This window comes from Etheostoma spectabile, unplaced genomic scaffold (genome assembly GCF_008692095.1).
Source record: "Etheostoma spectabile isolate EspeVRDwgs_2016 unplaced genomic scaffold, UIUC_Espe_1.0 scaffold00018676, whole genome shotgun sequence".
NCBI classification, from domain to species: domain Eukaryota; kingdom Metazoa; phylum Chordata; class Actinopteri; order Perciformes; family Percidae; genus Etheostoma; species Etheostoma spectabile.
Window position 1 is genome coordinate 107,917 of NW_022604396.1, and position 69,578 is coordinate 177,494.

The following is a 69,578-nucleotide window of genomic DNA, read 5'->3' on the forward strand; positions in this document are numbered from 1 at the left end:
AAAACCTTCCTTTTTTCCCCAAATACTATAAATTGAATACGACGCCCCAAAATTGGCCATCAAATAACCCCAAAGAACGTTGTGGGGAATCAAACATGTTATTTTGGGTAATTACAATTGGGTACTTAAAAATAACATTGATATAGGAAAACTGATCAATTTGACAGAGGACAACATGAGGGTTAACATGTGTGCAAATACATTTTCTCCTCAGCTAGTTTAAAGTTTGTTTTTTAAGGACAGTGTTTTTGGTCTTAATTTTTCTCCGTCCACGTTCATTATGACTTTCTGAATGAACTCAAAAGTATACATCAAGCCTTTTGGGTACTCAGCTTGTAGGACGTACAGCAAGCCATACAAATACACAAGTGCATCAGGCCAAGACAACCTTATCCTGGAGGATGACCTTGACATCACGAGGATGGAATGGCACCATGGTTACATCCTCACTGTCAGCAATGATGGACACAATGGCAACAGGGCTCTTTATGGTAGCATCTTGGTCTGCACTCTCCTGGAAAATATGCCCAAAAATGTACTATTACAACTTTGTCTCTACTCTGTTGCTGACACAGCCGTTTTCATTTCCAATGTAAAGTATATCAACACACCTTGCATGTGTAGAACAGCTCTGTGTCATCTTCTTGCAGCAGCAGTGGTAGACACCGGAGAACTGCTATGCGGCCAACATTGACATCTTGTGTTTCCTGTAGTGACAAAGAAAAATGTGAAACAAATGTGAAAAATATCAACTGGATACTGTATATTAACACTTAGTTGCAGACATCACTTTTCAGATTTTTCTATGTCCCAAATACATAAACTTGTCCGATACAATACTAATATCTGAATGTAAATTAGGGATGAACCCAAATTTTGGCAACTGAGATTAATCGGCCTAAAATATCACAAAAAAGCACTTGCTGTGTTCAAGAATAAGTAAAAAAAGCTGAATACCACTTTTTCTTCTAGGACCAGTGTTAATTTGTAATTTGTATTCTTTTCAATGCACTTGTGTAGGCGTACATCGTTATATTGTGCTTGGTATAATGTCTACTGGAATTTTAAAGTTTTGTAATTAATTTTTACTTTGATTTCATTATATTGTGCTTTGGCCAAGAATTTCAATTGCATCAAAGCATCCCTAATGTTATATAACTGACACATTACTACATTATGTAGCTGTAGCCCACACTATTTGACACACTTTTACATCAGTGTCTAGATTCCAAAACTAAAAAGGTCTTGTTTCAAAACCATAAAGATGATTAGCTAAAATTATGTATAGGATATGAATGTTTAACTGTGAAAGTCCACTCCTAATTGTACAGGTATTAGAGCATGGAACTTCTTTCTCACAAATGATCTTTGGCTATGTACAAAAGTTTACTTTTGGCAGGTGATTAACTTGCTGCTATGACCTGCCACTGGCAACATTTGCCATTTTAAGCGGAGAAAGCTGTGGTGGCTAAATATGAAAAGCTGTTAAAAAGGAAGAGGGGAGATAACAAATTTGGTGATTAATAGTAATCCATTTTTTCATGTCACATTTACAAGCAAAATGCTTGCACTGTAAAGCTAGCAAGCTGAAGTGGACTTAAAAAAGTAGAGTATCATAAAACATTATTGGATTTTATCAGTTATTGAAGTTAGTATTGATCCAGTAAATTTGCTTTACCAATCCTATGATCTGCTCAGGACTTTTCCATTATTTACCTCAGAGTATGCCTTTAAAATGGAACATATCTTCAGATTTTCCCTCCATCCCTCTGGCTAAAGCAAGCAAACGATCCTTGTGTTGATCCAATCCAGCATAAAGGTCATCTTTCAGCCGCTGGTTGGTGATGCGTTGATATTCTGCACAAACCTGATAAAAACAGTGACCTTAATCACTCACCCATTACATCAAAAACAAATTTACTTATCAATCTATGCACCACCGATAACCAACACAAAATATTAGTACAAAAATTAAATCAACTATAGCTTTAAAATACATCAACTTCATTTACCTGATGTTCCAGGAAAAGAGCTGGCCATTTTTCTTGAACATCAGCTACAGACGGACTTGAATTTACAATTTCAAGCCTTCTTGGAGCAAAAGTCTTGGTCATGTTGGTGTCTATCATAGATAAATCTATGCTGTCTTTATCAGTGTTCTCCATTTCAATCAACATGGCAATTCTGAGCATTTCCAAAGTCTCCAATGTTTCCCCCTGAGGAAGCTGTGGTAGATAATTAACTTCTCCACGTCATGGCCGCTTAATTGAAGCATGTGGGGAAGCTGCATTAGGATTGGCTCTGCTCCTCCTACCACTGTTAACTTTGACTTCTGGGCACCCAGATTTGCACAGCTTGCGTCAGTAATTGCTCATTTTGTTTGACAGGCTGTCCTTCCAGCCATCCCAACCATTTTTGGACCCCTTCTCCTCTAAACATGGATGTTTGAGCACCAAAGCCTCAGCAGCCTTATAGATTTCACTGCCACTTGGGTAAGCTTTGTACTCGTAGATGGCACAAGCCATTCCATCAAGGATCTTGCTCTTTTGCTCTTTTGTTAAAGTCAGGCGCCTTCCATGCTGTTTTGCAGTATTTGCTTCACTTAACAGAAACTCTATATCGTGTGAAAATATCGGAACAGGAAATACTTGTGGCCATGCAGAGGTTCTTCGGGGTGTTTGGCTGCTTGAACTTTCCCCACTATCACTAGCCCAGCTTGATGTTGAGCCAATGTCATGCTCCAATGTCTTCACCAATTTTGCTGTACCCATGTTCGGTATTTCCTCAATCTTGCTTAGATTCACGAGCTGGTTATTAAGTCAGGATCCTCAAATTGGACTATAAAATTGAATGGGATGTCCAGTTTCTGGCGCAGCAAACTGGTCAGCTGAGGGACAGAATCTGGACGACGTTCAAATGTGACTCTTTCAATTCCACCCTCTGGTAGGATGACACGTAGACGAAATGTCTCTGGTTCTGCCATGGCCCTACAACTGAGAAGAGTACAGAGGTTACAATCCATTTTCTTAGTCTTTGTGGGTTGCACATTTAGACTTTGTTAATGAGGTTATTTTGTTTTTTCACCCATACAGTGTTCTGTTGAAAACCAGTCTCCATTCCTCATTCTTCAAAATAATTATAATGGCTAAATTACATTTTGTAACTTCAGGTTCACCTAGTGCCACTTGCATTTAGTCCAGAAGAATGAAGTGCTTGATGGTGACATGGAGTTCTGATGGCCTCTTTATGTCATGTGAATCTTGTGCAGTCACCTCATATGCACGAAGGTGTTCTCTGAACCAGGACTGGTAATTCTGGCAGTCAAACAAAACTTGGTCATTGACAAGAAGTATATCCACAATCTGTTTGAAGTGGGGTAACCCCTCTTTCAGTCCTGTACACACAAACATGCCACTGGCATAGCAAATGCTGTCTATGGCAATTTTTGAAGTGTGGTACACTGTGGTACTGTTTGTTATCTGATGTATGGCACTCTGGGCTTTTGGCGTAAGTGTGTTAACAAACACATTTTTCACAGAAAAGGTCTCCACTGAGGGCTTGAAGAAATTGGGTAATGACAAATAATAGGCCATCAGTTGCTGATGCTTGTAAGCAAGTGTTTTAGGGATGTTTTTGAAGTTCTGAGCATCATGTACTATTTTCTTAAACACTTTGTGTTTCCCCTCAAATCTAATGGTCCAAAAATGCACAAGAGGCCCAAAACAGCGAATCATCTGTGGATAGTGCTCAATGTAATGGTGTTTTGGGCGCAATCTGACATTTGGAAACACCTCCTGGAATAACTGTCGATGGTCAGAAATCTTCATTGACAAGTACTGTAAAACATCTTCTGTAAAAACTGGGGATAAAACCAATTCCACCAAGTCCTTTAAATCCATTAAGATCTGCCAAGCTTTGTCGTCTGCAGGAACCACAGTGCCAATAATGGTGGGAAGAAGTCGTATCAGTGCCAAATTTTCATGACCATTGCCCCCAATGGTTTTCCTTCTGGAAAAGCTTTTGGGAATAGCCTGTGGCCGATCAACTTTGTCAGCATTCTCAAAAGGAAATTGCAAGATAGCTTCATTCAACTGTTCCAGGGAGAAACATTTTTTTTGTATTAGCTCTTGTAAACACAAAGCTAACTCCATTGGTACCACACCTTCTAAGAAGTCATGGAGGATGTCTGGAGGAAATCCACTTGTGGTATGAAAGTACTGTAGATGCTGTGTAAAACAATTATTGGCCTTTACACCATAATCCTCCATTACATTGCCAGTTTCAATGTCAGTGCACAACTGGTCATGGCTTTCCTTTGTCCTTAACTCAAATGATGTTGCCTCACATCTCTGAATTTCTTCTTTGGATGCATAACAAAATCTGCAAGGGTATGTTCCACTGAAGTTTTCTTTAAATCCTGCAAGTCCATGTGCGGCTAAATTGTCTGCCACAACACACAGTAATGTCCCATGAACATTTTCGCCAACACTCTCCACAAAGACACCATCGCTTTCTAGGACTTTCAAATCATGCAGAAGAGGCTCAAACACCTTTTCGTAGCCACAAGTCTTCAGGTCATTTGAATTGCAGAGTAAACCCAGCTGTGTAGTGTGCAGAGCTACACGATGTTTGTATGGAATGTTTGCAAGTGCCCAATAAACAGAGCACATTTTGTGTTTCTTCCTTGATGTGCCAAGTGGATTGGCCACCTCAAAATCATCAATATAGAGTTGAATGGCAAGTTTTAAATTCTCTGATGACAGCAGCTTATTGCCTTTACAAAACAGACCATCACGATAGGTTGTGTATTTGCCATCTTTTTGGACAGACAACTGCAAAATCTGCTCCAATACATCCCTTTTTTTGAGAAGCTCCTGCAACATGTTGAGGATTGGGACATACATAATTGAATATTTTGCACCCGCAACACGATACTCAATTGGTTTCACCAGAGGGAAATTTTGCTCATAGTAAGATTTTCTTCGTTTTGCTGTTGACAAAGGCCCGTCTCTTGAAGTGCAGCTACTAAGCACATCATTGGTGACAACTGCATTAACAATTTCCGCCACAACCTCACTGTTGACATTACAATTGTGTTTCTGTAGTATTTGAGTCACTGTGTCTTTAAGTACTGCACTGGAGAGTGACCGCAATTGATCCAAGCCTTGTAACATTTCTTGAGTAGCAGTCTCTGAGACATGAAGGACAGTTTGTGTTTTCAAGAGGAGAGAAGCCAAGTTGTCTTCAAGCTGTTTCTTCAGAAAATCTATGTTTTCACTTTCTTCATTTGGTTCATCATTGCTGCTACAAACATCATTCGAAATGGCCTCATCATGGGATTGTGTTTGTCTTAAAACTGTGTCCTTGAAATCATTTATCCCAAATGATTTATGGTTTCTTGATTTGTGAGAATCAAATGTTGAGCAGACGTTTGACTGGAATGAACAGTCTTTAAATGGGCACTGTACCATTTCATGTTTCCTTAAATGTTGTCTTAAATGTGATACAATGTCTGGCCCATAAGGTTGTGTAAAAGTACAATTTGAACAGTGGAAAGCAATATTTGGATCATTTGCTGGCTTTGGTTGGGGCTGGGTGTGTATTCTGGTAAGATGAATTTTCAGTGCATTTTGAGAAGCAAACGTGCACATACAGCTTTCATACAAACATGGCAGCGGGCTGATTCTGCTGTGCTGACTGTGTACAAGATGATAATGACGGAGAAGACTGTTTTTTGATTGACAGTGGAAATCACAGAGTTTACAATTCCATGTCATTTTGAAGCCTTGCAACAATCTGCAAAGAGATTGAAAAATTGTGTTCACTTACATTTTGTTGCATGCAATGTTCTACATAATCTATCTACTGTACACTCTAAAGTAACCACAAGATGCGTTGTTGCTGTTTAACTTACCATTTGTTGCTTTAGGCCTCACTTGAAGCTGTAAAGGACTTGCTTTCCTAGGACAGAAAAAAAATATGTTCAGTCTGCTGAGCAGAGGAAAGAAAATGCACTAAATAACCCCTCCTGCATGACATGTCAGCTATGCAGTGGCATAAAAAGTACAATGTGTCTTATATTTGTGTGTAGTCAAAGTATAAACTTGCATAATATGGAAATACTTAAGCACAAGGATCTTAAAATTGTAGTTAGGTAAGCCTACATGAGTAAGTGCACTACATTGTTTTTTTCCAACTCTAACCAATAAATGTTTGATATAAACATTTACTTAATACTAATTACTAACTACTTATATTTACAATTGAATTAACATAGTAAACATTTAACATTTTTTCCAATCGCAAAGGTTTGTACATTCAAAGTTAAGTCAAATGGCAAAGTGCACACACACACACACACACACACACACACACACACACACACACACACACACACACACACACAAAACAAACAAAATAAAAACAGAGCTGGTTACACTTGTGGGAAAATGCACCCAGACCTTACAAAAAGTCCAGGCTAAGCCCCAATTACCCTAAATCCACAAAATGCCCTTACTTATAACATACATTTACACATACATAATACAATAAACATGTTTAACATTCCAGTCTAGTACATTTTAAAAGTCACATTAAAATATTTAGCTACGCCAAATGACGCAAATAATGTTAATATTTAGGCAAGATAACATTGCTTTGAAAACCTCAATTTTTAGTTAACGATTTTAATTGTAGAGAGACCTGCCTCCATTGACACGTGCATATAGTGGCTGGCGACATATCGCGGCAGCAAGCTACATGCGTTGGCCCTGACATGACAAAATGGCTTCGGTGAAAAGGGCCTATTACACTTGAAGTTAACTCACACACTACCATGCTTTCATTAAAACACCTCTTAACCTACAATTATGTTTAGCCATTAACACATAAAATTACTATTGCAAAGACATTTCTGAGCAACAAGTCTAATTTTATTGGTCATACTCAGTCCTAGTCTATTTGCCGTTGCCTAAAATTGTCTTACAGAGAATGTGGGGATGACCTCATGCCCTGTTTTTTTTTTTTTTTTTTTTTAAATGGGGGGACATCTTTTGAAGAACGTGCTCTGTTGGTGCATGGATTAATGTTGCCTGCATACCCTTTGAAAGTCAGGCTAAACGTAACTGAGAAGGGAAGAAAAAACGCTTTAAATTAATTACTTTATTTATAATGCCAAATTTTCTGTTAAAATACACTGACTATGACTCAAAACCAATCACATAATGTTAGCTGAGTGTATATAAAAGTCAGACTCCCGGTCTCTTTTTAGCCGAGGCATACCAACAACAGGTAGGCCTAGCTAACTAGCTAACGTTAAGCAGTAGCTGTCACTAAAGTTAACAGAGCGCGTCCTCACAATACCCCCACACGGAACAAAGTTTGGCTTGCTAGAAACTTACAACACTGGCACGTTATTGTTTGTGGCTAAGAAAGTAACTGTAGCGATAAAGAATAATCAATATAAAACAACTATTATTACCTTACTGTTTCAACGACACACGAAGCTCTCCAGCAGAATCCCCACCGTTCGAGACTGGCAAGGCGCCGGAATGACCGACGGACGTTAACGCTCGTGTCCTGCTGATTGGCTGGCAGCGGCAGGATCAAAGGAGGCGCTGGGGCAAACTCAAATCAAATCGTCAACCTCCTCGGTTACATATTTTAGGCACCTGGAACTTGAACTTTAGAAGAATCTGCAAATTCCCTTACAAACAAATCCATATTTCTCAACATTATGTTACAAAGTGTGCCTGATAAATGACATGAACATGTACATATTAAGTGTTGATAAATTACTTGCACAGAGGTTTGTAGATTAATTTAGATTATGTTTTATGCAGGTTGTTGTTAATGCTAATCACATACTTTTTCAATAAAATTGATAATTGATTAAAACAAATTCAATGAAAATACCTCCTGATATGCACACGCACTGTTTCTGGACATCATTTTTAACTGTCCATTGGATTTTGACTATTTACACATTTATTTATTCCAGTTATAAAATTGTTGGGGAAATCCTTCTATAAACTGACAACTGACTCCATGATGAATTAACACAGCGTTTATTCTTGTGGTCAACAGATGAAATGCGTTTCCGAGCAGTTCTACGTGCACGGACCAGATGGAAACTTGTCTAGTACAGAGGTTCCCAAAAAGGCACTTAAACAATAGCGTGCTCAGGGTTATATTGGTTCCCCTTGTGGGGCCTGATTGGTCAGCTATACTGTTGCTGGGGTACAATCCCTGCTCTGCCTCTTCCTTCTTGCCTGTCTATTATTTTCAGTTATCATTTACTTCACAAGACAGCTATGTTCACTCCCTTCTTGTCCTGTTCTCTGAGTTATCAGACCGTCCTCGAACTTCAGTGTCCTTGGCCTCACCATCTCCTCTTCTGTGCTCACTGTAGCTTATCTGACTAAGATAGCCCTCCTGTTCTCTCCCTCCTAGCCGTACCCCAGCTGCAAAGCATAATGTATAATATGTCACACACACACACACTCTTATTTAGTCTTTGGTTAATTCAGTATATACTTTAAGCCAGCTTTTACGTGGCCGTTCCTGAGTGCCCTGTTCATCACCACCTCAGTCATTGTATTATTTTCCCACAAATTCCCCCTTTTCGCACCTACTAGGTGCGAACACTTTTTACACTAACTGCAGTGCCTCAACGTCCTCCCCGTCCTCAGGCATGGTGAGTAATGGCAGCATCCCAGCGGAATAGGGAGGCGGTGCTTTTTCTTTGGACAAGGCAGTGGTGATGAGCCGGGATATCATGGTCCGCAGGCAGGGCACACAGCAACACCCACAGGTAACTAGAATAGCGAGAAAAACAGCAATAGATGTCAAACAAGCAGTGATAAGATTCTTCCATTTGCCAAAAAAGGTTGTCATCCACCCCTCCAATGGATTTGATACACCTGAGGCGTCATGCATCTCCTGGGAAAGGGCTCGAAGTTGGTTCAAAGCCCTGGTGACCTTCCCATCCGGGGCAGTGTTGTTAAGGATGACCGTACAGCACATCTCTCCGAACATGGAACAGACTCCTCCTTTTTCAGCCAACAGCATGTCCAGCGCCATCCTATTCTGGAGCGCCATGAGGGACGTTGGGGCCATCTGCTCGGCCAGGCCTTCGATGGCATCCCTAGTTGCATTGCTCAAGCGTAAAACATTATAATGCACAAAATTTATCCTATCTACATTTTTGCTGGGTGTGACGGGGAAGATGGCTGAAAGCAGTGGTATACTCTCAAATCCTGCGGCTATTTGATCTGCCAATTTGTATTCATTCGGGACACCCCTAGGAACTCCTATGCTGTCTATATAGGTTGGGGTTCCCGCCCATGGATCAAAAGCCGGGCCTTGCATACTACGGGCCCTGCGCCTTCTCTTTACGGTCAGTTGCACAGCCTTATGGTGGGTATAGTGGACTCTACTCCCCACCAAAGATATGGGCATAGCTAATCTAACCATAGCACAAACTCCTGACGTTTGATTTGGGAACTTTATCTGGGAGTACAACCTAAGACCACCACAATAGTAGAATAGTCCTATTCTAGCCACTGGGCCTAGGGCTGTTTTGTTTTGTACAGTTGTATTACACCAGTCTGGGGTATATCACCTAGTTTGATTGTGGGCTTGCTTGATCCGGTGAGATTGAAACAGTGATATCTTGCACCCTCCCCCTTTATGGCGGTAAAATACCCTGGTTTTTCAAAGCCTGGGGAAAGAGGGATGCTAGGGTAGTACAATTGCGGGAAGCTGTCTTAGAGTGTGTGAAGTTCAACATGCATGCATATCCTGCTGGGTCCTCATTAGGAAACAACGGGGCCGGGTTAGTGAACATGACTGGTCTAGCTGTGGCACAGGCCACGCACCCTTCCATGTGTTGTTCTTTGGCATTCTGTATTAGCCACCTGATCCATAAATTGTCCTGGCCTGCACCTGCTGATAACTCTAACACATCTTCCACCCTCATTTTAGAGAAGTCCTGCACTATTACGTCTTCCTCCTTCAGGGGGGGTTTTACTGTAGTCTCTGCCATGTCAGTGTCATTCTGTGTGTGCGTGAGGGGATCCAAAATATTTATCTGCAGGGGGGTATCTGGTCACTTCCTGCTATCCATACACCTATGGCTAACATCCACACATCCTGACCGTTCCTGCTCCCATTGCTCTATTTACTGACAGGGTTATGGGATTTTTCGTGGGGTCTGAACTATAGTCCCGCTGTATAGATAATATCTCCCATTCATCTTGTTGTACCCACCAATCTCTTTTGTCTGTCAACCTCGCCCATGGTTTCCACCCTCCTGTTGTCCAACCCGCGTCATACCAGCTGTTACAGAGACTACCTTTCACCTGTCCGGAAGCGCTCCTTTCACAGTCCTCTACCTTTTGATAGTCGTCACAGATGTACACATCTGTGTTTTTGTAGAAACTATTATACCCCCCGCAGTCTATAGCCTGACACAAATCAAAGGTAAATGACGTGGTTGAGTCTCTCACATAGGGGAGAGTCAATCTGGCACCGCACCTTGGGGATGGGCCCTTAGTGTGTTGCTTCACTACTGCCCAAACTGCTCTTCTTTTCTCTCGTCTAGTTTCATTTCCTTTGTTACTGAGAGGTGGTTGGACACTACCGGGTGATTGTTCTTTGTGGTCTCGGTCCCCATACGCATGTTCCAACCCCAGAATTAATGCTGCAACTCCCACTACTACTACTGCTAGGACAACTGTTGTCTTTTTCCCAAACCCCATTGCCTTCCAAGTTATGGATGTACTATGCGGGGGCTGTTCCCCGCCAAAACATCTCTTCCATCTATACATTTTGGATTGCTTTTCTAATTTCTGCCAATGGGCGGCTAGGAGGTGCGGCTGGGGCACAATGTGTCAGGTGGTGCCAAGGTGCTCCTTTTTTACCTTTAACCTGGACCGAGTGTGAAGTAACCTCCCTCACTACGGCCCGGACCACCTGGGGTCAGTCCACTTCCTCTTGTGAACTTTGACCCTGACCCAGTCGCCTACCTTGACAGGTAGTGTTGCTTCCTCCTGCGGTTTCCTGTTCGCCAACTGGACCTGCTTAGAAAGGGCTGAAACCAGAGATGTTAGCTTTTTCATATAGTCTGTCATTTCTATTTGCTGAACATCTAACATTGGCATGTGGCCTCCATCTAGTGGAGGTCCTGGCATTTTTCTCCCTGTCATTATTTCATGTGGGGTCAAATGTGTTTCTCGTCCTTCTGAGGACCTCATAGCCATGAGGGCCAATGGGAGCGCTTCTACCCATGTTAACTTGCTTCCTGCACATGCCTTGGCTATCTTAGCCTTCAATGTCTGGTTTGCTCTTTCCACCATTCCCTGTGACTGTGGATGATAAACTGATCCGAAGGCATGAGTGATTCCAGGGCCTGTTCTACTTCTCTTAGTAGTTTGTTGTTAAAATGTGTGCCATTATCTGACCTTATTTGCCTGGGGACCCCATACCTCGGGATGAGTTCAGTTTTGAGCCATTTCACCACTGTTTTTGCGTCCTCTTTTCTGGTGGGAATGGCTTCTACCCACCTAGAGAACCTGTCTACCATCACCAGAAGATACCTTTTTCCCCCTACCACATTTTCTGCGCCATATCAGTATAATCTATACTGATATCTTGAAAACAAGCTGTGGGGACTGGGTACGCTCCTTTAGTGTGGTGTATGGTTTCTGAACATTATGCTCTCCACACACCCTGCATTCCTGACAAAAATGTGTCACCATGTCCCTCAAATTGGGGTGCCACCACAGCTCAGACAGATTCAGGAGAGTCTGTTTTCTTCCTTCATGTGTTGGTCTGTGTGCCTCAGGTAGCAACATTCTGCACATCTCGGCTGATGCTGCTATCTTTCCTTGATGAGACCTCCATATCCCATCTTTGTCTTTTGTGGCGCCGCTCCGCTGCCACTGACATGTCTGTCTCCCCTTTTTTCTGAAATAAAATGGCATTGAGAAAGCCATTGTTTTCAGAAACATCCATATGAAATGGGAGTGAGTAGTCTGGGGAGGTGAGTGTCTCTGCCCTTGCTAGGGCACTTTTGAGGTCAGAGAAGGCGGCCTCGGCCTCTGTTGTCCATAGGAGGGGGGCGGTGAGACAGCGATGACCAGCAGCAGCCACCAGTTCCTGAGCGATGTAGTTCTGTTGGTATAGTCAGGGATATGTGAGCGGCTGTATCCTGTGAGGCCAGAACCTTTTTGGTGTTTTGACAGGAAATGACGCACATTCTCGCCCCATGTTGCATCGGTCATTGTTTGCAGGCCTACTACTCCTCCTAACTGTGTCTGAACTGCTGTGGGTAATCCCCCTAGTACCCCATGGCGGAACAGCGCCACTGTGGCGGCGGACTGGTCCCACGGTTCCCTCATAGCACGCTGCCAAATCTTTTTGCTCTATCTGCATAGGCATCAAAATTTCATCACTTAGTCTTTTTAAATCATGCCATGCTGCATGATCCCCAACTGTGGGATACATGCGGTGCAGCTCAGCCCAAATGCCAGGGGTTACTGCTGATGCAGGCACTGATGCGGGAACAGTGGGTCCAGCTCCCCCTCTGGTGAGGGCAGCACTAGCTTCATCTGCTCCCATTACTCTACCCAATACTGCTCTGAGATCTCCCAAACACAGCTGCACTCCTGCTGTAAGACTATTGAAAGCTGTGAGGAAATGCTCAGCCCCTCCTGTCAGGGAGGGAAGTTTTGCACACAGAGCATCTAAGTCACCAAAACTGTAAGGGGTGTACATCAACAGTCCTCCTCCTCCTCCTACTGGGCGGAGTGGGCATTGTAGCCCCGCCTCTGGTGTGTGGCGCGTCTGCTCTTCCTCACTGAGCTCATTCACTGTTCGACGCAGCTGCTCTTGCTGCTTTTATCTCTCTGAACTCTTTGTTAAGTCTTTCCCTTATTCTAGTTGATCTTCGCAGCATAACTTCGTCAGGGTCCTCGTTGGTAAATTTACCTTTAAATGTGCCTGCTACAAAAACGTCTTGAGGACTTTGTGATCTAGATCTGGGCCTGCGTTTATGTCGTTTTTTAGTCCTTTCCCTAGAGCTAGAGCTTCTGTCTGTTTGCTCACTTTCCCTGCTGCTGTCTGACTGTTCGCTATCTTCCTTACTTCCTGAGTCTTGTGGGGTACTATGGTGAGGTGGACTGGGTCCTTTTACTGACATGTGAAAATGCTCTGGATTTTGTTGGCAAAAAGACGCTGAATATGGGGTACTAGCTTTGCTTGGGCCGGCTGGGACTTTGGCCGCTGGTTGTGGTGGAGCCGCTGCTGCTCCCCCTGACGCTGACTGTACCATTAAATTTAGATAACATTCTAAATCCTGTACGCGGCCCTCTAATGCCGGTATCAATGGGTCCTGTGGTACGTCTATTTGTAATGCATTTGGCTGTAAATGGGCAGTTACCACTGGGGCTTGGACTGTGGGTTTTGATGCCGTTGGACCTGTATACGGCGGCGGTGGAGCGGAAATTCTTAGGTTTCTTATGTCTGGATAAAAAGGGTTTGTTGGCGGGGGCGCCTCAGCGGGCAGCGGGTTTTCTCTGCGCTAGCGGTTTTATTCTGTTCAGCTTCTGTCTCAGTTTTGGTGAACTTTGTCATCTTGTTTTGTCAATCCCAATTGTTTCTGTATTGCATTTGTCATTTCAACCCCACCCCATATTTCTCTTTCTGCGCTTCATACTCCTTCTGCTTTGGTTTAGTCAATTTAAACCATTTTCTTTTCTTTTCCTCCTCTGCCTGCCTTTCCGCATACTCCAACTTACTTTTTCATACTTCACTATTTCATTCACTTTCTCCGGGGACGGCGCCCCTTCTCCTCAATCCATCCTCCTCTCTCCCATTCTTTCACAATCTCTTTTGCTACTTTCTCCTCTCCTTTATTGCCATACTTTTTCACTGCCCCTACTAACACTTTACCATAAGGGGTCGTCATTTTACAACAAATAAGCAGTGAGAAAAAATCCAACAAGCCAAACCACAACAAAAATCACACATGCAACAACAAACAACTTTTTCATTAAGACTCCATCTAGAGCCTTTTTATGTACATCTCTATAATCTTTACAACTTAAAAAGTGACCTCTCACTCCTTTGCACAAATACACTCGCGGTGGACTCGTAATATTACAATGACAATCTGTTAACTGCAATTCTTTTTCAGGTTGTTCACACAGAACCAAGGGTGGCAATTCACAATCACTCATCTGAACTATCTGTCCTTAGCAGTCTCCTACCTCGTCAACCATCTGGACGTATTTTCCTCTGACTATTTGTCCCTTTTCCTCTCCTACCGCCACCCGTATTATTCAACAATTCTCTTACAACTCTCTAGTTGTTTTTCTCTGTTTAATCACATCACATGCCCCAACATTTCATCTGTTTGTATCCCTTTAATTACAGCACATTCAATCAATACTTTTCGCTTAAAACAACACTTACGACAGTTGAAATGTGATCACATCAATTTAGTTTTCAGCCAATAACAGAATTTTGATTTTAAACAGGCTTCTGCTTACCTTTTTTGTTGAGAGCTCTCAGTGATCACACCAACGAATCGCAGTATCGCCGCTCAGTCCCCTTCACGGGCTGCGGGATGTCAGTCCGGTGGCTGAGCTGAACCGGACCGTGGACACAATGCCAAGGTCCAGTTGGATTCCCCTGTCCAATTACGTTATCACGTCCGGGGTCACCAAATTTGTTGGGGAAATCCTTCTATAAACTGACAACTGACTCCATGATGAATTAACACAGCGTTTATTCTTGTGGTCAACAGATGAAATGCGTTTCCGAGCAGTTCTACGTGCACGGACCAGATGGAAACTTGTCTAGTACAGAGGTTCCCAAAAAGGCACTTAAACAATAGCGTGCTCAGGGTTATATTGGTTCCCCTTGTGGGGCCTGATTGGTCAGCTATACTGTTGCTGGGGTACAATCCCTGCTCTGCCTCTTCCTTCTTGCCTGTCTATTATTTTCAGTTATCATTTACTTCACAAGACAGCTATGTTCACTCCCTTCTTGTCCTGTTCTCTGAGTTATCAGACCGTCCTCGAACTTCAGTGTCCTTGGCCTCACCATCTCCTCTTCTGTGCTCACTGTAGCTTATCTGACTAAGATAGCCCTCCTGTTCTCTCCCTCCTAGCCGTACCCCAGCTGCAAAGCATAATGTATAATATGTCACACACACACACACTCTTATTTAGTCTTTGGTTAATTCAGTATATACTTTAAGCCAGCTTTTACGTGGCCGTTCCTGAGTGCCCTGTTCATCACCACCTCAGTCATTGTATTATTTTCCCACAAAATCATTTTTGACCTTTTCATAACCTGCCTGTTGAATCTATGTTTTCCTTCAGGGCCCAAAGTTACTGTGTTCCAGCACGGCCAGGGACTGCGCCGACTGAGTTTTGGAGCGCATCCAAACCGTCACTGATGATCCAAACGCGCCATCGGCACGTTCTTTGAAAACATCAACCTGGCCAGCAAAAGCGGAGGCACACTGCAAGACGCGAAACATATTTCCGTTGTGTGAAAGACTAATATGGTATGTATACAAACTTATGAGGAGATAGAGATGGTGTCATTAGTTTGCAGTGTTTAGCGTCGACGTTTGCTATTTCGCAACTTAATGACAAATATATATTCCGCTCAAGCTTGCTCTATGTTAACGTTAGTTTTACTTGACATATGCTAACGTGACGTGGGCGTAGCTATATTGCTAACATTACCCTGCTAAAATATGGGATATCTTGTAACAAAATTAAGGAAAACATTAGTAACGTTAACGCTGGTGGTCAGTGTCGAAAACGTTACGTTAACCCGCCCAGCGGCATCTTTGAAATGTTGACATTAACTAACCTCCCATATAGCTATACATTTTTTTGACCATGAGTTTAGCTTGTTTAGTTAACTTAGCTAGCTAGCTAACGTTATCCATTTCATGGTTAGCAAACATGCTTTTCACTTTAACGTCATGGTAAGGTTATAAAATTATAAAAACTAAATTAAATCTCATTTTACAGAACATATATCGTCGTGTTTAAGACAACCCCTACTGCAATTTAATTAGCTTAGTGTTTATCTAATGTAAAAGCTGTAAAATTACTTATTTAGCAAGTAACAATACACAGTGCATAGAAATGAAAATGGTTTAGCTGTGTTTGGTTTAATAATTAGGCTTTAAGATTAGTTGTTACATTTTGGGGACTACGTCTTTTTAATGTGGGATGACCTTAATAAGCCATGTGGTTAGGAACTTCATGTATGAAATTTTTACTTCACGGTTATAGTGACCTACATTATCAGGGTTTTCTGAATTATCATATTTTTAAAAGTATTTTCAATATGTTTAGAAAGCACTCATAGGCCTATGCAAGCTGAACTAGTTTCAAAAAACGTTAGTGTTTATTATATTATACTACATTTACCGTTAACGATAATTGTCACATCCCTACATGTGGTGCAGATTAATTTTTGATGATCTTGTTGGCTAGCAAAGTAATATTTTCTGGTATAGTTTTGCATGATTAGTGCCCACAGAGTGAAAATTATTCTTTAAATTGTATTTCATTTGAACTATCACTCTCCATGGTCTTTTACTAAATAATGTAATCCTCTCTTTTCTCCTAGAAATGGCATCTAACTTTAGACTACGTGTGGTGTTTGAGGATGGTGCCATTGAAAGGATGGTGCTTCCAGAGCGGCCATATTCTGTCAGCCACCTCAAATCTTTACTGATGCAACATTTCAGAATTGATGGCGAAATTGAGCTCCAGTTTCAAGATCCCCAGTCCGACATAATGTGTAGTCTGACATGTACTGATAACCTTTCAAATAAAGGCACAATCAAGATATTAATGGTACAGCAAACGATTTCTAACGATCAACCATTAAAGGATATTCTCCATGTATCTATCCCACATCCTTCTGGATCATCAAGTGAACTTTTTTGCTTGCCAACCTTTTCTCATGACATGGACCGAATTCTAAGTAAAGGAAATGAAGAATATTTCAAGCATGGAAACCAGCTAATTTTAATTAGAGAGCAAAGACAAGAGATTCTTGAAGTGGTAGCAAGTGCATTGTATGCTAAAAATGTCTGCCCAACGGAGAGGGACTTTGAGGAAGCTGCAGAGGCCTTGATCAAACAGTTCCCATGCATTGCAGATCGAAGTACACCAAAAGGATGGGGGGGTGGAAGATTGGTCTGAAATTCAAAGTAGGCAAATACAAAAGTACAAGAGAGAGGGGAGGATGCACAGAGATTGCAGAGAAGACTGGCAACTACGTCACTGACATCCAGCCATCTCGTAAGCGTCCTTGCATGGTTGCAGTCAGTTCTGCACAGTTTCCTCAAGGAAAGAGTGAAGAAGATCTTGAAGAGCTGAAAGTCAGAATGGCCTTAGAGATGAAGAAAGTACACAAAGATCTTGCTGCAATTAACCGCTGCATGGGAAAGACTTTTGCATTGAGACGGCACGAAATTATAAATAGCAGCCCCGCTATAACCACTATAGAGAGCAGATGGCCAGCCTTGTTTCTACATGCACAGGTAACTGTATTGCTTGCAGGATGGATTGTTTTATCTGTAAAATGCTGCAACACCTGTTAGGCAGTTCTCCCTCTAATTGTACCAGGTTGATTACATATCAGTGTCCATGACCCTTCTGCTAAAAGGCTGCTCTTAAATGTTGTTTATATCTATATATAAATATCAACAGTTTTTGTCTATTCTTACTGTTTACTTGTGTGTAGTAAGCCATTAGATAGATTAGATAACACTTTATTCATCCCACAGTGGGGAAATTCCCTTGTTACAGTAGCATTTTCTACAATAAAAGCAAAAACAAACAAGTAAACACACAAGAAAAACAGGCAAAAAACAGCCAATGAGCAGAAAGGTAGACTGAAGTACAGTGGCGTCAGGTATTGTAAAGTGCAGTTGCCATAGTACAAGAAAACAATATTGCAGTGTAAGTAAGTGACTTTAATAGATCTTTTTGACATTTAGATTTGTGCTGAATTTCAACGTATCACTAACCACAACCTCCTGCGATCATTCTACGATGGACTTGACAAACACTCAGAGCGGTTGTTGAATCTGTCTCGTGAGAAGCTGCATGGCAAATTTGGACATCGGTTGTCAGCTATTCTGAAGATCTATGATGCCAAAGTGGTATGTAGTGTGTGTTTACCCCTGATATCTGACTGTAAAAATTGAGTAGCAACTTGTATTTAGTTAGTGGTAGTGCTTGTGGTTTACACACTGTTTACATAAGTCTGCTTCTCTACCCTTCCAGCAAGCCAGGGATGTCAGCATGATAAGAACAGCTGCACTCCATTGTCTCCCAGTTCTTCTTGGTGAGGATGACTCTGAAGTGTTCAAAGTCTGCATGGTGAGTAATTCCAAAGGCCATAACTCGTGTTGTCCCAACCAGAATTATTTTGCGTTTACTAGTAAACTGGTAAACCTTGTGACCGACGTATGACCGACTGCTATCTGTTGTGGAATTTTCTCACGTTACTCCTCTGTGAGTGTCTAAATCTAGGAACTAAGCTGCACGGTGCAGGGAACAACTCTGGCTGGCACATGATCAGACAGTGGTTTAAGAGCAGTAAATTGACTTTGCAAAAAAAAAGGAGCGTTCTAGGAACGGAAGGACACATTTAAAATATTGCTCAATCATGCAAATTTGATCGAGGTAAGCCTTATGCAGCCCTAGCCTGAGACATTACATGTCATTTAGCTGACGCTTTTATCTAAAGCGACTTACAATTAGGGGTTAAGTGTCTTGCTCAGGGACACATTAGTTGATATATTGCAGTCAAAATCAAACCCAGCTCTCCCACACCAAAGGCATGCGTCATACTCACTAGGGCTGCACAATTAATCATATTTTAATCATGCTCAAGCGATATTTTAAATCCGTTATTTCATATTATGCCCCGGGGTTTTTGCAAAGCCCATCTACCGCTCCGTAAACCACTGTCTGATCACGTGCCACTCAGAGTTGTTCCCTGCACCGTGCAGCTTAGTTTCTAGATGTAGACAGTCACAGAGGACAGAGTAACGTGAGGAGAATTCAACAGAATAGCAGTTGGTTATACGTCGGTCTCAATGTTTACCAGTTTACCAGTAAACGTAACATTTTGTCCCAGCAGTGACCAGTTCTACTTGGTGTCTCTTAGCTAACAGGGCTCTAGAATGCGAGTAATATTTTTCCCAAGTCACCCCGGTGCACCTTACGTCCTCGCATCCGCTGCCTTTCCACAAACGAAGCAATGTTGTTTATATCGATATGGTTTAATTTTGCGTTACATGACCCATTTCTTCTGTAAAGCCTCACTTGTGTTTGGATTTCTCCGCGCAGCCCTGGCTCCTTTTAATCACACATGTATCCCCCGCAACAAGGAGAGACACAGCGGCCGCCGGTCTACACTTCTACATTTGTCCACAGTTTTAATTGTTATTAACACAGCTGTATATTGTTAAGCATGAGAGGCAAGCCTGTATTTGTACAAGTGTTTCCGCTTGTAACTGCTATTGCGGCGGACACGGCAAAAAAACACAGAAGAAGTTATTGAATGCAACAAACTTGAGTTTGTTGAGTAATAGCGTGAGATGTAGACTCCTGGACGTGGGCGAGAGATGTGACCCATGGCCAGAATATCATAGTTCATAGAAATGCAGCACAGTGGCGATACAGACATTTCATACATACGTGTGTAACTCCACTGACCTACCATTCATGCTGGACCCACACATAATGAGTCAGCCGTCACTCTGTGAGTAGCGTCCATCTCCCTCTCTCTCCCTAGCTCTTTTAATCAGTTATTTTTTAAAACAAGGGAAGGTATATATCCTACGCTATTTTCAGATAGGTCATTTTCATTAACGTGTGCTTATACAAGATACAACTTCAACATAAGAAGAATGTAGCATAATATGGATGTGAAAGCAGTTATAAATAGCCTACGTGACAATAAAATATGTTTTAGTTCAACAAATAATCATGATAATTAATTGTGATCTCAATATTAATCAAAATAATTGTGATTATCATTTTGGCCATAATTGTGCAGCCCTAATACCCACCACATGCATGCACAACAACAAAAATTGCCTTCTGCATTTTTGTTTTGCTTTTCCCTCCATTGGACCAAACCGTGATGTCTGAACCGAGGTATGAACCAAACCGTGATTTCTTAGTACCGTTCCACCCCTAGACGGTGTAAAAAGTCAATTGCGCTGGGTGCAAGATAGGGCCCAATACGTACAAATATGTCTGGAAAATAATCCTGTAAGTAAACTTATTCTGTTAAGATTTGGTTATGAATATGTCAATTTTTTTCTTTTTCTAGGAAGCGGAACAAAGAACTTTGGACAACAGTAACAGTCCAGTCTGCATACTGTCAATCGTCCCTAATGACGAAGAGGAAATGGTCTTCCTGCAGCCATGTCAAGTCAACATAATCCTTGAAGGCAGAGTGGTGACATCCCCCCTCCATTCATGGTCTGATGCATTCATTTACCTACAGTGGGTACGGAAAGTATTCAGACCCCTTTAAATTTTTCACTCTTTGTTTCATTGCAGCCTTTTTCCAAAAATCAAAAAAGTTCATTTTATTTCTCAGTAATGTACACTCAGCAACCCCATCTTGACAGAAAAAAACAGAAATTTAGAAATTTTTGCATATTTATTAAACAAAAACTGAAATATCACATGGTCATAAGTATTCAGACCCTTTGTTCAGTATTTAGTAGAAGCACCCTTTTGATCTAATACAGCCATGAGTCGTTTTGGGAAAGATGCAACAAGTTTTTCACATCTGGATTTGGGTATCCTCTGCCATTCCTCCTTGCAGATCCTCTCCAGTTCTGTCAGGTGGATGGTAAACGTTGGTGGACAGTCATTTTCAGGTCTCTCCAGAGATGCTCAATTGGGTTTAAGTCAGGGCTCTGGCTGGGCCATTCAAGAACAGCCACGGAGTTGTTGTGAAGCCACTCCTTCGTTATTTTAGCGGTGTGCTTAGGGTCATTGTCTTGTTGGAAGGTAAACCTTCGGCCCAGTCTGAGGTCCAGAGCACTCTGGAAAAGGTTTTCGTCCAGGATATCCCTGTACTTGGCCGCATTCATCTTTCCCTCGATTGCAACCAGTCGTCCTGTCCCTGCAGCTGAAAAACAACCCCCACAGCATGATGCTGCCACCACCATGCTTCACTGTTGAGACTGTATTGGACAGGTGATGAGCAGTGCCTGGTTTTCCCCCCACATACCGCTTAGAATTAAGGCCAAAAAGTTCTATCTTGGTCTCATCAGACCAGAGGATTTTATTTATCACCATCTTGGAGTCCTTCAGGTGTTTTTTAGCAAACTCCATGCGGGCTTTCATGTGTCTTGCACTGAGGAGAGGCTTCCGTCGGGCCACTCTGCCATAAAGCCCCGACTGGTGGATTGCTGCAGTGATGGTTGACTTACTACAACTTTCTCCCATCTCCCGACTGCATCTCTGGAGCTCAGCCACAGTGACCATTGGGTTCTTCTTTGCCTCTCTCACCAAGGCTCTTCTCCCCCGATAGCTCAGTTTGGCCGGACGGCCAGCTCTAGGAAGGGTTCTGGTCGTCCCAAACGTCTTCCATTTGAGGATTATGGAGGCCACTGTGCTCTAGGAACCTTAAGTGCAGCAGAAATTTTTTTGTAACCTTGACCAGATCTGTGCCTTGCCACAATTCTGTCTCTGAGCTCTTCAGGCAGTTCCTTTGACCTCATGATTGTCATTTGCTCTGACATGCACTGTGAGCTGTAAGGTCTTATATAGACAGGTGTGTGGCTTTCCTAATCAAGTCCAATCAGTATAATCAAACACAGCTGGACTCCAATGAAGGTGTAGAACCATCTCAAGGATGATCAGAAGAAATAGACAGCACCTGAGTTACATATGAGGGTCACGGCAAAGGGTCTGAATACTTATGACCATGTGATATTTCAGTTTTTCTTTTTTAATAAATTTGCAAAAATTTCTACATTTCTGTTTTTTTCTGTCCAAGATGGGGTGCTGAGTGTACATTACTGAGAAATAAAATAAACTTTTTTGATTTTTGGAAATGGCTGCAATGAAACAAAGAGTGAAAAATTTAAAGGGGTCTGAATACTTTCCGTACCCACTGTATTTGGGCTTATCTATGTTTTGCATCTTAGGTACCCCAAGTCTATGATAAAGATCTTTCTCTTTATTCAGCAAGTATTCTTGCACATTGATGCAGACAACCTCAGACCTAAAATATTGGCCTTGAGCAAGAACTGTAGGGTTTTTCTGAGCCAGAGTTACTGTATGTCTTTTTCCTTTGTCATTTGCTCCTTATGTTACTTTATGCTTTAATGTTTCATAAATGTGTGTTTTTGTGTGTATGGTAGAATGCTGACTGTATTTTGTACACCCAGTATAGCTCAGCTATCTGTAAAACTTTGAAGCCTATTTTTATTTAATACATAAAAACTTAATAAATGCATTTTGAGAAATATTTTACTTTTTGTAGGGTATCTTTTCTTTTATGGTTAAACACAATGTGTATAATAGAAACCATTAAGCTCTGTCATTTGTGCACTGATGCTTTTTCCTGTGGGGAAAAAATATTTTGATGTTGTAATAAGCAGAAAGTGATTCCTGGGATACATTTTTTGTATATTTACTGCTTTGTGTTTTTTAGCAATACAAGGGGAAAAGAAGTTTGAATTAAGTTTTCTTTACACTTACTGATAGTTTAGTAGGGCTTGCTGTAACCCGACACTAAGATTCCTGAACAAGTCTGAGAGGACCACAATTAAAAATATAATCCAAAATTCATAGCATACTTGCAACTCATGTTGTAATTATTGTTTCTATTGTGTGAACACAATTTTTTCATTTTGTCGAAAAAGAAAGTAAGTTCTAGTCACATACAAATGTAAAAACTGAGTAGATATTTTTATAATTGGTAACACTGTACACCTAATGCACAAACTCTATGCTGTCCATTGAGTTTAACTATATATGCCATTTTAAACCTAAATATTAATGTATCACATCAAACATAACACAAGTTGTATGTATCACTTCTATCAAATATTTAAGTGAGACAAACAAAGAAATGGAAGTTGTTCTCAAGCTTTAAATTTAACGTTGCTTTGACTAGTTAAAACTTAATTATGTGTACTAAAACATATACATTGGTAAAAACACAAAACATTGTGGCAGTTTTACGATAAAACAGAACAAAATGGTTGTGTTCAGCATAACTCTGGAACTCATGTTGTAATGATGTGTTTTTAGTGTGTAAATTGAACACTTTTTAAACATTATGTTGAACGAGAAAGTAACTGCTTGTCAAATGAACATTAAACAACTGAGTAGATATTTTTACACCAATTTTTAAGTTCAAACATCTTATACAATGTAAACCTAATGAGCAAATTCTACGCCGTCCATTGAGTTTAACAATATATGCCATTTTTACACTAAATATTAATGTATCAAATCAAACATGACACAAATTTTATGTATCACTTCCATTCAAACATTTTAAGTTAGACAAAGAAATGGAATTGTTCTCAACCTTTAAATTTAACGTCGCTTTGACTATTTGAAACTTAATTATGTATACTAAAAAAGTATACGTTGGTAAAAACACAAAACATTGTGGCATTTTTTATGTTAAAACAGAACAAAATGTTTGTGTTCAGCATAACTCTGGAACTCATGTTATATTATGTGTTATTGTTGTGTTAAGTGAACACAATATTTTCATTTTGTTAAACATGAAAGTGACTGCTTGTCATATGAACATAAAAACATTGGGTACATATTTTAACATCCTTTTTTTAGGTTTACTTAACTATCAAAATATATGCTAAGTGCACAGTATATGTGTTGTTAATTGGTCTTGAATTAATTAAGTGACGTTGACGTTATACATTTCAGTAGAATGAACTCAAAACTCCAAAAATGTTAACTTAACATAAAAAGATTATGTCAACCTCACATGAGATGACTTTTTGTGTCAAATGAACATAAAGTTTTTATGCTGTTTTGACAATTCTGAACGTTTGTGTGGACGTAACATTAACATTTTGTGTCACGGATGGATTGGGGTTTACAGTGCAGGAGACAGGCCAGTAGACCAGACGTGGAGGAGGTTGTAGGGGGCCAACAACCCAGCAGCAGGACCGCTACCTCCGCCTTTGTGCCAGTGTGGCAGGTGTGCCCACTTGAGGAAGGATATCTGAGATGAAGAAGTAGTCCCACAGAGGAAGGATATATATATATAAGTTTTAGGTCATTTTATGGTTGCAACCCGCCACAAACGCAGTAGAAGAAGAAGTTGTATTTAATCTCTTCTCTGTCTCACACATGAGGGGGGGGGGCAAGAAAGACAGCAGGGAAGTCACATCTTGTACTGTACCTTGCTGTCTCACTTATCTCTTCATGGTACAGCCCTCAGGGGTGTGACTGTGTGGTGTGTTGTGTGTGTGTATGTGTGTGTGTATGTGTGTGTGTGTGTGTGTGTGTGTGTGTGTGTCCTGACTCCTCTCTCTTTCCCTTCTGTGTGCCTCCATGTCCCAGAGGGCCTGTCACTAACCAAGCTCTGGGGAGTCCTTATGTTCTTCCACCCAGCAGTTTTTCTTGGATTGGGTGGCTCCTAAATCTGGTTGTCATTGTGGTAATCCCCGCACCCTGCTACGCCCTGCTATGCCCTGATATGCCTTGCTACACCCTGCTATGCCCTACTATGCCCTACTATGCCCTTCTATGCCCTGATATGCCCTGCTACACCCTGCTACGCCCTACTATGCCCTGCTATGCCTGCTATGCCCTACTATGCCCTGATTTGCCCTGCTACACCTGCTATGCCCTACTATGCCCTGTTATGCCTGCTACACCCTGCTACACCTGCTATGCCCTACTATGCCCTGATATGCCTTGTTACACCTGCTACACCTGCTACGCCATCCTATGCCCTGATATGCCCTGCTACGCCTGCTATGCCTGCTTCACCCTGATAGCCCTGCATATGCCCTGCTACACACCCCCCCACCTGGCCCGTCAGACTCCACCCACCAGGAGCCTGGGTGTGTCCCAGGTACCTTCCTAAAAGGAGTTTCTCCTCGCCACTGTCACACTCCTCCCTTTCTCGGAGGGAAACTCTAGAACGGTTGGAGCTTTGTAAATGATAGAAAGAAGAAGGTTTGCAGTGAAACAGGAAGTGGTTCTAGTTTTGGTTTGGTTATTATTTAGGGTTTATTGATATAACAGAAGTTAATATACGTGAGTCAAAGAAACCGCAGTCTGATCTGAGAAATCCTGTGGACCTTCAGCTTCAGATCTCTGCAGATCTCATTTGGGAGGAGAGTTCAGGGAGGGAATGATCTGGGACGAGTACAGCGAATGCTTTTACTTTCGTCTGGACATCAGCAGACTAACAGCCTCCTCTTGCTTTAGGTTAGTGTGGGAAAATAATACAATGACTGAGGTGGTGATGAACAGGGCACTCAGGAACGGCCACGTAAAAGCTGGCTTAAAGTATATACTGAATTAACCAAAGACTAAATAAGAGTGTGTGTATGTGTGACATATTATACATTATGCTTTGCAGCTGGGTTACAGCTAGGAGGGAGAGAACAGACAGGGCTATCTTAGTCAGATATGCTACAGTGAGCACAGAAGAGGAGATGGTGAGGCCAAGGACACTGAAGTTCAGGACGGTCTGATAACTCAGAGAACAGGACATACAAACTAAGGAGTGAACATAGCTGTCTGGTGAGGTAAATGATAACTGAAAATAATAAGAAGAAAGAGGGAAGAGGCAGAGCAGAGTGTAACCCAGCAACAGTATAGCTGACCAATCAGGCCCCACAAGGGGAACCAATATAACCCTGAGCACAATATTGTTTAAGTGCCTTTTGGGGGACCTCTGTACTAGACAAGTCTCCATCAGGTCCGTGCACGTGTAACTGCTCGGAAACGCATTTCATCTGTTGACCACAAGAATAAACGCTGTGTTAATTCATCATGGAGTCAGTTGTCAGTTTATAGAAGGATTTCCCCAACAAATTTGGTGACCCCCGACGTGATAACGTAATTGGACAGGGGAATCCAACTGGACCTTGGCATTGTGTCCACGGTCCGGTTCAGCTCAGCCACCGGACTGACATCCCGCAGCCCGTGAAGGGGACTGAGCGGCGATACTGCGACTCGTTGGTGTGATCACTGAGAGCTCTCAACAAAAAAGGTAAGCAGAAGCCTGTTTAAAATCAAAATTCTGTTATTGGCTGAAAACTAAATTGATGTGATCACATTTCAACTGTCGTAAGTGTTGTTTTAAGCGAAAAGTATTGATTGAATGTGCTGTAATTAAAGGGATATAAACAGATGAAATGTTGGGGCATGTGATGTGATTAAACAGAGAAAAACAACTAGAGAGTTGTAAGAGAATTGTTGAATAATACGGGTGGCGGTAGGAGAGGAAAAGGGACAAATAGTCAGAGGAAAATACGTCCAGATGGTTGACGAGGTAGGAGACTGCTAAGGACAGATAGTTCAGATGAGTGATTGTGAATTGCCACCCTTGGTTCTGTGTGAACATCCTGAAAAAGAGTTGCAGTTAACAGATTGTCATTGTAATATTACGAGTCCACCGCGAGTGTATTTGTGCGAAGGAGTGAGAGGTCACTTTTTAAGTTGTAAAGATTATAGAGATGTACATAAAAGGCTCTAGATGGAGTCTTAATGAAAAAGTTGTTCGTTGTTGCATGTGTGATTTTTGTTGTGGTTTGGCTTGTTGGATTTTTTCTCACTGCTTATTTGTTGTAAAATGACGACCCCTTATGGTAAAGTGTTAGTAGGGGCAGTGAAAAAGTATGGCAGTAAAGGAGAGGAGAAAGTAGCAAAAGAGATTGTGAAAGAATGGGAGAGAGGAGGATGGATTGAGGGAGAAGGGGCGCCGTCCCCGGAGAAAGTGAATGAAATAGTGAAGTATGAAAAAAGTAAGTTGGAGTATGCGGAAAGGCAGGCAGAGGAGGAAAAGAAAAGAAAATGGTTTAAATTGACTAAACCAAAGCAGAAGGAGTATGAAGCGCAGAAAGAGAAATATGGGGTGGGGTTGAAAATGACAAATGCAATACAGAAACAATTGGGATTGACAAAACAAGATGACAAAAGTTCACCAAAAACTGAGACAGAAGCTGAACAGAATAAAACCGCTAGCGCAGAGAAAACCCCGCTGCCCGCTGAGGCGCCCCCGCCAACAAACCCTTTTTATCCAGATATAAGAAACCTAAGAATTTCCGCTCCACCGCCGCCGTATACAGGTCCAACGGCATCAAAACCCACAGTCCAAGCCCCAGTGGTAACTGCCCATTTACAGCCAAATGCATTACAAATAGACGTACCACAGGACCCATTGATACCGGCATTAGAGGGCCGCGTACAGGATTTAGAATGTTATCTAAATTTAATGGTACAGTCAGCGTCAGGGGGAGCAGCAGCGGCTCCACCACAACCAGCGGCTACAGTCCCAGCCGGCCCAAGCAAAGCTAGTACCCCATATTCAGCGTCTTTTTGCCAACAAAATCCAGAGCATTTTCACATGTCAGTAAAAGGACCCAGTCCACCTCACCATAGTACCCCACAAGACTCAGGAAGTAAGGAAGATAGCGAACAGTCAGACAGCAGCAGGGAAAGTGAGCAAACAGACAGAAGCTCCAGCTCTAGGGAAAGGACTAAAAAACGACATAAACGCAGGCCCAGATCTAGATCACAAAGTCCTCAAGACGTTTTTGTAGCAGGCACATTTAAAGGTAAATTTACCAACGAGGACCCTGACGAAGTTATGCTGCGAAGATCAACTAGAATAAGGGAAAAACTTAACAAAGAGTTCAGAGAGATAAAAAAGCAGCAAGAGCAGCTGCGTCTAACAGTAAATGAGCTCAGTGAGGGAGAGCAGACGCGCCACACACCAGAGGCGGGGCTACAATGCCCACTCCGCCCAGTAGGAGGAGGAGGAGGACTGTTGATGTACACCCCTTACAGTTTTGGTGACTTAGATTCTCTGTGTGCAAAACTCCCCTCCCTGACAGGAGGGGCTGAGCATTTCCTCACAGCTTTCAATAGTCTTACAGCAGGAGTGCAGCTGTGTTTGGGAGATCTCAGAGCAGTATTGGGTAGAGTAATGGGAGCAGATGAAGCTAGTGCTGCCCTCACCAGAGGGGGAGCTGGACCCACTGTTCCCGCATCAGTGCCTGCATCAGCAGTAACCCCTGGCATTTGGGCTGAGCTGCACCGCATGTATCCCACAGTTGGGGATCATGCAGCATGGCATGATTTAAAAAGACTAAGTGATGAAAATTTTGATGCCTATGCAGATAGAGCAAAAAAGATTTGGCAGCGTGCTATGAGGGAACCGTGGGACCAGTCCGCCGCCACAGTGGCGCTGTTCCGCCATGGGGTACTAGGGGGATTACCCACAGCAGTTCAGACACAGTTAGGAGGAGTAGTAGGCCTGCAAACAATGACCGATGCAACATGGGGCGAGAATGTGCGTCATTTCCTGTCAAAACACCAAAAAGGAGCAGAGCAACAAGAAGATGAATTAAAAAGACTACAAACTCAATTGTTAAAGAAACAACTGGAAGAATTAAACAAGCCCAAGCCCAGCAAAGCTAAACAAATGACAGTCTCACAGAACCCCCAACAGTCAGAAGCCCCTCACAGTTGCAGACATGCTGTCTTTTCTGGGCCTCACAGGATACAGCCGCTCACATATCCCTGACTATACCAACAGAACTCATCGCTGTCTCACCGCCCCCCTCCTATGGACAACAGAGGCCGAGGCCGCCTTCTCTGACCTCAAAAGTGCCCTAGCAAGGGCAGAGACACTCACCTCCCCAGACTACTCACTCCCATTTCATATGGATGTTTCTGAAAACAATGGCTTTCTCAATGCCATTTTATTTCAGAAAAAAGGGGGAGACAGACATGTACTGATGTACCACTCATCAAGGCTGGATACAGTCAGGAGCCTATGAATGGAATCAGTGGCAGCGGAGCGGCGCCACAAAAGACAAAGATGGGATATGGAGGTCTCATCAAGGAAAGATAGCAGCATCAGCCGAGATGTGCAGAATGTTGCTACCTGAGGCACACAGACCAACACATGAAGGAAGAAAACAGACTCTCCTGAATCTGTCTGAGCTGTGGTGGCACCCCAATTTGAGGGACATGGTGACACATTTTTGTCAGGAATGCAGGGTGTGTGGAGAGCATAATGTTCAGAAACCATACACCACACTAAAAGGAGCGTACCCAGTCCCCACAGCTTGTTTTCAAGATATCAGTATAGATTATACTGATATGGGCGCAGAAAATGTGGTAGGGGGAAAAAGGTATCTTCTGGTGATGGTAGACAGGTTCTCTAGGTGGGTAGAAGCCATTCCCACCGGAAAAGAGGACGCAAAAACAGTGGTGAAATGGCTCAAAACTGAACTCATCCCGAGGTATGGGGTCCCCAGGCAAATAAGGTCAGATAATGGCACACATTTTAACAACAAACTACTAAGAGAAGTAGAACAGGCCCTGGGAATCACTCATGCCTTCGGATCAGTTTATCATCCACAGTCACAGGGAATGGTGGAAAGAGCAAACCAGACATTGAAGGCTAAGATAGCTAAGGCATGTGCAGGAAGCAAGTTAACATGGGTAGAAGCGCTCCCATTGGCCCTCATGGCTATGAGGTCCTCAGAAGGACGAGAAACACATTTGACCCCACACGAAATAATGACAGGGAGAAAAATGCCAGGACCTCCACTAGATGGAGGCCACATGCCAATGTTAGATGTTCAGCAAATAGAAATGACAGACTATATGAAAAAGCTAACATCTCTGGTTTCAGCCCTTTCTACGCAGGTCCAGTTGGCGAACAGGAAACCGCAGGAGGAAGCAACACTACCTGTCAAGGTAGGCGACTGGGTCAGGGTCAAAGTTCACAAGAGGAAGTGGACTGACCCCAGGTGGTCCGGGCCGTACGAAGTGGGGAGGTTACTTCACACTCGGTCCAGGTTAAAGGTAAAAAAGGAGCACCTTGGCACCACCTGACACATTGTGCCCCAGTCGCACCTCCTAGCCGCCCATTGGCAGAAATTAGAAAAGCAATCCAAAATGTATAGATGGAAGAGATGTTTTGGCGGGGAACAGCCCCCGCATAGTACATCCATAACTTGGAAGGCAATGGGGTTTGGGAAAAAGACAACAGTTGTCCTAGCAGTAGTAGTAGTAGTGGGAGTTGCAGCATTAATTCTGGGGTTGGAACATGCGTATGGGGACCGAGACCACAAAGAACAATCACCCGGTAGTGTCCAACCACCTCTCAGTAACAAAGGAAATGAAACTAGACGAGAGAAAAGAAGAGCAGTTTGGGCAGTAGTGAAGCAACACACTAAGGGCCCATCCCCAAGGTGCGGTGCCAGATTGACTCTCCCCTATGTGAGAGACTCAACCACGTCATTTACCTTTGATTTGTGTCAGGCTATAGACTGCGGGGGGTATAATAGTTTCTACAAAAACACAGATGTGTACATCTGTGACGACTATCAAAAGGTAGAGGACTGTGAAAGGAGCGCTTCCGGACAGGTGAAAGGTAGTCTCTGTAACAGCTGGTATGACGCGGGTTGGACAACAGGAGGGTGGAAACCATGGGCGAGGTTGACAGACAAAAGAGATTGGTGGGTACAACAAGATGAATGGGAGATATTATCTATACAGCGGGACTATAGTTCAGACCCCACGAAAAATCCCATAACCCTGTCAGTAAATAGAGCAATTGGGAGCAGGAACGGTCAGGATGTGTGGATGTTAGCCATAGGTGTATGGATAGCAGGAAGTGACCAGATAACCCCCCTGCAGATAAATATTTTGGATCCCCTCACGCACACACAGAATGACACTGACATGGCAGAGACTACAGTAAAACCCCCTCTGAAGGAGGAAGACGTAATAGTGCAGGACTTCTCTAAAATGAGGGTGGAAGATGTGTTAGAGTTATCAGCAGGTGCAGGCCAGGACAATTTATGGATCAGGTGGCTAATACAGAATGCCAAAGAACAACACATGGAAGGGTGCGTGGCCTGTGCCACAGCTAGACCAGTCATGTTCACTAACCCGGCCCCGTTGTTTCCTAATGAGGACCCAGCAGGATATGCATGCATGTTGAACTTCACACACTCTAAGACAGCTTCCCGCAATTGTACTACCCTAGCATCCCTCTTTCCCCCAGGCTTTGAAAAACCAGGGTATTTTACCGCCATAAAGGGGGAGGGTGCAAGATATCACTGTTTCAATCTCACCGGATCAAGCAAGCCCACAATCAAACTAGGTGATATACCCCCAGACTGGTGTAATACAACTGTACAAAACAAAACAGCCCTAGGCCCAGTGGCTAGAATAGGACTATTCTACTATTGTGGTGGTCTTAGGTTGTACTCCCAGATAAAGTTCCCAAATCAAACGTCAGGAGTTTGTGCTATGGTTAGATTAGCTATGCCCATATCTTTGGTGGGGAGTAGAGTCCACTATACCCACCATAAGGCTGTGCAACTGACCGTAAAGAGAAGGCGCAGGGCCCGTAGTATGCAAGGCCCGGCTTTTGATCCATGGGCGGGAACCCCAACCTATATAGACAGCATAGGAGTTCCTAGGGGTGTCCCGAATGAATACAAATTGGCAGATCAAATAGCCGCAGGATTTGAGAATATACCACTGCTTTCAGCCATCTTCCCCGTCACTCCCAGCAAAAATGTAGATAGGATAAATTTTGTGCATTATAATGTTTTACGCTTGAGCAATGCAACTAGGGATGCCATCGAAGGCCTGGCCGAGCAGACGGCCCCAACGTCCCTCATGGCGCTCCAGAATAGGATGGCGCTGGACATGCTGTTGGCTGAAAAAGGAGGAGTCTGTTCCATGTTCGGAGAGATGTGCTGTACGGTCATCCCTAACAACACTGCCCCGGATGGGAAGGTCACCAGGGCTTTGAACCAACTTCGAGCCCTTTCCCAGGAGATGCATGACGCCTCAGGTGTATCAAATCCATTGGAGGGGTGGATGACAACCTTTTTTGGCAAATGGAAGAATCTTATCACTGCTTGTTTGACATCTATTGCTGTTTTTCTCGCTATTCTAGTTACCTGTGGGTGTTGCTGTGTGCCCTGCCTGCGGACCATGACATCCCGGCTCATCACCACTGCCTTGTCCAAAGAAAAAGCGCCGCCTCCCTATTCCGCTGGGATGCTGCCATTACTCACCATGCCAGAGGACGGGGAGGACGTTGAGGCACTGCAGTTAGTGTAAAAGGTGTTCGCACCTAGTAGGTGCGAAAAGGGGGAATTTGTGGGAAAATAATACAATGACTGAGGTGGTGATGAACAGGGCACTCAGGAACGGCCACGTAAAAGCTGGCTTAAAGTATATACTGAATTAACCAAAGACTAAATAAGAGTGTGTGTATGTGTGACATATTATACATTATGCTTTGCAGCTGGGTTACAGCTAGGAGGGAGAGAACAGACAGGGCTATCTTAGTCAGATAAGCTACAGTGAGCACAGAAGAGGAGATGGTGAGGCCAAGGACACTGAAGTTCAGGACGGTCTGATAACTCAGAGAACAGGACATACAAACTAAGGAGGGAGTGAACATAGCTGTCTGGTGAGGTAAATGATAACTGAAAATAATAAGAAGAAAGAGGGAAGAGGCAGAGCAGAGAGTGTAACCCAGCAACAGTATAGCTGACCAATCAGGCCCCACAAGGGGAACCAATATAACCCTGAGCACAATATTGTTTAAGTGCCTTTTGGGGGACCTCTGTACTAGACAAGTCTCCATCAGGTCCGTGCACGTGTAACTGCTCGGAAACGCATTTCATCTGTTGACCACAAGAATAAACGCTGTGTTAATTCATCATGGAGTCAGTTGTCAGTTATTAGAAGGATTTCCCCAACACTAGCTACTATTTGACCATGAAGGCCTGATTCAGTCTCCTCTTAACAGTTGTTCTAGATATATGCCTGCTGCTAGAACTCTGTGTGGTATTCATCTGGTCTCTAATCTGAGCTACTGTTAACTTGTGATTTCTGAGGCTGGTGACTCAGATGAATATCCTCAGCAGCAGAGGTGACTCTTGTCTTCCTTTCCTGGGGGCGGTCCTCATGTGGGCCAGTTTCGTTGTAGCGCTTGATGGTTTTAGCCGCTGCACTTGGGGACACATTCAAATTTTCCGGACCAACTGACCTTCATTTCTTAAAGTAATGATGGCCACTCGTTTCTCTTCACTTAGCTGATTGGTTCATGCCATAATATGAATTGGAACAGTTGTCCAATAGGGCTGTCGGCTGTGTATCAACCTGACTTCTGCACAAACACAACTGATGGTCCCAACTCCATTAATAAGGCAAGAAGTCCACTAATTAACCCTGAAAATGCCACCCGGGAAGTGGAAACCATTTCAGGTGACTACCTCATGAAGGTCATTGAGAGAACCCAAGGGTTTGCAGCACTATCAAAAAAGCAAAGGGGGCTACTTTGAAGAACTAGAATATAAGACATGTTTTCAGTTATTTCACAGTTTTTGTTAAGTACATAATGCCACATGTATCATTCATAGTTGTGAGGCCTTCAGTTATAATCTACAATGTAAATAGTCATGCAAATAAAGGAAACGCATTGAATGAGAAGGGTGTTCAAACTTTTGGCGTGTACTGTGTGTGTATGCAAATAATCTACAGCATAGATTGCAGCATTGTATCATGCCTCAAAGGATCAATGGATTGTCTAAAAACAAAGTGTGAGGAGATGTCTTCTGTCTGCACTCACCTTTCCAGTGAGGATAACACATGGGAACCACAAGACAACCTGGACCTGGACCTTATAACCGAGTACATGCAGAAAGACAAGGAGATGGAGGAGAAGAAGAAGGAGGGCAAGAGGAAAAGGTGTCGGGAAGGAGGAGGTGAGTTAAGGAAAGAGGGTACTCCAGACTGAAGAGCACAGAAATCTAAACTCAATATTATGGAATGCACACAGAGGGTTTCACAAATGTCTTTTAGGATTTATATTTAAATGACTCTCGTTATACAATATGCACGTGCAATTACATACAAACATACATACATACATACATACATACATACATACATACACATACATACATACATACATACCTACATGCAAATAGTAAGACTAGTCAATTCCAATGCTTTGGCGAAAGAGATGGATGACAGTTGCTTGAGTCCAGTAGAGCAGACGGCTCTGCAGAGTCGCGTAATTACGACTTCATGACTTTTCATGAACAGTGAAGGAGCGGCGGTGTACATAGCAGAAACCCTGTTGTGTGTCTGCCCTATTACCGTGGCGGGCCGCCATCAACATATCTACACTAGATGATGGTGGCTGTGGTTCAGTGGTAGAGCGGTTGCCTGCTAATTGGAAGGTTGGTGGTTCAATCCCTGCAGTCTGATGTCAAAGTTGAAAACACTGAACCCTGAGTACTGGGTGTAATTGTACAGCAGCCTCGGCCACAGCGTACATATATCTGTGAATGGTTCCTGTATTATGTAGAAGAATTTGAGTAGTCGTTGACACTAGAAAAGTGCTATAGCAGTCCATTTATTGTATTAGTCCGAAGAGAACTCGGGTATCTTAGCCAAGTTTTAGTCAAACCAGTTTTTTCTTTTTTTAAATATTATTTACACAGACACATGTTAGATAAGAGCCAGGGCTCCTGGTCTCTACAACACGTTGTTGTGCGGCTCAGGCAGAGGGACCGCAGAGTAGCTAACGTTAACTTTTCCCAGACAACGGAGTTGGATTTGCCTTTTTTGCGGACTAAACGCTGCTCTGGCTGCTCTCCTTTAAATCTTTACTCGTGCTGAGTTTTAAATTCCACTGGAGGCACACACCTTGCCCCCCTGACTGCTGAGAAGTTTATGGCTTCGGGAAGGGCAGATGTGCGCATGCGTGTGTCATTCAGAATACAAGACAAAATAAGAGTGTTCTTCAATACAGAACATTTTTTTCTCGATTATAATATATTGTGATCGTTGAAGTCAAAATCTAAATTAAAATCAAAATTCAATTAATTGCACAGCCCTCGCTAATGTTAACATATCCTTTGTGAATCTTTACAGTGATTCCCTTAAAGAAGCGACCAGGCCTGCCTTGTTGCACCATCAAAACGTCTTTCTGAACTTTCCATTTCACACAGGAACATCTGGAGATGTTCTGCTAAATGAAGTGTGGTTGGTCCAGGCTACTGTGCATGTAGCTTGTAGTTCCAGTTAATAACTTTTGGGCCTTACATTTTAGTAGTTCTTTCAGTCTGAATGCAGGAGATACTTGACACTCTGGAGTCCTATGGATTGGTCCCCTCATCAGCCCTTGCATTTTCTCCATTCAAACAGAAGATTTTAATCTAGTAAAACATGGTCAACTAGAATTCACTCACACTCCCATTAGTTCTTCTAACCCTTGTATCATTATCTCTGCATGTCCCCCCGCCTCCTTGGGTCTACTAAAGGCACCTTCAGAAGATGGCAAGCTGGCGACCGGAGCAGGAAAGAAGGGCGAGAAGAGAGGAGGAGGCCTGCAGCAGTGAAAGAGGAAGAGGAGGAGGAGCCTGCAGCAGTGAAGGAGGAAGAACAGGAGGAAGAGGAGTATGTAGTGGAGAAGGTTTTGGAGCGCAGAGTGGTGAAGGGAAGAGTAAGTTTCTGCTGAAATGGAAGGGGTTCTCAGAGTAAGTATGAGTCTATAATATTAATGCTTGGTGTTCTGGTCCTGAGATATATAATATTTACATATTGCAAATAAGTGTCAGCATGGTATCATGCCTCCAAAGTTGAAGGTTTGGTATTATGACACTACGTTGCAGACCCACAAATAACCTTAAATAACCTAAGATGGCAACAGAAAAAAAGAAAAATAGGTTTGATAACTAGAGTGAGAATGGATGTCTAAAAACAAAGTGTGAGGAGATGTTCTTCTGTCTGCACTCACCTTTCCAGTGAGGAGAACACCTGGGAGCCACAAGAGAACCTGGACCTGGACCTTATAGCCGAGTACATGCAGAAACACAAGGAGACGGAGGAGAAGAAGAAGAAGAAGAAGGGCAAGAGGAAAGGTGTCAGGGAGGAGGAGGTGAGTGAAGGAAAGAGGGTACTCCAGACTGAAGAGTCCCAGAAATCTAATCTCAATATTGATGAATGCACGCAGAGGGTTTTACAAATGTCTTTTAGGATTTATATATTTTACCGTAATTCCTAAAAGAAAAACCGGTAGCTAACACACACACAGCGTAACCATGGTAATGCAGAAGTGGAACACAGACATGCTGTGAACAATGCTTCTGGTTTTACTTAGCTCGCTCCACCATGGCGCCTTACTAACTCACTCACTCTGTCTACAAACGCAGATCAATGGACATGCATGTATTGGTGGGGGGTCGTATTAGGCCCCCCCATTTCCACCAATCATTACATCTTTGTATCCAAAACCTTTACATACAGTTGTGTTCAGAATAACAGCAGTGTTTTTAAAGAAGTGAATGATGCTCCAAATCCTTAGAATAGCTTTTAATTCCATAATGCCAATGTATTGGGAACACTGGCCGTTCATTTCCAAATCAAAACATGACCAACATTGATCAAGTTTGTGTTCTACCTTTACAGGAAGAGAAGACAAAGGAATATTAGCAGTATTTGCATTTTTCTTTACAAACTCAAATGTTTACTGTATTAACTGAAAAATATGTCAGGGTTTGAATCCCTGCACTAATATTTAGTTGCATAACCATTATTTCTGAGAACTGCTTCATATCTGTTAGGGCTGCACAATTAATCGAATTTTAATCGCGATCACGATTTGGACTTCCCACGATCAAATTTGCGTGATCAAGCGATTATTTTTTATAAAGCGTCATTTCATTGAACGCTCCGGGTTTTTTGCAAAGCCAATCTCCCGCTCCATAAAGCCGTCTGCTCATGAGCCAGTCAGAGTAGTTCACTGCACCCCGTGCAGCTAAGTTTCTAGATGGAGACAGTCCCAGAGGACAGAGTAGCGTGAGGAAAACTCAACAGATAGCAGTCGGTAATACGTCAGTCTCAAGGTTTACCAGTTTACCAGTAAACGCAACACTTTGTCCCATTTGTTGTTTTTCAGACAACAGCAGTGACCAGTGCTAGTTAGCGTCTGTTAGCTGTTAGCTAGTTGCGTCTGTTAGCTGTTAGCTCTTCTAGGACGCACCGGTGCTAATGTCCTCGCATCCGCTGCAATGCTGTTTATATGGATATGGTTTAATTTTGCGTTACATGACCCATTTCGTCTGTAAAGCCGTGCCTGTGTTGGATCTTTCTACGCTCTCTCGTCCTACTCTCTCTCCTCTTACTCTCCGCGCCCCGCCACACAGCGGCCGCCGGTCCACACTTCTGATGTATGTCTACAGTTTTAATTTTTCATTAACACAGCTGTATATTGTTAAGTATGAGGGGGCAAACCTGTATTTGTACCAGTGTTTCTGCGGGTAACTATTATCGCGGCCGCTACGGTGAAGAACACAGAAGAAGTTTTTGAAAGCAGCTAACTTCAGTTGGTAGAGTCACAGCGTGGGAGACGGAGCTGCTGTACCGAAGCCTGGACCAGGACCAGAGATGTGACCCATGGCCAGAATATCATAGTTCATAAAAATGCAGCGCAGTGAAGATACAGACGTTTAATACACACGACGTGTGTATCTGCCGTTCGACCCGTGCTGGACCCGTTCATAATGATCAGCCGTCTCTCTGTGAGTAGCGTCCATCACACTCCCTCTCGCAGTTATAAATAGCCTATGTGACAATAAAATTTGTTTTGGTTAAAATCAACAAATAATCGTGAGAATAATCGCGATCAAAATTTTGATCAAAATAATCGCGATTATCATTTTGGCCATAATCGTGCAGCCCTAATATCTGTGTTGCATGGAGTCACCTGTGAGCCCAGGACCATTGACCATTCCAGCCCAGGACCATTGAACTACATCCCATAATTCCTCTGCATTACTGGGTTTGGACTCAGAAACAGCATTTATGATGTCACCCTACAAGTGTTCTCTGGGATTGAGGTCCATGAATTGGGCTGGCCGCTCCATAACATCCATCTGGTTCATCTGGAACCAAGACTTTGCTCCTTCCTGGTGTGTTTGGGTCCTTGTCTTGTTGAAAGACCCTTTTTAAAAGACAATTCCTCTTCAGCAGAAGGCAACATGACCTCTTCAAGTATTCTGATGTATTGAAACTGATCCATGATCCCTGGTATGTGATAAACAGGCCCAACACCACAGTATGAGAAACATCCCGTAACCAGCATGCTTTACTGTCTTCACAGTGGACTGGGGCTTGATTTCAGTGCAGGGGGGTCGGAGGACAAACTGTCTGTGGCCCCTAAACCCAAAAAGAACATTTTCCCTCTCATCAGTCCCCAGAATGCTGCTCCATTTCTCCGTTGGCCAGTCAATGTGTCCTTAGGTTGTTTCCCACGTCGGTCAGGCTTTGGATGCCATTTCAAGGCATTTTAAATCATTTTGACAGAGTTGCTTATAATCTTCTGCACTTCTTTAAACGTTTCTTTCCCTCTCATATCAACTTTTAATGAAAGTCCTCTGTTCCTCAGAGCAATGTCTGGAACGAGCCATTTTGCTGAGTATTTCAGTGTGAAATGCACTATAACCAGCAGGCACAACATGTTCTTCCTTCCTTAAACATGTATATAATATATACAGTATATAGATTAAATATAGGCCATAACTGACACCTGTTTCTTCACAGAATCAATCAGCTCACTAATTGAACACAACACTGCTATTATTTTGAACATGCTCCTTTCAATTACAGATTCAATTCCACAGAATGAGCAGCATGCATGTCAGGACTGTTGGTTTGGCCTGTGTTTGTCATAAGCATCAGTGATGCTGCAATAATGCTGGCTATACAAGTTTGATTTAGCAAAAACGACAACCTAAAACAAAAGGTCAAAGGTCAACTGGTGCCCCTCATTGTTAATGCCTATCAGGAACAATGGTTCCAATTTACTTTACTGGAGTATAGCTGTTCCAGCAACATGAAGACAACACGGTAACCCCTACAGATACCAGTGAAATCTAAAAATCTGTGGGAATATGTTACATTTACAACTCTCCCGGCACTAAAAATCCTTGATGATCCCCAATTTGTTACCAGCTGGCTAAAGGCTGGCAACAAAATGGAGGCCACACATAAATTGATCAAAAGTAGTTTATTTATCACAAACTAACCAACAATGGATGCATGGATTCCCATAATGCAACTCCATAATAGTGATGTTGGCAGATAATTAGCCCTCATGTCGTCCTCGGGTCAAAATGACCCGTTGTCCTACATCAATATTCTTTTAATTACCCAAAATAACATGATTGATTCCACACAACGCTTTTTGCCAAGTACAAATTTCTACTTTCATTAATTTGGGGTGTCTTATTCAATTTTATAGCATTTGGAGAAAACGTTGAAGTGTTTTTTAAATAGTTTTGAGTAAAAGTTGAAATATTCCAGTCTGTGATTATCATCAACATCCATTCCTTTAAGTTTATTCTAAATAATTCCTAATTTATGCTTTTCTCACTCAAACATTAGGTATAATTTCCTATACATGAGTTTATTGACCATAAATTCCAATAATAACTGTAAGAAAGTAAAAGTTAATAAGTTGGTGTAATGTATTGTTAAACGTCAAAAAAGTGACAAAAACTGAAGAAAAATTTAAAACATTCATACAAAGCCTCAACAAAAGTGTTAATTTTTAATTTTGACGGGAAGACAACACAAAGGTTAAGAAAAGTAATGCATCAGTCAAACAATGTTCCATAGACATGCTCTAAATGTTGTTTCTAGTTTAAGATAGAGCTCTACAGCATGGCACCTCACTAACTCACTCTCTTGGTTTTTCTCTGTTGATAGAAACGGAGAGGAAGAGGAGTCAAACGTCACCGCTGTCAGCAGTGTGACAAATCCTTCACATCATCAGGATATTTAAAGATTCATCAGAGAGTTCACACTGGAGAGAAACCTTACAGCTGTGATCAATGTGGGGTAACGTTTTCTCGTAGTAGTCACCTTAAAAGTCACCAGCGCATTCACACTGAAGAGAAGCCGTACAGCTGTGAACAATGTGGGGAAACCTTTTCTCATAGTGGTAACCTTAAAACTCACCAGCGCATTCACACTGGAGAAAAGCCGTACAGCTGTGAACAATGTGGGGAAACCTTTTCTCAGAGGGGTAACCTTAAAACTCACCAGCGCATTCACACTGGAGAGAAGCCGTACTGGTGTGAACAATGTGGGAAAACGTTTTCTCGGAGTAGTCACCTTAATTCTCACCAGCGCATTCACACTGGAGAGAAGCCGTACTGGTGTGAACAATGTGGGAAAACGTTTTCTCGGAGTAGTCACCTTAATTCTCACCAGCGCATTCACACTGGAGAGAAGCCGTACAGCTGTGAACAATGTGGGGAAACCTTTTCTCATAGTGGTAGCCTTAACTCACCGGCGCACTCACACTGGAGAGAAGCCCTACTGGTGTGACAATGTGGGGAAACGTTTTCTCATAGTAGTAACCTTAAAAGACACCAGCGCACTCACACTGGAGAGAAGCCCTACTGGTGTGAACAATGTGGGAAAACCTTTTCTCGGAGTAGTAGCCGTAAAAGACACCAGCGCATTCACACTGCCTCGTTGTGAACATGTTTCAGAGCCAAGCGATTCCTCCTCTCATGCCTGATAGCTGTGTGTTATATTCTGATCTTCTCTCCACATTGAAGGCTGACCAGCAGTAACTTTATCTTCTGATCAACATGTATGTTATTGTGGATCAGCTGGACTGTTTTCTGTCTTTCCTCAGAACCCTTTACCATTTAGGGACCAGAATCGGTGCCTGAACCCATCCTTTAAAAATATTTTTTTAAATGTATATGTTTAAATAAAAAAAGGGAGCACAACAAGACAGCCAACACATTTAAGAACAGCTTGTTTATTTCTATATGGTCCAAATTAATGTAAAAAAAATTTGCAAATAACATATTTCTCCAGTAATTGCTGCTAAATGACAAAAACAACCACTAGATGGAAAAACGCAGCCCTGGTGTTCAGTAGCACCGAAATGAGGCCCCAAAAATCCCTGTTACTATTCGGTCCGATAGATACCGGGTCTTAAGGCACCGGTGCCCTACTAGTACCAGGTTTCGGTACCCAACCCTAACCACAACGTACCCCCGTGGGAAGGAGAAGGCCCAAAGGAGAAACATTAAGACGTTTAAAGATGTTTGGTTGGAAAACATAGACATGTTTGAAACTTTTTGATTTTGTAAAAACTTTCTTCTCATCTCTAGAACATACTTTTTTTGGCTGACAGAAAGTCATTGTAATTTTTATTTATATAGTGGATTTGGGATGAAACTATGAAAAGTTGGGAGTTTAGAAAAAGCGCAAATTAAATATTTGTGTAAATTGGTCCTCTCATCATTACCAGCACACACTAGAAGTTGGCCATTTTTAATTGTTCGCTCTCAAGTTATTGTTGTTTTGTAGTTAAAATAAAATAAATCAAATGAGGCCTCATGCTGATTATTTGAGGCTTGATATGGTGGATTTATCCTTCCTGCCGTTTCTTGTTTAAACTCCTTGACAAGAGAACGTTTCCATCCACTAAAAGTGCTGAAAGACTCAGATTATTATTCTAAGTGTGTGACAACATTATGGGATGGATCCCTACAGAGATAGATCTTTTAGATAGAAAAATGAAGGTGATTTTCTTACTAAACCAAGTGATATAGAAAATTGTGTCAATGATTATTTCATAAATAAATAATCTTAAAAATACTACACACAGCTACACAACACAGATTTGTCAAAAACATTGATAATAAGATCATGGAAAGTAAAACATGTAGCTTCTGATGAATTGTAAAACAAATCACCTGGTGTGGACTATCTTGAATATAAGTGGATTAAGCCAATAGTTGCAATCATTGTTCCCACTATTGCTCATATAATTAATATGTGTTTTATGGAAAATATATGTCTGCAAACATGGAAGATATGTAAAGTTGTGCCAATACCAAAGAATAAGTACATGCCTTTCTCTGGATCAAACAGTAGACCATAAGCTTACTACCAATTCTCGGTAAAAATAATGGGAAAGAATTGTTTATGAACAGATTCAGTTTTTATTTTTTAAATATAATTTAATTACGGTTTTTCAGCTTGCATGCATACAGAGGAAAACCCTCAACAGCCACTGCCCTGACTCAGATGGTTGATGACTGGTTTAAGGATACGGACGAGAGGAAAATAATAGGTGTTGTGATGCTTGATTTTACTGCAGCATTTGATATAATTGACCACAACGTACTGTTAAAAAAATTGGAATGTTATGGTTTTTCACATATCACATTATTATGGAAGGAAAGTTATTTGACTGACAGGAGACAATTACTTTACTTTAATGGAAGATTTTTTAGGCTTGTGGAACATGGAGTTCCTCAAGGAAGTTGTCTTGGGCCACTCCTCTTCACAATCTTTACTAACGATTTACCATCTGTTTACTAAACTAAAGAGAGAGCTACAGTCAGTGGTGGACTGGATCAGAAGTAACAAACTGATCTCAATGGATCTAAAACTACTAGTTTAGTGGTTGGAACTCATTTTTTTAATGTTCCAAACCGAAACTTGAACTCAGTATAGAGCAAACTTCTGTAGAGCAAAGAGAAGAGGCTAAACTTTTGGGTGTAATAATTGAATATAGATTGTGTTGGGACAAACATGTTCAGAAGCTGGTGACTAAAATGGGCAACACCTTGTCAGTTATTAAAAGGTGTGCAAACATCTTCACACCACAGATACGTAAAAAAGTCCTTCAGGTTTTGTTTTTTTTGGATTACTGCTCAGTGGTGTGGTCCAACACTTCAGCAATTAATATGAAAAAATTACAAGTGATTCAGACTAAAGCTGCACGTGTGGCTCTCTCGTGTGGGTTTAGATCAAATGTTGATAACATGCATGAACAACTCTCATGGTTTAAAGTTAAAAATAGACTTGTGTATTTGTTAATGTTTTTTTTTACATAACGTTATAACAAACAAAACACCTTTTATTTCAAACAGAAAACTGTCCTTTAGTACTGCTATACATCATTATCCAACGAGGCGTGCAGTAGGAGGGAGTTTTATTTTACCTAAAGTGAAAACTAAGTCAATTTAGCGTTCTGTCGGGTACCCGGGTGATGTGTGAATGGAACTCTCTCCCAACGACTATCAAACACAACTCTCAGTATGGTTTAAAACATCACTTAAGACATATTTATTTCAAAGGAATTAAATATGTAATTTAAAATTAGTTTGTTATAGGGCTTTTGTTATCTTATTTCTTAAATTGATTTATCTATTCGGAGTAGTGTCTTTTATTTTATTTCTTGTATAAATTGCGTTAACTGTAAGATTTAATTATGGTTAGTATTTTCTAATTTATGTCTGTGTGTGTGTAATGAAATGTCATAAAGAGTATTGTCAAAGAAAGGATTGTAGGACCCCAGGAAGAAAAGCTTTTAGTTCATGCTGAAGCTAATGGGGATCCAAATAAAACAAACAAACAAGTTTACTTCAACATTTTTCCCGGGTAGGGGTTTCTGTAGAACCATTCAGGGGATGTAGTTCAGTGGTAGAGCGCATGCTTTGCATGTATGAGGTCCTGGGTTCAATCCCCAGCATCTCCAATAAGTGTTTAGTTACAGCAGTCTGTAAAAGAGCTGCAAAACCTCTTATTCTGAAAGCCAAAAGTATTAAAAGGCAATCTCCTTGTAATTAACGCAAAAATCAGTCTCAATGACCAGATGTGTTGCAAGATTTGCAGTGAACAGTGCATTGTCCTAATGGGGATCAAATAAAACAAACAAACAAAATGCATTAGCAATTTTGCATCAAGGAAATGTGATCAGTCAGTGACTAGAAGGGCAATGTTCTAGTAGTTTGTTTGGCATGTAGTGTTTTTATGGCAACACTGCCAGATTGAGCTGTCTGATTATATTGAACAACCGACAACTTTTGACGCAAATCATTTTACCAACATTGGAAATTAATTTTGGTAAAAAGGAAATGCAGCTTAGATTTGTCACTGACTTGAAAGGCTATGGTCAGGTAGATTGTCATGGGGTCTTTTCATGGCTCCACTGACCAAGTTTCCGATAGCGTTCTTCTCTTATTCAATGATCTTAGAAAAAGTAAAAGAAATTTGGAAACTTTCAGGGGATGTAGCTCAGTGGTAGAGCGCATGCTTTGCATGTATGAGGACCTGGGTTCAATCCCCAGCATCTCCAGGTCTCAAAAAGCTGCAGAAGCTCTTATTGTGAAAGAGAAAATGAAACAATGCAGTGAGTGTTAAAAGACCATAAAGTGGATAATTAACTTATCAAGTGTCTAAAAACTCGGTGCACTTTACCCATGTCCTGCTTTACTCAACAATTGAAAAGGATTAGTGCATATTCGAATAGCACAGTGTTGTGGTTTGCTGTGACCTCCTTGCATTTATGGTAATTAATGCAAAATCAGTCTCAATGCCCAGATGTGTATCAAGATTTGCAGTGAACATTGCATTGCCCAGTGATGGTGGTATAGTGGTGAGCATAGCTGCCTTCCAAGCAATTCACCTGGGTTTGATTCCCAGCCATTGCATTAGTTTTCATTTTGTGGGTACTTGCTTTATTTGTGAAGATTAGCCAGAAAGGTTACTCGCCCAACCCAATTTGATAAAATATTAGATCTCTGTTATGGTACAAATAAGGGAGCATATCAATCAATCAAGCTGCCTCCATGAGGATCCACAGACACAGGGAGTGCACTACGATTTGCACTCTGACCCTGTCTGGTAACTACTAATCACCAGTTGAAAAGTTTATCAACAGCGCAGAAAGCAGCAGAAAGGCAACAGGGGTGTTACTTTTCAACTATGATTTATAGCATAGCAGTGCAAGCATTTACCCCAGGTTTGATTTCCAGCCACTGCAGTTGCATTTACAGGTTTTGAAGCCATATACAACATTAACATTACATGTTTTACCCAGGTTTCTTCTTTTATTCAGTGATATTTCAATTTCCTTGCGGAAGTCATCCCAAAAGGATTAATAAAGATAAGTCTAAGTCTATCTCAGAAAAAACTTTTAAAAAACTGAAAATCTTCAGGGGATGTAGCTCAGTGGTAGAGCTCATGCTTTACATGTATGAGGACCTGGCATCTCCAGCAGGTATTATGGTAGAGTCTTTAAAAGAGCTGCTAAAGATATTACCTCCTGTGGTAATCTGACTGGTAGGGTGAACGTAGTGGTAGACTAAGACCTCCTGTGATACAAACTAAGCAGTATGCTCTCTCTTTTCTACCTCAGACTATCAGACAGCACAACAAGCCCTTTAAATGTACATGTTTTACAGTCTCTATTTAACTGTATTTATGTACTTGTACTGTAATATATTTATTGTATTAGACTCTAGTTTTTATGGGTGTCATTGCGGGAATGAGCAGCTTAGCTTCCATTTTTAAAGATGAAACTTGTCATGCCATTAAGTTTGCTCTTCAGCAGGTAATCACACGAGACACGTTTTTACCCCACCAATCAGATGGCTCATTTTGTTCCAACTACCGCCATCTTGGATTCTCTCGCTAAGCGAGCTGTCATTCTGCCTGATTAAGTACACACTTCTTCATATTCTTATTAAAAAATGAATGCATAACACTGTATAAACTATTATTTCTGTCTGTCTTTAGTCCCACTGACTTAACGCTGTGTGTTTACGGAGGTTTCCGAGTGTTTGTTGCTTGCAAAACGGCCGTACTGTACAAGTCCGCCGTCATTATAACTCCGGTCCGCTTCGGACTTTTTGTGCACATTTAACGTGTCTAAATGAGTGCATAACGCTATATTAACTAGTACTTATTTCTGTCTTTAGTCCCACTGACTTAACGTTGTGTTTTGACGTCTATTTGTGTAATGTCCGAGTGTTTGTTGCTAGCTAAAGTGCCATACTGTACATGTTAGCATGTCCGCCGTCAGTGTAACTCCGGTCCGCTTCGGACTTATTGTACACAAAAAACGTGTCTAAAAGAGTGCATAACGCCGTATAAACTAGTACTTATTTCTGTATTTAGCCCCACTAACTTAATGCTGTGTTTTTATGGCTCTTTGGGAATATCTGAGTGTGTTTTTTGTTACTAAAACGGCCGTACTGTACACGTCCGCCGTCAGTATAACGCCGGTCCGTTTTGTTTTTTTGGGGACTTACTGTACACAAAATGCATTGTCATGTATAATACAGTGACTCTGTTTAATATTATTAATTACTGTCTTTTATTGTCAGGCTAATCTTACATAAAACAGTGTGTGTTAACTGTGTTATCCTCTCTGTTACTGTGTGTTGTAGATTAAGACATCTTCTTAAAATAATTAACTGTAAGTACCACATGTCATTTGTTTTTAATCATTTTAATTTATTTTCATGTGGAAATATGTACTGCCAGACATTGTGTTAATGTTTATTCATTTATGTAGATGGAAATTCCTACATTCAGAAGGCGACACCACCAATGCCACCCTCATCCTGAGCCGGTGGAAGGTCCAGTTTGTTAAATACCAGGGGAAGACCTTCCACTGGCTGCTGGAGAATGACGTGGGCTACAGCGTCAATCTTGTGGCCTCCCACAAGAAGGAGCGAGAGAGGACAGGGTCTCAGTCCCCGCTGATGGCCAACAAGGTGGAGTGCTGTAGTCTGACTTACACAAAACAACTGAAAGTGTGATGATCTGATGACATTTTAACCTTTATCCCTTTGTGAACATGCAGGATGCCTTCACCCGCTACTCCTCGGCGTCCCCTGACTTTGCGGAGGCAGTCAGGTTTCACCAGGCGTTCGAGGAGGCTACTTCGTCCACTATGTCCGGAAGAGAGACAGAGAGCAGAGAGCCAGGGCAGCTGCTGCTGCATCCACCACCACCAGCAGCAGCAGCACCACCAGCAGCAGCAGCGGCAGCCAAGCCTCTGTCTCGGCCGCAAGCCAGAGAGCCAAGACTGTCTCACAGTAAGTGTAACACTGTAAATCTGTCTGTATGATGTACCTGAATGTGTTTGTAATGTTGTCTCATTATAGATGTTGTTGTGTGTTTGTGTTATAGACCTCTTGGATCTACGCTTGCGGCCTTTGTCTCCGGGCGGCGTTCTCTGTCTGCGGTGGAAATGCAGGCCAAACTGAAAAAGTTGGCCCCTATGCCTGCATTGCCAGGCAAGTCCAGCTTGAATTAAATACAGAGTTAAGCGTTTATACTATTGTATTCCCTGAGATCACTTTATAATATTCTGTTCTCTGTGTGGTTACAGCCTCTTCCTTCCGGCCCTTTAGACCAGCTCTTCCCTCCGCTTCCACTGGGGAGCCCTCGGATGAAGAGCTGGTCAAGGCAGTAGTTGATTTGGAGAAGTGTAAGTAATATTTTACAATTTGGCACATTGTTTATGTGGGCATGAAGTTCTTTATATAGCATACATATATGTATAAATGCATAATATATAATAATATCAATAACAATAATAACATAATATACAATGTACTGTCTATACATTTTAAAAATAACACAACAATTTTTGTATGTTACTGAAACGTTTTATTTCTCTTAAAGCCTCAGACGTACAGGCCCCTCTCTCGCTCCTGCATCCACCTCCTCCCCCCTCATCAGCGGCACAGAAGGGAGCTGGTGTCTCTGCCGGGGACGAGCCCACGGACAGCGAGCTGCTGGAGGCCTTACAGGACCAGGACCGGCCCCTGCAACCTCCAGCAGCCGTGGAGCAGACGGCAGAGACACCAGCTCCCCCGCCACGTCCTGGAGCTGCCAGTCCCCCGCCACGTCCTGGAGCTGCCAGTCCCCCGCCACCTGGAGTGCAGGAGTCAACGGAGCCAGCTGTCCTCCCTCCCCCGCCTCCTGCTGGCAGTGCTGAGGTAAGTCTGTCTGTCAAAACACAGAACAAAACACACACACAAGACTGCCCTTACACATCCAATGTTTTCCTTTCAATATTAAAGTGTCCTGTGTGGTTGTGTTGTTACCTCTCCAGCTGTTGCCTGCGTCCTGGCGGGCAGCTCTCACTGCGGAGCAGCAGCACTGGATCGGCCGGGTGCTGTTTACCAGGAGCAGCAAGGGGAGGTCCCAGCTCGTTAAGGAGTTGAACGTGTGGTGGTACCCTCCCCAGACCCTGCCAATCTACACCCTTTCTGGCGCCGAGAGAACCTGGAACACAAACATATTCTGCTTTTAGACTCTTGATCTTAAATCAATTGATAAATGACAGTGCAGATTACAACAGGTCAACACTGTTTTATGTTGATTCCTTTTATTTATTATTTTATTTTATTGTGTTAGTGCCTATTGTCAAATGCTGCTCAGATCTTTGCATTGGTAACCAATAAACCTCAGAAACTGCACTTTGTTTTGAAGCTTTATTATTAAGGATCATTTACAATGCACAACATATCTTCTAACCGTTACTTTAAAGTGTTTGTATGATATACACACAGTCAGATTAAGCTTGTTCACGACCACCACGTGTGCAACCTTTTATTGTTTGTGTCAAAATGCATTTTAGGATGACATTTCTTTCTCCACCACCTAAACCGAGGGCCCCTCATCCAGTCTCCAGTCATCCAGTCTCCAGTCATCCAGTCTCCAGTCATCCAGGTTCAAGTCATCCAGTCTGAAATTAGACAAAACATAAAGCTTGACATTATTGATTTCATACTGCTTATTTCAACATTAAATCTTATAAAAGTTACAGTTTAGATGATGTATGTAAACTCAGATGAAGCTTGCAGACGTGTAGCGTTTCTACAACGTTGTTTTTGATGGCATCTTTATCGCCGCAGGCGGGGTTCGAACCGCCAACCTCAAAACTTCCAAAAAAAAGCCCACTAATTGCTTAATTGCTAGCCCCCCTCCCGCAGGAAAACAGAGAAGAACGCTCCATAAGCTTTGCGCAACAAACAGGAAATACATAGTTCTCATACAAAGCACAGGAAATAGCAGAGGATGGGTTCGATCCACCATCCTCTGGGTTATGGGCCCAGCACGCTTCCGCTGCGCCACTCTGCTCTGCTCGTAATACTTGGGGGCTGGAAAATATGTAATTGACATTTTTGAGGCGAGGTTTGGGATCCTGTGGCAACCAAGGCTCCAACAGCTTACGGGTTGTAAAGTTAAACATTTGGTAGACCTTTCTACTATCTTTTATGTGAGCTTCCTGATTAATCATAAATTGAGTATTCACATGTAAGACTTGTGATTGGCTGGTGTTTAATGCAAAGAAAGGACTGGAGCATTTATTGTAGAGAATAAGTAGGCTGACATTGAAGTATTGAGACAACAGTGACTAAAAATCTAATTCAATCTACATATCGGTCTTCTTAAAGATCTAAAGAGATTTTCTCACCTCAGAGTCATCTGGAGCACGTAACGATTAGCTTCTGTCCCTCTGAACCCTGAGTGACAATCACTCTGCAGTGAATGAGATGCAGTTCTCCCCTCAGTCTAACCAAGACTAAACTTTCAGGGATCATTTCTAGAGTTTCTGACTTGAGGAATGTGTTTCTAAAGTGTTTGGTCTCGCTGACCACAATGATGAGCCGTGATATTCCTTTTTGAGCGTGAAGCTGACAGAGAGTAATGATTCACTTCATATGCTCTCTGTCATTGATGATCGTTCTTTACTTCTTTATGGAGTGTTGAGGAAGGGAATATGATCAGAGTGGTGATAGTGGTAAATATGTGAAAAACTAACATGAGTGAAGGTAATGAAACATGCTAAGCTTTCTGATTAACTGAAGTTATAGTCAGTCTTGAAGTATGTTTAGTCCATGGTGGACATGGTTACTTGAAAGGGTTAACACCTACTTTGTAATGCCTTATGTCCCGTGTAAAAATGTGACCCGAGTTAAGCCATAATTCATTTTTATTTCTACCTTTGCTTTTCCTACTTTGACATGTCAAAAAGGTCTGTTGTTTGAAAGCCCATCTCTACACATCCATGTTCAACTCCCACAGGTATTTCCACTTGACTAATCAGACTGTGTGGCCTTCACAGGCTCAGCTTGATTGACATGTATTAAAGGGGTGGAACGGTCCACTTAAGTCTCGGTGGATGGGATGGCATGTTGGACTGAAAAGAAATACTTTGGTGGAGACAGATGACTTCCAGTACCTATGAGATAATACAATACGGTTTGTGAAGGCACATCTGTAGTTTGGTATACTGTAATGATTTATCAGTTTTCTACTATTCTTGAAGAATGCCTCTTGTTGTCAGCAGGATTTGAACCTACACGGGGAAGACCACAATGGATTTCTAGTCCATCGCCTTAACCACTCGGCCACGACAACCTGAAACTTAGTGCTATACCTATTTGCACAAATGTCCATAAACTTTCTAATTGGTTCGTAGTAGTTACCAGACACGGGCAAATTGCAAATTATTGTGGACTGCCTGTGTCTGTGGATCCTCGTGGAGGCAGCTTGATTGATTGATATGCTCCCTTATTTGTACCATAACAGAAATTTAATATTTTATCAAATCTGGGTTGGGCGAGTAACCTTTCTGGTTACTGCTTGACAAATAAAGCAAGTAACCATACAAGAAAAACTACTGCGAGGGCTGGGAATCAAACCCAGGTCAACTGTTTAGAAGGCAGCTATCCTCACCACTATACCACCATCACTGGCCGATGCAGTGTATGTTCTTAAACCTGTAAGCTCACTTTAAACTAGATGTGGAAAGTTGAAAGGTTGATTTTTTTCACCTGTGTTGTGGCTTAAAAACAGGTTCCGCTGAGATTTGAACTCAGATTGCTGGATTCAGAGTCCAGAATGCTAACCATTACACCATGAAACCTTTAAAAGTTTTGCAAGGGTTTGCTAGTCAGTTTCTTTCATAATATCCACATGTGTGATGTTAAAGGTACACAACAATCACAACGAAGATGAAAAAGCAACAATTATTAGCCAACTTAAGTCATTTAGCAAGCAAAGCATCAGAGGATGTGGGAAAAAGCAAGTCAAGAACAGGTTTTAAAGGACTTGCCATTGACAGTGATTACAGCAGTAGATATGTCTACTGTGTACAAACACATGGTAACTTTACATGTGTTGACAATAAAGATGCTCACAAAACGCTGTTAAATACTTAAATACAAAGAACTGCTAAGTTCTCTATTCCCAATATCATTGGGAATATCATGTCTCAGAAAAAGAGTAGCTGTCAGAAATAGGATTTGAACCCACGCCTCCAGTGGAGACTGCAACCTGAACGCAGCACCTTGGACCACTCAGCTATCCTGACTGATACCACAAATGCTTTGTAGGACCCATCTAAAAAATTATAACATAGTAAATTAAACATGTCATGATATAGTAGTTTTTCAGTCATCCATGTCATAGTTAACAAGGGAAGGTTTCTCAGCTGTCAGCCCAAATATATGGGTGTTCATGGAGACATGGAAGAAAGTCACCAGGGTGGCAATGTGCTTGACAATGGCAATGCATTACGTAGGATGTGAAGGCAATGTGCAATACAGGTCAAATCCTCTGTTGGGAATCAGGATCCACCGATGTTTCTGTCCACAATGTCCACCTGAATCACACAGAAAGTGTTGGACACAGTGACCACTCCCCCACCCATATCTGTCAGTTGAAAGCTGTGGAGAAAGGGGGGTTCCAAAGCTAAACGACGTAGAGTAGAAAATCAACAAATAATTGTGATAATTAATCGTGATCTCCATATTGATCAATCATTTTGGCCGTAATCACGCAGCCCAAAGAGATCTAATGTTTTATCAAACCAGGTTGGGCAAGTAACCTTCTGCTGACTTCTTGTAAAAAAAATCAAGTAACATCATTCAAAGAAAGCTACTGTGATGGCTGGGAATCAAACCCAGATCAACTGCTTGGAAGGCAGCTATGCTCACCACTATACCACCATCACTGGGCAATACAATGTTCACTGAAAATCTTGTAATACATCTGGGCGTTGAGACTGAAAGTGCACTCTATCACTGAGCTACAGGCCCTGATGATTCAGAAATTCCCTCCAGGGGGTCATGTGTTATCATTTTCACAAGGATAGAAAGTGTGTGTGTATGTGCTAGCTCCCTTCGATAGCTCAGTTGGGACAGTGGAGGACTGTAGCGGCGTAAAGCTGAAATCCTTAGGTCGCTGGTTCAAATCCTGCTCGAAGGAACATTCTTTTCCAGTGTTTCCCTTCAGGGATCAATAAAGAATTTCTGATGCTGATGTAGAGGTGGACAGACGATCCAAAAGCATAATACTTCTTGCCAAGACATAACAAGAAACAAAACAAGAGTTGTTGGAGATAGAGTTAAAGAACTTTTTTTCAGGACACCCACATTTTGTCGTTCAATATGGCAGGCATTCTATGCATCCAGGGCCAAATGTTTTACCATTTCATTCACTACGGGCCCCTAAGGAAACATGGGACTGTGAACTCTTGTTACCCATAGCAAAGAGTGGAAGTACTTCTCTCTTTTTGTATAATCGTCACTATACGGCCCAGTTTAACCTCGGTAAACTTTGCGGAAATCCTGCAAACAGCTACGATGACTGTTTATCTGTGAGGATTTTAAAATCTATCTGTCATACCCTTTTGGCCCGTATTGGATGGAATTATGTCAATTTGCGCTTTTTATCTGTAACACATAAAAATCTGGATGCAACAAAGAACCATTTTCTCCTGTTCTGTACACAACCCAAAGTTTAAAAAAAAAAAAAGATAACTTTCACCGAATCCCTCAGTTAAATCACAGTCAGTAACTTTACATGTGTTGACAATAAAGATGCTCACAAAACGCTGTACTTTCAATTGGGTTTCTCGTGCACATTCATGTCCTCTTGAATACAAAGAACTGCTAAGTTCTTTATTCCCAATATCAACTCTCAGACATTAGTTCCAAATGAAAACAATTATTGTCAGAAGTGGGTTTGAACCCACGCCTAAAGTGGAGACTGCAACCTGAACGCAGCACCGTGGACCGCTCGTTTGAAAAATTATGATATAGTAAATTAAACGTCATGAAATGGTAGTTTCTCAGTCATCCATGTCATAGTTAACAAGGGAAGGTTTCTCAACTGTCAGCCCAAATATACGGGCGTTAATGGAGACATGGAAGAAAGTCACCAGGGTGGCAATGTGCTTGACAATGGCAATACATTGCACGGGATGTGAAGGCAATGTGCAATACAGGCTAAATCCTATGGTGGGAATCAAGATCCACCAATGTTTCTGTCAACAATGTCCAACTGAGTCCACAAATATACCTGACAGATGGGAAATAAACTGATAATTGTCTTTGTGCTCTAAACGTGTCAAATATTGCCGTACAATGCCCACATTGAGTCCAGATGTGTCCATTTTGGTTCCTGATCCATGCTATTACCCCAAAAGTCCATAACTAGGCCGAGGGCAACTGGACTTGGTAAAAGGTCCTCCGCAGATGTTTTGTCTCTCATCCAAGAGACTTCTTTAGTTTTTTACATTACTTTTTATGAATTTTTGACATACTATACTATGACTTTTCATGACTTTTTATGACATTTTTCAACATCTTATACTATGCCTTTTTATGCCTTTTTATGAATTTTTGTCATACTATATACTATGACTTATGAATTTTTTGACATACTCTAAAATGAATTTTTATGACATTTTATGAATTTTTGTCATACTATACTATGACTTACGATTTTTTCAACATACTATAACTTCTTTTGAAAAGGGGAATTAGCTCAGATGGTAGAGCGCTTGCTTAGCATGCGAGAGGTAGCAGGATCAATGCCCGCATTCTCCAGAGGACTTTAGATTCTTCTTGCTTTACAACAAGAAATATAAATCTGGACTTGTTAAGACATACTACACTACAACTTTTTAGGAATATTATACTATGACTTTTATGAATTTTTTGTCATACTATACTATGACTTTTTATGAATTTTTCGACATACTTTACTATGACTTTTTAATGACATTTAATGATTTTTTGTCATACTATACTATGACTTTTATGATTTTTTTGACATACTATACTATGACTTTTATGAATTTTTCAACATACTATGACAATTTCTGAAAAGGGGGAATTAGCTCAAATGGTAGAGCGCTTGATTAGCATGCGAGAGGTAGCGGGATCAATGCCCGCATTCTCCAGAGGACTTTGGATTCTTCTTGTTTTACAACAAGAACTTTAAATTTGGACTTGTTACGACATACTACACTACGACTTTTTTTAACCCAGGTTTCAAGAAAGTAAAAAAAAATCAGACAAACTTCAGGGGATGCAGCTCAGTGGTCGAATGCATGATTTGAATTTATAAGGACCTGGGTTCAGTCCCTGGCATCTCCATCAGGTGTTATGGTCCAGTCTGTAAAAGAGCTTTAGATGATCTTACTCTGACGGATGAAAGGAAATAATGCAACAAGTGTAACAAAGGCAATAAAGTGGAAGATTAACTTAATAAGTGTCTGATGACTCTGTGCACTTTAACCATGTCCAGCTTTACTCAGCAACTGAGACAGATTTGAACAAATTTGTATAGCACAGTGTTGTGCATCCTTGCATGTATGGTACTTCATGCAAAAATCAGTCTCAATGCCCAGATGTGTTGCAAGATTTGCAGTCAACATTGTATTGCCCAGTGATGATGGTATAGTGGTCAGCACAGCTACCTCCCCCGCAATTGACCTGGGTTTGTTTCCCAACCATTGCAGTTTATTTGTCAAGAAGTAACCAGAAAGGTTACCTGCCCAACCCGGTTTGATAAAACATTAGATCTCTGTTATGGTACAAATAAGGGAACATATCAATCAAACAAGCTGCCTCCACGAGGATCCACAGACACAGGAAGTGCACTACGATTTGCACTTTGCCCGTGTCTGGTAACTACTGCTAACTAATTGAAAAGTTTATGAAAGTTTGTGTAAACAGGCATAGCTCTTCTTTTCAGGTTGTCGTGGCCGAGTGGTTGAGGCGATGGACTAGAAATCCATTGGGGTCTCCCCGCGCAGGTTCGACTCCTGCCGATAACGAGAGCCATTCTTTCAGTGGTAGCAAATCAATGACACATCACAGTTTACCAAATTGCAGATGTGCCTTTATGAACAAAACTAAATGTTACCTCATAGTTACTGGAAGACACCAGTCTCCACCAATGTATTTCTTTTCAGTCTCTGTTACAAGATTTGCAGTGATTGTCTAGCAGAAAGGCAACAGGTGTGTTACTTGTTACTTTTTTGACTATGATTTTGTACCATAGCAGTGCAATCATTTTGCCCAGGTTTGATTTCCAGCCACTGCAGTTGCATTTACAGGTTTTGAAGCCATATATAACATTAACATTACATGTTTTACCCAGGTTTCTTCTTTTATTCAGTGATATTTCAATTTCCTCGTGAGAGTCATCCCAAAAGGATTAATAAAGATAAGTCTATCTCAGAAAAAAGTCAAAAAAATCTGAAAATCTTCAGGGGATGTAGCTCAGTGGTAGGAAGCATACGATATTAACTCCTGTGGTAATCTGACTGGTAGGGTTATAGATCGTAGTGGTAGACTAAGACCTCCTGTGACACAAACTAAGCAGTATGCTCTGTCTTTTATACCTCAGACAGGACCACAAGCACTTCAGATGTACATGTTTTACAGTCTCTTTTTTACTGTATTTATGTACTTGTACTGTAGTGTGTATATATATTGTATTACAGTCCAGTTTATTTGGTTGTTACAGCGAGTATGAGCACTATAGTTTCCATTTTTATGGATGAAATGAACTTGACACACCGTTAAGTTTACTTTTCAGCAGCTGGAGACATTTCACTTCAGAAACTTGCATCAACAGACTGGAAATGGCCTTACTGCTGATACAAAGCATAGGAATTAGCAGAGGATGGTTTTAATCCATCGACCTCTGGGTTATGGGCCCAGCACACTTCCACTGCGCCACTGTGCTCTGCTGTTCCAGTTCAGGGGATGGAAAATTTGTTATTCACATTTTGAGGGAATGTTTGGGATCCTTTAGAGCACCTTTAAAGCAGGTCAGGTGGTAAGAGGACATAGTTCTCACTTTAAACCATAAGTCTGATTCCACTGGGGATTGAACCCAGGACCTTCTGCGTGTAAAGCAGATGTGATAGCTACTACACTATGGAATCTCTGATGTCCTGTCATCTTTAACATAATCGTGACAATACATTAAAAATAATGGCTGGAGGTGAGGTTCTGAAAAGACACGGGCTTATATTTCATTATTTGCATTCAATTTTTTCTAAAGACTTTTCAAATGACAATTTCCAGGTGGTACCAAATACATAGTTCTTACTTTAAAGCATAAGTCTGGTTCCACTGGGGATAGAACCCAGGACCTTCTGCATGTAAAGCAGACATGATAACTACCACACTACAGAACCTCACGGACATATATCTTTACATAATCGGAATATAAATGTGACCTTAACCATAGACTGTAGAATTAGCTGTATTGTAGCTCCGGTTCTGAAAAGTGAAAACAATGCAATGGTGAACGAAGTGAAGTGAGGTTTCTTTTCATCTCTGTAGCCAGGCTGACGGATGGTCACAGCTCTACTGAACCAAGTATTCCCAGAGCTCTTAGTAGTAACGACTTTATGAGATTTTTCAAAAAATTCTCCTGCTGTGCCTTGTAATGCCCACAGCGTCCTGCTATGCCATGAACTACTAAAAAGAACTGCTACAAACTACTATTTTTTCTATTTTTGTTATTTCCACTCTTCATTCTAACTCCAACCGGCTCGTCAGACACCGCCTACCAAGAGCCTGTGTCAGTCCGAGGTTTCTGCCTAAAAGGAAGTTTTCCCTCGCCACTGTCGCACTGTTGCTTGCTCTGGAGGAAACCACTAGAACTGTTGGGTCCTTGTAAATTCTGGAGTGTGGTCTATCTGTAAAGGGTCTCGAGATAACTCTTGTTATGAATTGATACTATAAATAAAATTGAATTGAATTGAAAATGCATGTGCAAAACACAATCTATGATCAATACAATACACTGTCTATTGTATAAGGGCATACCTCACACATCTAACATAATGAAGTTTTTGTAATGTCAGCTGATGATAGAGTTTTCTTTTGTCATTGTGTTATGATTGACTAAATGTTCCTGTTGGAAGAGAACATGTGTTAGTGTTTGGAATAATTATTTGATTTTGAAACATGTTTACAGTGTTTTGTTAGACATAGTGTGTTGTGTTAGTGTATTATTGTATTCTGAAAATTAGTTTTGGAGTTTAGTTTACAATGTGTGATTTTGAGCATGAAATTAACTGTTTTGCCAGTTGTGTGTTTTGGGTGTGTTGGTGTGTTAAGAGTTTAGGAAACTTGTTAAATGTATTGAAAAATCTGTCATAGCAATTGTAAAAAACTGTAATAGTATAGCTTACACATGCGGATGTAGTGCTAACTGTGTTCATAATTTTGGAAATTTGTTAAAAGTATTGAAAAATCTGTCATAGCAATTGTAAAAAACTGTAACTCCTTTTCATACAGTAGATGAGATTTGGATACTTTCTCAGACTGTGAAGGTAACCACATGGTGGAGGCCCAGCCATTGTTTTGCTGCACCATAATCATATTCAACCTAGGGTGTGTGGGGGTGTAGCTCAGTGGTAGAGCATTTGACTGCAGATCAAGAGGTCCCCAGTTCAAATCTGGGTGCCCCCTGCAAGGATGTGTATAGGCTATCACATAATAGTAGTTGTTGATACTTGAAAAAAGCATGCATGTAACTAATGTTTCTTCTTTCCAGAAGCCCTTGTGCTTTGTCCCCTCTCAGACTTCCTTAGATTGTGGTGGCACCTGAGTAGTGGATGCAGCTGCTGCCGTGGTCCTGCTGGACGCCCTGCACTACTACTGCTACTATTATTATTAATAGTTCTATTACCTTTACTGCTGCCATAATTACCACTGGTCATCTTTTCATTCCATTCTCTCTCTCTCTCTCTCTCTCACCCTCTCCCCCAACTGGTTGTGTCAGATGACTGCCCACCATGAGCCAGTTTTAGTCTGAGGTTTCTGCCTGTTAAAAAGACATTTTTCCTAATATATGTAACAACAAATGCATGCTCTTTTGGGATTTGTTGGGTTTCTGTCATTTACACAGTGTGGTCTAGATCTTCACTATATGGAAACTGCCCTGAGATAACTTCAGTTAGGATTTCACTGTCTGGTATGGAGTTTGTGTAGTTGAGCAAAATTGAACTAGGGCAGAAACATGGTCCACATAATTACAAGTACGCAGACACTTTGAGCAATGCAGGATCCTTGTGTGGACCACATTTCTGTGCTTAGTGACGACATCTATTGTAATTAACATAAATTCAGTTGGGCCTTTATAGAAGATTACACTGTTTTCTTTCTTTTAACTCTCTTTCATACAATAGATGAGATTTGGATACTTTCTCAGACTGTGAAGGTAACCACATGGTGGACGCCCAGCCATTGTTTTGCTGCACCGTAAGCATATTCAATATAGAGTACGTGGGGGTATAGTTCAGTGGTAGAGCATTAGACTGCAGATCAAGAGGTCCCCAGTTCAAATCTGGGTGCCCCCTGCAAGGATGTGTGTAGGCTATCATTTTTCTCTCTCACCCTCTCCCCCAACTGGGAGAGAATCATACCCAGAATCATATGACAGGAAAAATGCACCAGATGACCTTCTATCCAAGCAGGGAGATGAGTACAGAGATTTGGGTACTAGCAAGATGGATGCAGGTTGCCCATTGTTCATTTAGACTTACCAGCAACATTGTTATGATACAAACCTGCTTGAAAAACAGCCACAATTTTTTTTAGAGAATTACACATGGAACACAAGTGATTGGGAAGTTTTTTGAAGCATTCAGGCATGCCAAATGGACAACTCATCTAGCAGAATGTGCAACTTTACGCCTGAACAGGGACTTGAACCCTGGACCCTCAGATTAAAAGTCTGATGCTCTACCGACTGAGCTGCCCAGGCTTCTAAAACTGCTACCTGTGGAAAAAAACAGTCTCCTGAACTACAAAATGAAGTAAGTGGTCACTGTGTCCAAACCCTTGTTATAGAAGTTATATATCATAACTTTAAAGATAATTGCAAATTGTTGACCCAATTTTCAGTTTATATCCCATCTGGCAGGGACATTTCTGGATTCAGGTGGACATTGTGGACAGAAACATTGGTGGATCTTGATTCCCACCAGAGGATTTGGCCTGTATTGCACATTGCCTTCACATCCCGTGCAATGTATTGCCATTGTCAAGCACATTGCCACCCTGGTGACTTTCTTCCATGTCTCCATGAACGCCCATATATTTGGGCTGACAGTTGAGAAACCTTCCCTTGTTAACTAGGACATGGATGACTGAGAAACTATATCATGACATGTTTAATTTACTATATTATATTTTTTTAAACAGGTCTTACTGAACATCTGTTGGATCAGTCAGGATCGCCGAGCGGTCCAAGGCGCTGCGTTCAGGTCGCATTCTCCACTGGAGGCGTGGGTTCAAATCCCACTTCTGACAACAATTGTTTTTTTTTTTGGAACTAATGTCTGAGATTGATATTTTTATTTTTTTACACAGAAAGGTTTGGACACACATGTAAAGTTACTGACTGTGATTTAACTGAGGGATTTGGTGAAAAGTTATCTTGTGTTTTGTAAAACAATGGGTTGTGTACAAAACAGGAGAAAAGGGTTCTTTGTTGCATCCAGGTAGTTATGTATAACAGATAAAAAGCGCAAATTTACATAATTCCATCCAATACGGGCCAGACGGGGTTGACAGATAGATTTTTAAATCCTCACAGATAAACAGTCATCGTAGCTGGTTGCAGGATTTCCGCAAAGTTTACCGAGATTAACCTGGGCCGTATAGTGGCGATAATACAAAAAGAGAGAAGTACTTCCACTTGTTGTTACCTGTCGTTGCTATGGGTAACAAGCGTTCACAGTCCCATGTGTCCTTAGGGGCCCGTAGTGGATGAAATGGTAAAACATTTGGCCCTGGATGCATAGAATGCCTGCCATATTGAGAGACAAAATGTTGGTGTCCTGAAAAAAGTTTCTTTAACTCTACCTCCCTCACCTCTTCTTTTTGTTTCATGTCTCGGCAAGAAGTATTATGCTTTTGGGTCGTCTGTCCATCTCTACATCAGAATCAGAAATTCTTTATTGATACCTGAAGGGAAACTCTGGAAAAGAGTGCTCCTTCGAGCCGGATTTGAACCAGCGACCTAAGGATTTCAGCTTTACGCCTCTACAGTCCTCCACTCTACCAACTGAGCTATCGAAGGGAGCTAGCACATACACACACTTCCCATTCTTGTGAATGTGATAACACCGGACCCCCTGGAGGGACTCAGTGATAGATCACACTTTCAGTCTCAATGCCCAGATGTAGTACAAGATTTGAAGTGAACATTGTATTGTCCAGTGATGGTGGTAGTGGTGAGCATAGCTGCCTTCCAAGCAGTTGACCTGGGTTCGATTCCCAGCCATTACAGTATTTTTCATTGAGTGATGTTACTTGCTTATTTTTCGAGAAGTCAGCAGAAAGGTTACTTGCCCAACCTGATTTGATAAAACATTAGACCTTTTTATCTGCATGATTATGGCCAAATTATTGGATTAATTACCACAATTATTTGTTGATTTTCTACTCCAAAGTGCTGGAAATGATGGGTTTACCTATCCCTGAACCTCAGGTTAACAAGGAACAATCTCAGCAAGGTGATTGATGGATGATTCTAATTAATTCACCAAGTTCAGCCCAAATGACACAGCTGCAAGACCTCACCTTTGGTGGCTTTCAGCTATGTTTTATCTGAGTTTAACATTAGAAAATTACAGGTCATCCAGGTTTTAATATCTTGAAGGCACGTTTGAAGTTTAACTAACTGATTAGTTTCATCCGGCTTGATCGACAGATATAACTGAGTATCATCTGCATAACAATGAAAGTTTATGGAGTGCTTCCTGATAATACTGCCTAAAGGAAGCATATATAAAGTAAACAGGATTGGACCGAGCACAGATCCTTGTGGGACTCCATGACTAACTTTGGCGTGCACAGAGGATTCATCGTTAACATGAACAAACTGAGATCGATCTGATAAATAAGACTTAAACCAGCTTAGAGCAGTCCCTTTAATGCCAATTAAATGTTCCAATCTCTGTAATAAGATATGATGGTCAATGGTATCAAATGCAGCGCTAAGATCTAATAACACAAGTACAGAGATGAGTCCTTCGTCTGATGCAATTAGGAGGTCATTAGTAATTTTCACAAGTGCTGTCTCTGTGCTATGATTAACTCTAAATCCTGACTGAAAATCCTCAAATAAGCTGTTGCTATGCAGAAAGTCACACAGCTGTTTGGCGACTGCTTTCTCAAGAATCTTAGAGAGAAATGGAAGGTTAGATATAGGTCTATAGTTGGCTAAAACATCTGGATCAAGGTTGGGCTTTTTCAGAAGAGGTTTAATTACAGCTACCTTAAAGTGTTGTGGTACATAGCCTGTTAATAAAGATAGATTGGTTATATCTAATAAAGAAGTATTGACTAAGGGTAAAACGTCTTTAAGTAGCCTAGTTGGGATAGGGTCTAAGAGGCAGGTTGATGGTTTAGATAAAGAACAATTGAATTAAATTGATAAAGATCAAGTGAAGCAAAGCAGTCTAAACATGTATCTGGTTTTACAGCTGTTTCTAAGGTTCCTGAGTTTAGAGATAAGTCAGTGCCAGTTAAAGGCCGGTCTTGGTGAATTTTGCTTCTAATAGTTATAATTTTATCATTGAAGAACCTCATAAAGTCGTTACTACTAAGAGCTATGGGAATACTTGGCTCAGTAAAGGTGTGACCTTCTGTTAGCCTGGCTACAGTGCTGAAAAGAAACCTGGGGTTGTTCCTATTTTCCTCTATCAATGACGAGTAGTACGCTGCTCTGGCATTACGGAGGGCCTTCCTATACGTTTTAAGACTATCTTACCAGATTAAACGAGAATTTTCCAATTTGGTGGAACGCCAAATCTTCTCAAGTTTCCGCGATATTTGCTTTAATTTGCGAGTTTCAGTATTATACCATGGAGCTAACCGTCTTTGTTTTATTATCTTCTTTTTTAGAGGAGCAACAGAGTCGAGTGTCGTTCGCAGCGAGCCTGCTGCCGTATCGACAAAATTATCGATTTGGGAGGGACTAATAGCATAGGAGTCCTCCGTTACTTTATGACTTGGTAATGAATTAAATGCTAACGGAATCGCATCCTTAAATTTAGCTACAGCACTATCAGATAGACATCTTGCATAGCAGGTTTTGCCTAATGGCGTGTAGTTCAGCAGTATAAACTCAAAAGTTATCAAACAGTGGTCAGATAGAAAGGGATTCTGTGGGAACACTATTAAATGTTCAATTTCAACACCATATACCAGAACAAGATCGAGGGTGTGGTTAAAACGGTGAGTCGGTTTATGAACACTTTGAGAGAAGCCAATAGAATCTAAAAGAAAGATAAACGCAGTACTAAGGCTATCATTCTCATCGTCCACATGAATATTAAAATCCCCTACAATAAGAACTTTGTCCGCTTTTAGCACTAAGTTTGACAAAACCTCTGCAAATTCGGATAAGAATTCAGAGTATGGGCCAGGTGCTCGGTACACTATAACAAACAGAACTGGTTGCATTGATTTCCAACTAGGGTGTGAAAGACTAAGAACAAGACTTTCAAATGAGTTATAATTTAGTTTAGGTTTAGAGCTAATTAGTAGACTAGAATTAAAGATAGCTGCAACTCCACCTCCTCGGCCTGCGCCTCGAGGAATGTGAGTATTAATATGACTGGGGGGGGTGGATTCATTTAGACTAACATATTCTCCATCACCCAGCCAGGTTTCAGTAAGACAAAATAAATCAATATTAGAATCTGATATCAATTCATTTACTAGTACACCTTTAGAAGAAAGAGATCTGATGTTTAAGAGTCCACATTTAATTCTCCTATTCTTTTGAACTATTGCACTTGTGGTTTTAATTTTTATGAGGTTTTCATGCACAGCTCCTCTTCTGTTTACCTTTGATTTAAATAATTTTAATTTTAATGGTCGGGGGGCAGACACCGTCACTATGGGATTTTTACTAGGTAACACCTGGAATAAAGGAGCAGAGAAGTGTGTTAGACTGGGACTCTGCCTCCTGGTCCCAACTATGGATTGTCAGGGATCAGGTCCACCAATAAACTTGTCAATGTTTCTAGAAATGAGAGCTGCTCCAGCCCAAGTGGGATGAATGCCGTCTCTCCGAATCAGACCAGGTCTTCCCCAGAAAGACTGCCAGTGATCCACAAAGCCCACATCATTATCTGGGCACCACCTCGATAGCCAGCGGCGAAATGACGACATGCGGCTATACATGTCATCGCTGGTTAGATTTGGCAGGGGTCCAGAGAAAACTACGGTGTCCGACATTGACTTCGCGTATGTACACACCGATTCAACATTAATCTTAGTAACCTCCGATTGCCGTAACCGGGAGTCATTAACGCCAACGTGAATAACAATCTTGCTGTATTTACGTTTATCCTTAGCCAGCAGTTTCAGATAAGACTCAACGTCGCCCGCTCTAGCCCCCGGGATGCACTTAACTACGGCCGCCGGCTTTGCTAACTTCACGTTTCTCAGAATGGAGCTGCCGATAATCAAAATTGGTTTCTCAGCGGGTGTGTTGCTGAGTGGGGAAAATCTGTTAGAAACGCTAACATGCTGGTGGTGGTCCGCGGCCTTTGAAAGCTTACGACTAGCTCTTCCTCGTCCTCTCACAGTAACCCAGGAACTATGTCCTGGCTGCTCAGGAGTCCCCGGGGGGGGACGGCTACCAGAGGCTAACTCAGGCTCAGGTCGGCCCACGCCGACTTCCGGGGGGGGGTTAGCTACAGTAACTAACGGCTGATCTATCATGGTGCGGAAACGGACTTCCAACTCACTAAGCCTCGCCTCCATGTCCATAAATAAACTACACTTGTTACACACACCATTACCGCTAAAGGATGCAGAGGAGTAACTAAACATCTCACACATCGAGCAGGAGACAGTAGGAGAAAGAGATGACATGGCTAAATGCTAAGCTGAAGTTGCTAACTGCTAAGCTAAAGTACGGTAGCGTTAGCCACCAAGCGTTCAAAACAACTGTTATTTAACGAAAGTCCCTGAAAGACGTAAAACAAATGCTTATGCCTATGCCCCGTAGATGCGAGCTCTAAGCGAAGCAAATGTAGCACAACCCTTTTCTCAAGTTCCAGACACTTCACCGGATAAGGTTAACTGCTAAGCTAAAGTCGCTAACCGCTAAGCTAAAGTCGCTAACTGCGAAGCTAAAGTACGGTAGCGTTAGCTACCAAGCTTTCGAAAACTGTTATTTATCGAAGGTCACTGTACATGTAAAGAACTGTGAGTGCTTAGGCAGAACTACTATAGGAATACGTGTTTAGCGGACAGTTAGCCGCTGTAATAGCAAAACTAACAAGTTGAACTAGTATTGCGTGAGCAGCAACGCTATCGACACACAAGCACAGGAAACGGAAATGAGTCAGGTACGCTTACCGTAACAGTCCGAGTGGTTACTGCTCTGTCTGTGATATCAATACATATCTGGAAGATTCATGTCCCGTTTTATTTATATATTTATTTATTTGTCTTTAAGGGCCTACAACCATTTTAACATTCAAGTGATCTCACTGCAACCCAATTATTCTATTAACCCAGTTTGTCCTTAAAGAAATTATGTTTATATCTTGACTGTAGACAACAGGGTTGATGTTTTACAAACTTTTTTATAAAATAAATCCAGACGGACAAAGAACTGTAAAAATGGCCTTAGGGCTCAGAGGGTTTAGAGTTGTAGCAAACCAATGACATATGACAGAATACCCAATCGCGGATGTGTGATCATGAACAATCTCCAGCCACCAATGTATTTCTTAGCTTTTATCTTCAGTCTGTGTTAGAAGATTTGCAGTGAACGTTGTATTGTCCAGCAGAAAGGCACCAGGTGTGTTACTTTGACTATGATTTATACCGTAGCAGTGCAATCATTTTGCCCAGGTTTGACTTCCAGCCACCACAGTTGCATTTACAGGTTTTGAAGCTATATACAACATTAACATTACATGTTTTACCCAGGTTTCTTCTTTTATTCAGTGATATTTTAATTTCCTTGCGGGAGTCATCCCAAAAGGATTAATAATAAATTAAAAAAACTGAATATCTTCAGGGGATGTAGCTCAGTGGTAGAGCTCATGCTTTACATGTATGAGGACCTGGCATCTCCAGCAGGTATTATGGTAGAGTCTTTAAAAGAGCTGCAGAAGATATTACCTCCTGTGGTAATCTGACTGGTAGGGTTATAGAACGTAGTGGTAGACTAAGACCTCCTGTCACACAAACTAAGCGGTGTGCTCTCTCTTTTATACCTCAGACTATCAGACAGTACAACAAGCACTTTAAATGTGCAAGTTTTACAGTTTCTGTTTTACTGCATTTATGTACTTGTATTAGTATATGCTCCAGTTTTAATGGGTGTTAGGCAGGTATGAGCACTGTTGGTTTCTATTTTTATGGATGAAATGAACTTGACATGCCATTAAGTTTACTCTTCAGCAAGTGGAAACAGATGCTTTTTTAAACATCAAACTATAAATAGAATAACTGCTTATACAAATTAGCAGAGGATGGTTTCGAGCCATCGACCTCTGGGTTATGGGACCAGCATGCTTCCGCTGCGCCACTGTGCTCTGTTAAGTACGCTCCAGGTATGGAAAATTCTGGGATTCACATTTTGAGAGAAGGTGGCAACCAAGGTTCCAGCAGCTTACGGGTCTTAAAGTTAAACATTTGGTAGACCTTGCCACTATCTTTTATGTGAGCTTCCTGATTACTCGCACCTTGATTATTCACATGTAACACTTGTGATTGGCTGGTGTTTTAAAAAAGGGCATTGCAAGTACAGATATAAACATCTGTAAGGATTCTACCAAGTTGCCTCTTATCATTTCAGTTTGGACACCTGGAACGAGCCATCTTTTATTTCCTATTGAGGTCCAAGTTGGAACGAGTGCAAAGAAGGGGGATGAAGAAGCCAAAGGAGAAAGGAGAGAAAGGAGTGCCGGACCTGTTATTGTTTTTAGGGAGCAGATTTACAGCTATACACATAACAGCAGCCACGGCCCCATCCAGAAATCCTAAGACTGCAGCTATGGCACGGGTCTGGATGGGATCATACCTCAGAAGATTGAAGACCTTACCCTCTGATCTTATAGTACCTGGGTATTTTATCCTGCCACCAAGCTATGCTTTTACCCAGATGTTTTTAAAACATTTTCAACTTGAGCAAGAAGAAGTGTATGTCGGGGATGAAGCAAGGTACTGTTCCAACCCTAATCTGTACTTTAAAATCCAGTTTATTGTTAAATGAACCCAGATTAGGAGCCAGCACAATTGTATCAGAGCATGTTGGCAATTTTTCATATCCTGCTTCAACTGCACGCTACAGAAAAAAACTGGGAAAGAACATGGATTGAATAATCTGGTTATTTATTGAGTATGATGGAAAAGAGTATCACACGTGAGGCAAATTCATCACAATACTACTATCACTTCTTAGTGGCAAAATCAAGTCGCTTTCCAGCCGCTGCATTTATCAATGTACGATCATTCTTACGCTCTGATTGATGTGATACTAACGTTTCATGAATATCACGTAAAGCCTGTCGTAAAAGGATTTCTGCGCTCATATTTACCCCATCTCTTTTTTTTGTTTCATGTTATGTCTCGGCAAGAAGTATTATGCTTTTGGGTCGTCTGTCCATATCTACATCAGAATCAGAAATTCTTGATTGATCCCTGAAGGGAAAAACTTCTCCTTCGAGCCGAATTTGAACCAGCGACCTAAGGATTTCAACTTTATGCCTCTACAGTCCTCCACTCTACCAACTGAGCTATCGAAGAAAGCTAGAGCTGAAATATAACTTCCCATTCCTGTGATTGTGATAACACAGGACCCCCCTGGAGGGCTTTCAGTGATAGAGCGCATTTCCAGTCTCAATACCCAGATGTATACAAGATTTGAAGTGAACATTGCATGCCCGCGATGGTGGTATAGTTGTGAGCACAGCTGCCTTCCAAGCAGTTGACTTGGGTTTGATTCCCAGCCATCGCAGTAGCTTTCTTTGAGTTGTTTATTTGCTATTTTACAGAAGTCAGCCAGAAGGGTTACTGCCCCAACCTGGTTTGATAAAATCTCTTTGAGCGCACGATTATGGCCAAAATGATAACGACAATTAGAGATCACGATTAACTATCGCAATTATTGTTGATTTTTCTACTCCAAAGTGCCGAAAAGGAAGGTTTCACCAATTGTTGAACCTCAGGTTAAAAAGGAACAATCCCAGCAAGGTAATTTATGGATGATTCTAGTTACTTCACCATTTTCAGCCCAAATGACACAGCGGTTGGCTTCCAGCTATGTAACATATGCAAAGGGCAGTGGCGGGATTTGAACCCAGAGAGACTGGAGCATTAATCCAGCGCCTTAGACCACTCGGCCACACTACCTGCAAATACCAAATCGCCACATCGGGACGAACACAGGCACCGTAACTAATGGTATGCTTGTTAATGTTATTGGAAAAAAAACCTTTGCAAGGAAAAAGCCAATTCTTTTTTAAAAACTGCCAATATTACTATTAAAAAATGTTATCACACTTTATCATTTTTCTCTGGCATTGTGGATTTTAGAATACTGTAACCAGCAATAAGTGAGTAGGTTTAGGTCTGTGTGAATATGGGCTGAGCATTTACCTGGGCTGAACTTGTGAACATCTTCTTTTGCATATTCACTGTAAAGAGCCATTTCTCCTCCAACTGCCAACTATTGTTCCAGAGACAATAGGATATACAGTTTTAGATTGCAAGGTAACTGTCCAAGACCAAAGACTTCACTGAAATACCTCAAGGGATCAAAACAGTTTGTCAAAATTCGCAGCACAGATACAAAACCACTCTTTAAAATTGTTCATGTACCATTCAAAACAAAATACAATCATGAACACATACTACTTAGATTGCAGCCATCCTGGTTACAGCCACGAGGGGATCTGCATGTGCTTTCTTACCAGCAGTTTCTGGAGGTTCAAATGGGATCGTTGATGGCGGCCAGGGTGAGACACTGATTTGCACAGTGTATGCTGTAAAATCTGCTTCCTAAAAACAATACAGATCCGGCTCTCCTCTCCCTATTTTCTTTTTGGCTCTTCATCACTCTTTTTTTTCTTACCTCTATTAGAAGTACATTCTGCAAACCATGTACATATTAATCTTTGGCGGTCATTGGTATGCAGGTCACTTGATGTAATACAAGCAATACATAAGGCCCCCCCAACAGTTTTTTTGATACGTGCGTGCAACTGTATGTCAATGATCAGCTTGTTGCTGTGACCAAGAAACCACCAAAAAATGACTGATACATCACTAGTTCCAAAATTTTCTTGATGCAAATATTTACATTCAAAGTCAGAATCCAATTGACATGTAAGAACAAGACAATGCACACCAGCTTCTATCATCAGTCAGCCATTGCACCCACACTGCTGCTGTATGGGGACTGTGGCTTCTGCGTCAGTGAGGGGTCCAGCAAGCTGCAGACAAGGTTTGGAGGTGGCCAGACCAAAGGAGGCCACCATCAGCCTCATTGAGCGGCTGCTGCAGGAGCTAGGAGTGGCAAACGGGAGGGACCTCATGGGGTTCCACTGCGGACCAGGTGCGCATCGAGCATCTGGCGTGGCAGCAACGCCACGTCAAGTGCGGACCTGCCTGGTGTGCAGCTTTATACAGAGACAGGACCATCAAGAAGCGGGGTGTTGTCCGAACAAGTATGTCTGTGCCAGAGGGTCCACGTCTCTGGAATCATTTCATTGCCACCTGAGCAAGTTCATTCCAGGTTGGTGTCTCCCTTACAGTATATCATAAACAGCCAGTATAGTCTTTTATGAAAAAATCATTAGATGGAAAGCTAGACCTTTTTTAATGGACTATTAGTATTTTATTTGTTTGTCAGGAACCAGTGCAAATGTGCTGAATTTCCATCTTTACCTCCTGAAGGCCTGAACAGGTGGAACCAGGATCGGGGAGTGCGGCGTGACCATAGGCCATCGTCTCTGCTCACCTACGCCGGGCATGTGACCCAGTGCGTCAACACCAGCAGCTTGAAGGTGTTTGGCCGGCCATTTGTGCCAAACTTCAGGCCACCCTCCAAATCCACTGT

The 69,578-nt window shown here is 41.8% G+C and overlaps 1 protein-coding gene and 8 non-coding genes across 9 annotated transcripts; 6 read left to right on the forward strand and 3 right to left on the reverse strand.

Moving 5' to 3' along the window:
- The first annotated feature begins 24,936 nt into the window (after positions 1-24,936).
- LOC116681699 (uncharacterized) lies at positions 24,937-48,459 on the forward strand. Its single transcript, XM_032509663.1, has 8 exons — positions 24,937-25,138; positions 25,385-25,508; positions 46,708-46,909; positions 46,999-47,117; positions 47,328-47,434; positions 47,530-47,628; positions 47,826-48,142; positions 48,259-48,459. Exons 1-8 carry the CDS (start codon positions 24,937-24,939, stop codon positions 48,457-48,459), a joined length of 1,371 nt encoding a protein of 456 aa, XP_032365554.1.
- Positions 43,813-43,884, forward strand: trnaa-ugc (transfer RNA alanine (anticodon UGC)). The gene has a single exon. It is a non-coding gene; the product is annotated as a tRNA-Ala (tRNA).
- Positions 44,413-44,484, forward strand: trnaa-ugc (transfer RNA alanine (anticodon UGC)). Its single transcript has one exon. It is a non-coding gene; the product is annotated as a tRNA-Ala (tRNA).
- Positions 48,460-49,730: 1,271 nt separating the features above from the next.
- LOC116681700 (small nucleolar RNA U3) lies at positions 49,731-49,946 on the forward strand. Its single transcript, XR_004330076.1, has one exon. It is a non-coding gene; the product is annotated as a small nucleolar RNA U3 (small nucleolar RNA).
- A 6,384-nt stretch (positions 49,947-56,330) lies between these two features.
- Positions 56,331-56,403, reverse strand: trnav-uac (transfer RNA valine (anticodon UAC)). Its single transcript has one exon. It is a non-coding gene; the product is annotated as a tRNA-Val (tRNA).
- Positions 56,404-56,585: 182 nt separating this feature from the next.
- On the reverse strand, positions 56,586-56,658 carry trnav-uac (transfer RNA valine (anticodon UAC)). The gene has a single exon. It is a non-coding gene; the product is annotated as a tRNA-Val (tRNA).
- Positions 56,659-57,871: 1,213 nt separating this feature from the next.
- Positions 57,872-57,943, forward strand: trnac-gca (transfer RNA cysteine (anticodon GCA)). Its single transcript has one exon. It is a non-coding gene; the product is annotated as a tRNA-Cys (tRNA).
- An 818-nt stretch (positions 57,944-58,761) lies between these two features.
- trnac-gca (transfer RNA cysteine (anticodon GCA)) lies at positions 58,762-58,833 on the forward strand. Its single transcript has one exon. It is a non-coding gene; the product is annotated as a tRNA-Cys (tRNA).
- Positions 58,834-60,472: 1,639 nt separating this feature from the next.
- Positions 60,473-60,560, reverse strand: trnay-gua (transfer RNA tyrosine (anticodon GUA)). The gene is given in 2 exon segments: positions 60,473-60,508; positions 60,524-60,560. It is a non-coding gene; the product is annotated as a tRNA-Tyr (tRNA).
- Positions 60,561-69,578: the final 9,018 nt, after the last annotated feature.

Coding starts and splice junctions, on each gene's coding strand:
- LOC116681699 (XM_032509663.1), top strand. CDS start 24,937: ATGCCTGCTACACCCTGCTACACCTGCTATGCCCTACTATGCCCTGAT. Junction 46,910..46,998: donor CCCCGCTGATGGCCAACAAG/GTGGAGTGCTGT, acceptor GTGAACATGCAG/GATGCCTTCACCCGCTACTC. Junction 47,118..47,327: donor AGAGAGACAGAGAGCAGAGA/GCCAGGGCAGCT, acceptor TTTGTGTTATAG/ACCTCTTGGATCTACGCTTG.